The 72,089-nt window shown below is 44.6% G+C and overlaps 1 protein-coding gene and 1 non-coding gene across 2 annotated transcripts; both read left to right on the forward strand.

Annotated features, from left to right (window-relative positions):
- Window positions 1–763: 763 nt before the first annotated feature.
- On the forward strand, window positions 764–38,506 carry PTGES3 (prostaglandin E synthase 3). The gene is made up of 8 exons (XM_073613914.1): window positions 764–902; window positions 10,869–10,982; window positions 15,544–15,613; window positions 27,284–27,382; window positions 27,495–27,584; window positions 27,690–27,752; window positions 29,508–29,532; window positions 38,371–38,506. Coding segments are annotated over exons 1-8 (483 nt in total). The 5' UTR covers window positions 764–900; the 3' UTR covers window positions 38,391–38,506.
- A 6,778-nt stretch (window positions 38,507–45,284) lies between these two features.
- Window positions 45,285–45,388, forward strand: LOC141130711 (U6 spliceosomal RNA). Its single transcript, XR_012242477.1, has one exon. It is a non-coding gene; the product is annotated as a U6 spliceosomal RNA (small nuclear RNA).
- The last annotated feature ends 26,701 nt before the right edge of the window (window positions 45,389–72,089 follow it).

Below are 72,089 nucleotides of genomic sequence, written 5' to 3' on the forward strand. Positions count from 1 at the left end.
GCACTCTGTGCCCATCAGTGAAGGTGAAAACTTACTTATTTACAAAATTTTGTAAAGGAAACAAAGAAACTTTTTTTTTTTTTGTAGCGCAAAAAATAAAAACCCCAGAGGTGATCAAATACCACCAAAAGAAAGCTCTATTTGTGGGAATAAAATGATAAAAATGATGTTTGGGTAGTGTCACGTGACCGCATAATTGTCATTCAAAATGTGACAGCACTGAACGCTAAAAATGGTCTGGGCAGGAAGGTGTATAAGTGTCCGGTATTGAATTGGTTAAACCCATGTGCAATATTCAGCGTTTACTGAATCTTTAAGCTACTTTATCTCCTAGCAGGCGTTCTGAGGGTTAAACTAACGCCCGGCATGCAAGAGGCCTTACAGAGGCCTATCCTATACTCGTCCATTAGCAACTCCTTTTCCATAGAGATATATGACGAAGACTGATCAGGCCCTACAATACACAGGTCAGTCCTCTCTGACTCTCCTTACGTCCAGGAAACGCAAAGCATATAAAAAAACACCCAGGTCAGAGGCCATTTCCAGTACACATCTCGTACAATCCCCTAGCAGCCATTAGAAAGTACTGGAACGTTATAGAAGCCGCGTACGCAGCACGCCCCGCCCTCAACATCTCTCTAGGGCGCGCTCAGCTTGCAGAGCGGCGGTTGAGGAGAAGGGGGCGGGGCGTCACTACCTCTCACTTTTCTTTTGTGATGCCGCGAGACTGTGCGCGCGCTCTCCCCCACCTCAGAATGAGCCGGAGGCCAGTCTCCACCCTTCGCTCGGTGACGTCACTCGGGCCCGGGAGAGCACGGGGAGGAGTAGAGAAGCGTGCGGCGGTCTTGTCGAGAAGAGCAGCGTGGAGCGTGCACGGAAAGCCGGGGGAACTGTACCAACATGTGAGTGCGCGGCACCGCCGCCCGCCTTGCCGTTACACGGAGGTGACGGGAAGTGGTAGAAGTGAGGCCTGCGCCATGCCGGGTGCAGCTGGGGCGGGGACACAATAGTGAGGATGACCCGGGGCCCGCTGTGTGAGCCGCTCTATACGGCCCCGGCGGACTCCGTACACACGGCTCTGTCCGGTAAGGAGTGTGATGGCGGAGGGGGAGCCGCTCCCTCTCTCCTGACCATCTTTGTCTCCAGAAGCCTCTGTCCGCCCGGAGCCACTAATCCGCTTACACGGCCATTCATTAGAGCGAGCATCCCTTGTAGTGCCCGTCACCTGGCCCGTGTTCATGGCGGAGGGGATAGGCCGCGCTCGTGGTGACACCTGTTCTCCTCACAGGTCACGTGACGTTGGGTTACTTACCGGTACCTTCCGCCTGCTGGATCTCTCCGCTTTATCAGCCCAAATATTGGCAGCTGTGCGTCGCCTGAAGTCATTTATTTCTCTAAATATGGGTATCGATTGATATAACGTTTTAATCTTATACTGAAAACTACCTGGTTTCACTTGAGCTGATGGAACTCTGAAGGCTTTATGTAAACGTAGGGTTAAAATCCAACCGGGTCAGACCTACTGTTGGGATGCTGGGCGTAAGGTCTGGTTCACACGGATGTGATTTCAGGTGCGACTTCAGTCGCGCTGAATTGCTTGACAATGGAAGCGCACTGCAAATTGTGTAAAAATCCCACCATGGTATTGTGAGCCAAACATCTCCATACACATTTGCGCAGACTGGCAATGCGCAAAAAAGTACCCTGAAATCAAACTTGAGTATGCCATCCAGTTCTAGGCACCAGTCCTAAGGAACGGTGTGTCAGAACCAGTGGCGTCACCCCAAACCAGCCCCTGCAAATGATGGTCGGATATCACTTCATCCGTGGTCATCTTTAAAGTGATTACACACCCTGTACAACCACTTTTACCTACAGGTAAGCCTATATTAAGGCTTACCTGTAGGTGCTGGAAATATCTCCTAAACCTCCACGGTTTAGGAGATTTTTACTAAAAAGCATCGTCCCGTTTCTAATAGGGGTCGTGCCATGACTGGTGGCTCCTACGGGAGTGACGTCATGCGACTCCGGCCAGTCACAGAGCCGGAGTTTGCGACCCCAGAAGGAAGAGGGGTGAAGATGGACGCTCCCTGCTAGTGGGGACGGCGGTGACATCGCAGGTTTCAGGTAAGTGACGCATAATGGGCTGCTATGCAATGCATAGTAGCCCATTATGCTTTACCTTTGCAGGGAAATAGAGGGAGTAAAACCCACCAGGGTTTACTTCCTCTTTAATATTGATTGGACCCTGAGCAAACCTTTTCTTGGAGGGGGGGGGGAGGGACCTGCAGGGGACGGTCATAGAGCGCAGGCATGGTACAAGTACTATGGTGATATTGCAGTCAGTGTACATAGCTCTGGGGAAGCCTGTCCCTCCAGAATACACCAGTATGATCCCTGTCCCCTCCATCCTCTGTCGCTGGAGCTCTGCTCACTTATATTAGCAGTGTCCTGATCCGGATTGCAGCTATCTAGTCTCGGCCCTTCTGTTGTCAGTGGGAAGTACAATATTAACCCCTTCCCGCCGACCGTACGCAGATATGCGTACTCGGCTTTCCGGGGTTATACCGGTATGATGCCTGCAGCTGCAGGCATCATCCCGGTACCGTTGTTTTGAGCGGGTGATTGGCTACCCGTTTATAACAACCGATGCGGCTAAAAGCCGCTCGGCTGTTATACCGGAGGAGCGGGAGGGGACATCCCCCCCCCCCCTCCCGCCGCTCTTACCGGGCCTCCCCTGCGATCGGGAGGCCCGGTGTCCAATCGGCTGCCTCCGGCGGCTGTGGGCGGGCCGGAACGAAGCCGTGGGCGGCTTCGTTACAGCCTTCTCAATGTAAATCGGAAGCGACGTCATGACGTCACTTCCCGTTTACTCTGCTGCCAATGGCGCAGAATTTTAAAAAATACACAGTATTCAGAATCGCAGTTTTCGGCGACCTGAATACTTTGAAGTGCAGAGGAGGGATCGGGGGTCTTTTAGACCCCCGATCCCTCCATAAAGAGTACCTGTCACCACCTATTACTGTCACAAGGGATATTTACATTCCTTGTGACAGCAATAAAAGTGAAAAAAAAAAACATTTTTTTTAAAAACACAATTTATAAGTCTTACAATAAAAAAAAAAATTTTTAAAGCGCCCTCGTCCCTGCGAGCTCGCGCAGCGAGGAAAACGCATGCAGAAGTCGCACCCGCATATGTAAACGGTGTTCAAATCACACATGTGAGGTATCGCCGCGATCGTCAGAGAGAGCAATAATTCTAGCACAAGACCTCCTCTGTAACTCTAACCTGGTAACCGTAAAAAAAATTTAAAGCGTCGCCTATGGAAATTCATAGCTACCATAGTTTGTCGCCATTCCACGACTGCGTGCAATTATAAAGCGTGACATGTTTGGTATCTATTTACTCGGCGTAACATCATCTTTCACATTATACAAAAAAATTGGGGTAACTTTACTGTTTGGATTTTTTAAAATTCATGGAAGTGTCCATTTTCCAAAAATTTGCGTTTAAAAGACCGCTGCACAAATACCGTGTGATATAAAATATTGCAACAATCTCCATTTTATTCTCTGCTAAAAATATATATAATGTTTGGGGGTTCTAAGTAATTTTCTAGCAAAAAATATGGATTTTAACTTGTAAAACACCAAATTTCAAAAATAGGCTTAGGAGGAGAAAGTTACATCTTCCTCCTGGATGCCAGGGCCTCCATGCACCTGATTGGATGCTAGACGGGCCCAGCAACCAATCATTTTGACAGGTGGGACTTGGACGTGCTGGAAGTTCTGTCACTGTTGCAGGCTTTTACCCCAAGTTGGACAGCCCTGGGTTTCACCCCTCTGGCAGGTTTCACCCCCTAGCGACGCCACTAGTTGGAACTGCAGAGTCTAGAGAGAGGCAACAAAGCCAGGAATATTAAATTCCTATTGCTCAGTGCCTGGGACATGCATTTCCAGACACCCAAGAACATTTTTTTATTTATTTTTTTTTACATTTAGCCTTGCTCCAAATAGGCAGCAGGGTTTAGAGCTAACGGCCAGCTCTCTTGTAAAAGAATCCAAATGGCTAGCCGCTGGATCGCTTTTACAAGCAGCCGGAGGGGATGTTAAAGCGGGGCTCTAGTGGTTTTCATGTTTATCAAAGGTCAGCAGCTACAAAAGTGTAGCTGCTGACTTTTAACCACTTGCTGCCCATATAACTTGTACTGCTGTGTCGGATCACGTACCTAATATGTGATCTGACACTTCCGGGTCTGGGGCAAGCATGCACACCACCGGTGACCCACTCCCACTGTGATTATACACAATGGCAGCTGATCTGCAGGTACAACAGACTCGGGTGTCTGCCGACACCCGCTGATCATCCAGCACAGAGACCTGCATATGTAAACAAGGCAGATCGCTGTTCTGTCAGTAGGGAAGGCATGGATCCAGTGTTCCTGCAAATGAGGTATATGATCCATGCCATTTCCTAGTAAAAGCACCTCCCACAGTAGGCACAGTTAACCCTTTGTTTACCCCTGATGTTTAACCCCTTCCCAGCCAATGTCATTAGTACAGTGACATATTTTTAGCACTGTTCACTGTATTGGTGTCAATGGTCCCCAAAAAGTGTCAGTGTCAGACTGTCCACCACAATATCGCAGCCTCGCTATAAGTCGCTGATCGCCTCCATTACTAGTAAAAATGTAAATATCCCATAGTTTGTAGACTCTAACTTCTGTGCCAACCAATCAATATACGCTTATTGGGATTTTTTTTTACCAAAAATATGTGGCAGAATACATATTGGCCTAAACTGATGAAGACATTCAAATTTTTTTATTTTTTTTTTTTTCATTCAATCTGTTTTGGATATGTTTTATAGCAGAAAGTAAAAAATATTGTGTATTTTTTTAAAACCTGTCGGCCTTTTTTGTTTAACTCAAAAAATTAAAACCACAGAGGTGATCAAATTAGGGGTTGATCGATATTGTTTTTTCGGGACTAATACAGATTTTGTGGCTGCTTTTAAGGCCGATTGCTGATATCAGGTGCCGATATTCTGTAGATTAGTAGAAAGTCTTTGTATTCTTACACTGTCCTTTTACACTTAGGGATGTATACATTCCTTGTGATAGTAATGGGCAGTGTCAGGATTTCTTTATGGAGGGATCTGGGGTCTATAAGACCTCAAACCCCTCCTCTGCACTTGAAAGTATTCAAAAAAGCCGATCTTGGCATTTTGAATACGTTCTTTTATTTTTTAAAACTTGCACCTTTAGGATGAGAGTAATCTGGAAGTGATGTTATGACATCACTTCCGGGTTACTAGATCAGAGCGATTGCTTTGTTAGGGTCCCTGGCCAGCCAGCTGACGTGCTGGCTGGTCGCTCTGGCCTCCTGGTGGACAGGTGACCCGAGCTGAGCGGCAGAAGGTTTCAGGAGGGTAGGGCTTCTTGGCTGCATTTGTTGTTATCCCAAGAAATTAGTCAACCCCTAGATCAAATACCACCAAAAGAAAGCTTTATTTGTTTGGGGGGGGGGACTTAAACTTTGTTTGGGTATAGCGCTGCGCGACCGCACAATTGTCCGTTTAAGTAACGCGGTGCTGTATCGAAAAAAAATGGCCTGGTTATGAAGAGGGTAAATCTTCCGAAGGTTAAGTGGTTAATAAACACACACTCACTTGTCCCAGGATCCAGCGTTGTGGTCACCCGAACCCTTGTTTCTCTCCCTCTCCTCGGCGCCAGCATTTTAACTTGGCACCCGGCTGTGACAGCTTGCAGCTTCATAGCCAGGCACTCGCTGTCGGGTTGTGCTTCGCTCCCTGAATGGCCTGGCAGTCTTCTGGGACCTGTGGCGCCAGAAGACTGCATGGAGGGAGAGGAGAGGGAGAGGAGAACTTCTGCTCGGATCACCTACCTGTCAAAACTAGGTAACCCCCCCCCCCCCCCCCCCCAAAAAAAAAATTACATGCCAACTGTGGCGGTAGGAGTGCTTAAAACGGAACTTCCCCCTTTTGGGTGGAGCTCCGCTTTAACCCCTGGGGCACCCAATTGACTAGCCAGTGCTTCAGGCAGCTTGGCCTAAAGGTGGACAAATACTGGAACCGCTCTATCCACTTCTGATTTAGGAAATGAGCATACATCACTTCCGTTTTTTCCAGCGCCATTTTCAAAAATGGAAAGCATTTGGTCACACTGATCCTGGTGTGATCATGTTAATCCAACCATAGACAATTTGAATCTCGGCCGGTTTAGCAGGGAACAGTCGAGATTCAAACCATGTAGGGGCAGGCTGATTGTACCCATGCATCTATCAACTTGGGTGAAATTGGTCTGTTGGCTTTTTCATGTGTTTATTGCCAACGGCTATAGCTGTTTTTGTTAGGCTACATTCACACCTGAGCGTTTTCAGCTCATAAAACGCCCAACAAGCAAAATACTATTCATTTAAATGGCCCCTGTTCACATCTGAGCGTTCTGTCCCTGAAGCTTAAAGTACATGAGCTTCTTTTTAGGCAGATTACAGGTGTTTTTATACAATTTACATTGGTGACCCTTTGACCTGTACAAAACTGCATGACTTTCTACCTGAAAACGATACGCTCAGGTGTGAATGCAGCCTTAAGGATTGCTTGCAGTCAGCCATGAGGCCGTCGCCTCAAATACACTGAAGGTAAACTTTTTAAACAACTTCTTTTTTTTTTAAATTTATTTTTAAGGTATGGGAAAAGGGGAGAACGGGAACATATAACACATAGTGGGGGGTTCTCAAAGTAGACTACAAAAGTGAAAATGCACTTTAAAATGTCAGCCTTCTGCAAATATAGATCATTAGGAATAGTTCTCTTGTTTTCACAACCAGCAGTAGATCACTGTTTATGAGTAATCTATTGATACAAGCTAGATCACCCACGCAGCTTACAGCCTGTTGAGGATAGTTATGGCTTAATGTCAAATTATAATTTTAAAGCTGATCTCCAGGCAGTTATAAAACAGATGATTGCATTTCTGTATACATTAATACATCATTAACTACTTAAGGACTGCCCGCTGTATGCAGGCTGTTTGAAGAGGAATACCGTTGCTATGGCAGCAGCTAGCTGCCATAACTCCGATACCTTCAAGAGCTGACGGTCTTCTTTCAGATAAGTGGTCTCCGCGGCGGATTCGCCGCAAGATCACTTATCAGGAGGGGGGGCTGCCCCACCGAGCTCGTGCGCAGAAGCGAACACATACGTAAGTTGTGCCCGCATATGTAAATGATGTTTAAACTACACGTGTGAGGTATCTCCACAATCATTAGAGCAAGAATTCTAGCAAAAGACCTCCTCTAACTCAAAACTGGTAACCTGTAGAAACGGCCATTTAAATGTCACCTATGGAGATTTTTAAGGGTAAAAGTTTGTTGCCATTCCACGAGCGGGTGCAATTTTGAAGCATGACATGTTGGGTGTCCATTTACTCGGCGAAACATTCTTTCACAATTTATAAAGAAAATGGGCTAAATTTACTGATATCTTATTTTTTAAGTAAAAAAAAAGTGCATTTTTTCCAGAAAAATTGAGCTAGTAACCACTGCACAAATACAGTGTGACATAAAGTATTGCAATGACTGCTATTTTATTCTCTAGGGTGGGGGGGGGGGGGGTATAATCGGGGATTCTAATTCATTTTCTAGCAAAAAGAAAATGATTTTAACTTGTAAACATCAAGTCTTAAAAATAGGCCCGGTCCTTAAGTAGTTAAAGCTGACCAGCTAAAAATAGCAAGATAACAAATGTGGACATTTCCCTTTACTTCCTGTCCCAGAGGTGCAGCAGAGTAATTGTTCCAAAGTGAGGTTTATGGCAACAGGTGGACTCCATTAGATTATTTCCCCTTACCTTTTGTTTTGGGGACACCTCACAAATTTTGGCTTTCCCCTTTCCTTGTCTGAGTGATAGTAGTCACATCAGGGCAAAGTTATCACCCACCCAAATTAAATAATATTTTGCCTAGACTTTAACTTTAATGATATATTGATTAGAGCTGCATTACTTTGTGTATTTTATATCTTCCCAGAGTTCAAATCTAAATGTATTTATTAAAAGGAAGAAGTGTACAGGCGGGAATATCTCAGCTGCTTATGGCTGTCCACAGTGACAGCTCCCGGTGGGATAGTGCAGGCAGGTTCGGGCTCATGTCCACTTACCTGAGCTCATTCCTGGTTACAGGCTGAGGGCAGGTCCTTGAATTTCTGGGCTCAGAGGAAGTAGGTTCAATAATCAGGTCTGAAGTTCAGCCTGTAAAATGAAGGATATTTTGTGGTGGAAAAGTACTAAATAATTTGTGGTGGACAATGCAGCAAATGCTGCTTTTAGTCCTACAGTACATGACACATGATTTTTCTTTAACCCTTTGTCTACCAAAGTGCATTTACCAATGTCCTGGTATTCAAGGAGTTAAAACAAGGTTGGTATCTGTTTCCAGACTGTGACCAGCTTTTAATGTAAAGATGATCTGTGGGCTCTAGAGCAATCCTATTAGTTTTAAAGGCCCCTAAAGGTGTTGCCTGTGGTAGTTTCTGGGCTCTCCTGTTCCTCGGGGGGGGTAGTCCAGGACTGTGGTAAAATGCCTTAACATGGAGAGCTGTAGAAGATGGGGAATATCCTTTTCTAGATCTCCTCTGCAAAAGAATGAACCCAGAAGCGACACTGATTTAGTCATTTCAGGTTCAGATCTGTCATTCCCTGGCTATTATGGCTGGGCAGCTCTGTCGCCCCTGTACACAGCTACATGCACACAAATATCTTAATGGCAATTGCAACACACGTGGGAGTAATAATTATAGGGTCATGTTTCACGGTTCGCTCTAAATTTGATAACTTGTATAAAATATCTCCTATGGACAATTTTGGTTATCATAGTTTGAGATTTTTTACAGTTTCAAGGCATGACACGTTTGGCATCTATTTATTCAATGCAGCTTCATCTTTTACCAAAACATTTGGTATTATATTGTGTTTGCACTAAAATTCATTTTAGTGTATTTTTTCCCTAAAAATATTTGTTTGATAAATCGTTGCACAAAATAGCAACTGCCACAATTTTATTCGGCAGGGCCTCTGCTTTTAGAAAATATATACTTGTTTGGGGGGGTTTAAAGTAATTTTCTAGCTAAAATTGCAAATTTTTCTCTTCTCTCAAAGATTCTTCTATCAGGAATCTCTGACTGCACCCTAGCTATGGCGAATCTTTTGCACATTCCAAATCGGTTGACTCCTCAACCGAGCCTTGGGGGACCATACCCTGCCTAGAGGAGATGCAGGGCAAGCCTATAACTTCTCTTCGAGCAGTGGGTCATGTGTAGGTTCTCATATTGGCACGTGATGTATGGCGTTCTTGGCCACAGGGTACTTTACAGGTCTATGACCTGGAGGCGGAGCCCTATCCCTGAAGACCCTTTCAGGTGTATACTTGTCATGGAGGGCAAAGCCAGGTTGTGGCTGGTCCTCGACATTCTGCATTCAACATTCTTACAGGGCTTCCTAGCCCAATGTTTTTGGCTGCTTTGGAGTGCAGGCTTCAAAACTTTAATGTGTTACAGCCATGGAGTGGGAGACTGGCTGTTTAAATTTGGTACCATTTTTTCTCCTGGCCTTTTGTTGCACAGCTGCAGCACAGCTTCTATTGCACCTGTGCATCTAAGAGTTCAGTGGCTTGTGCGAGCGTGCACCATTTTCTTCCTCAACTGGTACCCAAGGTTTTTGGCTCCCACAGAACAGAGATTTCTAGATGCTTTGATGGGGTTAGCAGCTTATGGTGTCTGGCATCCATCCCTTCTTTTGGGACATTTTGCCTTAAGCATGGCAGATCACAAGTGCAGGGACAAAGGGTCAGACTTGGCTTGAGGCTCTGGGGTGGTAATAGAGAGGCATTTTCTGCCACCATGTATAATTATATGGACAGGATCTTGGTTCTTTTTGAGACCATATGTCGTGGGGTTCACAAACAATTCCCTTTAGTCTTCCCTACTGAGGCGGTCTCTGACTTTTTTCTTTCTGCTGCTGCTTGAGGAGGTGATAAACTGATTCCCAACCCACCCATTCTTTCTTCTGTAGAACTGGATCTGGAAGAGATGCCTTCGGCTGAGATTTTATCAAAGCTTATGGATACCATTGCTTCTTTTATTGATGTGATATGCTCATGTTTGGCATTTTGAGAAAAACTTGCATCTCTGCACACGGTATGAACAAGGCCTTTGGCCGGCCATGGATGGAGCGATTTTCTTTCTTGGAAACGTGTTTCAGAAAATAGCTCCACCCCCCCCCCCCCCATCAACACAGCCAGTGTTCATGGGGGGGAAATCCCTCCCGCAGAGCCATTGTGTACAGCAGCTAGCAATAATCGCATGTAAAATCTGATATGCTGGTTGTACCTAAGGTGATCAACTTTGGGTATATTGAGCCTGCCCATACGTGGTTCGAATCTTGGCCGGTTTAGCAGGAACCAGCTGAGGCACTTGAGGTGAATTTTTTTTTTTTTTTGTAACTTAGTTTAAAACAGAGGTCCTTCCGTGAACAGGTACTGAACCCTGTACTAATATCACAATCTGGGGGAGATCAAGTTGCATTATATGTAGAGAAGGGATCGCTACTGATTTTTTTTTTTTTTTTTTTCTTTTTTTGGAAACCTAAGTCGCGTCGTTTTACTAACCGCACTGACATCTGGTTAAAAAAAATTGTCAGCTTTCAGTGTGTTTTCCCAAATGTACTAAACTAAAATTAATATGTGTATTCTCTGTATTGGTAAAATGTGAATGAACAGTGCTTGTATTCATAATATGTAATGAAGCTGTATTGTCAATTTGTGTGAAAATTTTATTTTTTCTTGCCACAGGCAACCAGCATCCGCGAAGTGGTACGATAGGAGGGATTATGTTTTTGTGGAGTTCTGTGTTGAGGACAGCAAAGAAGTAAAATTGGACTTTGAAAAAACTAAATTAACTTTCAGGTAAATATTCCACAAAATACTATAGGGTTTTTACAGTAGTCCCTTTTGAGTGTTAACCACTTGAGTCCCAGGCACTTTTTAAATGGTGCATGTAATGGACTCCCTGGCAACCCCACCTGTGTGCTTCTGCCAAGATGCAGCTTCTTCCACTCTGGAACCAGGTATTATAGCTGAGGAGTGCACCCAAGAACTAATGACACTAGATTGGGTGCAAACTGGAACTGACTTTATTGTAAACTTGCACACTATATATACCACACACAATCCGATCAGAGCTTGATCATGTCCTAAACAATGCAAACGTCAAACAGCAATCTCAGTATGTATAACAGTACATCTAATGAACAGCTAACAAACCGTAATCTACATAAACAGTGAGCTAATTACCAAATAGTCGGTGACTTAGGGCAGTGTCCACCCAGACAGTTCAGCACCAGTTCTCCAGAAAGAAAACCCAGGGCTGTCCAAATCTCATTAACCTGCTTTCACTTGTGTAATCTGTTCACTAGACAAGTCATAAGACAAAACTCATACAATGTTTTAACAGTCTGAAAAAGTTGAAATCATTTCTTGGGGGAGATTGTTAATATTTCTGTCCCAAGTGAAGCTTCTTCAACCCAGTCTGCAGAAGGGCGCACTATTAACTTGTGCAATTAATATAACTCCTTTCCATCCACTCCAGAAAGGAAGTGTTATTGTCTTTATTCAGAGGATTAATCCAAACCTTGCCCTTAGCGTTCATCACGTTGTTGTCCATCATTAGAGCAGGATCTACTCTCAATGGGATCAGAGGCTGAACTGAGCTCTTTTCCATGCTCTGACCGTGGGAAGCAGACAGAATCCCTGGTCTCCTCCCATGGGCCATAATCAGTGGGTAGAAGGCTAGCCCCTAGTCCCCTCAAAGTCTCTGTCCAAGTTGGGTCTGTCACAGTGCAGGACTACGGTATTTGTTGCAACAAAATTTTAAAACTGCGTTCAGACTCTGGCTCTTGCAATCCCACACTAGTGATAGAGCTGTCTACTCTGACAGCCAGGGTTCAGCTCTAAACCCAGGAGTGGAAAAAAACAGCTCCTAGGCTTCAGATGCTGCTTGCAGCTTCCCGCCTCTGTAGTGGGGGTTTTCCCTGTTGTGTTGTCCTCTGCACTTGTTCAATGCTTTTGGAACATCCAAAGTAGTCACGAATGGGAAACCTTGTATCCTGTGATGTATGCTAAAGAAATTAGGATATTTGGTGGAATCCCTTTCTTGGCATACATCACAGAACACAGGAATATTTCACCCCTTGTATGGTTCCTCATTGCTTGCTATAAAACTGGTGCTGTGCTGGGAGGGGTTATACCTAGGTGGCAAAACCTGCCTTTTTTTTTTTTACCAGTGGCCCTTCACCTGTAGGTGGCAGCAGAACCCAAAAATACAGTAGTCATGAATACGTTGAAACCCTGCATCCTGTGATGTGCTTCAAGAAAAGCATTTTACAGGTAAACCAAAAATCCTGGTATAGTAATCATACTGTACAGGATGCACGACTTGGGTTCATAGGTCATTGGTTATATGCTGGCTACCTTTTTAGGTGATTGAAAACCAGAAAAAAAAATTGTGCCGCTTTTAGAGTACACCTTATAACCCTGCCCACTCCCTATTTCACTTTGTTGCTAGTGTCCTCAACAAATTGATCTGTTCTCCTCTATCAAAATATTTATCTTTTTTAAATTTGTTTTTTCTCTCTGAAGCCTCTGTCAAGATCTTACTACCCTGGGCTATCTAGCCGTTTCCATATTTGTTACCCTCTTTTTGTGTAATAAGGAATTGTTCCCTGTAATGTTTGCTTTGTGCACTGGATCCTGTGTTAGGTGCTCACCTTGGCAGGAATTGCAACAAGTGTGTTTAAATGCAGAGGTTCTGGGCTTCGTGGTATTCTCCTTTTGATGGCAGTTCTCCATCTAGTTTCACTCTAGACCTTTTAAATCCAACATACTTCTCACGTGATGGACTTCCTGTCCTCCTACCCGGAACACAGAAGAGTACTGCAGTGGCACTCAGAGCAAGCAATGTATTCTATCAATGAATACAAAGCTTCCTCTTATCGGCTGAGTCAGAGGTTTTGAAATTATCAGCCTGCATCTGACCTAACCAATCAGAGGAAAATTTGTATTCATTGCTAGAATACATTACTTAATCTGAGCGCCGCTGCAGTAGACTCTTCTTTTCTGGGTAGGAAACAGGAAGTCTCAGCTCGCACCCAGAACACAGTGCGGTATGCTGTATGTAGCCGCAGCTACATAAAGTTTATACAGCGCAGCCTCCAGCTTGGCCCAAACAAATTGGCCACTATTAGCCACGCACTGTTATATTTGCATGCAGACTGCCCTAGGTAATGCACAAATATGATGCCTTTCTTATTAAATGAACTGAAATCCATTGAATGAAAGGGGAAAGCCAGGGACAAGCTAGAGAGGAAAGCGCTAGATGATGCTGTACTTCCTCCAGCCAGAAAATGAGGTGTACTTTATCTTTTGTTGCAGCTTCTAATAGACGCTGTGAAAAGCTTGTGGAGATGAATTTATCAAAATTGGAGCAGCCAAAATCTGGAGCAGTTGTGCAAGGCAATTAATCAACTGCTAACTTCTATTTTAACTGAACAAGCTGAAGATAGATGCTGGAGAATGCCATGCACAGCTGCTCCAGTTTTCATATATTCTTCTGTACTGTATAGGACGCAGTAAGCAATTTCAGTACTAGAGTACAAGTTTCAGTATAAGCACCTGTATAGCAAGACTGAAGGTAAGGCTTTAATTCAGCTCTCAGGCCCATTTACTTGTTGGCTCACAGCCCACTTTTGGACATTTTAATGGTGCTGAGGTATGTAGTGCAGTAGCTGTCCTTTGGAGACGTACACAGCAGTGATCATAGGAAGGGGAGATCTGCTGGGGGGGGGGGGGGGGGGGGGGGTTGTTTTGAAAAAAAAGTCTGCAAACCTACAAGTATACATAATGCAACACTGCAGCAAATGTCTAACCATTTCAGCCCCGAAAGAATTTACCCCCTTCCTGACCAGGCCGTTTTTTGCGATAGGGCACTGCGTCGCTTTAACTGACAATTGCGCGGTCGTGCGACGTACCCAAACACAATTTACGTTTTTTTTTTTTTTTTTTTCCCCACAAATAGAGCTTTCTTTTGGTGGTTTTCATTTTTTTGTGCTATAAACAAGAGCAATATTTTTAACTTTTTGCTATAATATACAAAAAAAAAGCGTCTACAAAATAGGGGATATGACTGGCTTTTTTATTTTTTTGTTTCTTACTAGTAATGGCGGCGATCAGCGATTTGTATCGGAATTGCGGTGGACAGATTGGACACTAGACACTTTTTTGAGACCACTGACATTTATACCCCGATCAGAGCTAAAAATAGCCACTGATTACCTGTGTAAATGTCACTGGCAGGGAAGGGGGGAGGTGTTTCCTAGGGAGGTGTTTCTAACACTGAGGATATGTGACTGACTAGAGGAGGAGCCAGATCGTTGTTCCTACTTAGTAGGAACAGACGATCTGTTTCTTCACCCCTGTCAGAACCGGGATTTTTGTGTTTACACACTTGAGGCTGGCTGGCAGCGATTGTGCCTGTCGGCCACGCGCAGTGGGCCTGCTATGGCTCTTAAATGTGCCGCCGTACATATATGGTGATTCGCGCAGGAGAGCCATTCTGCTGCCGTATATGTACAGGAGCCGGTTGGGAAGCGGTTAAAGAATATGTAAACCAAACGTTTTATATTTCTGATATGTGCCTGCTGTACCATGTATTTATATGAAAGTGTCCTGTTCTTTGTATTATTCCTGCCCCTCCTTTTTTTAATATGGGGCAATCTGACCACACTAGGCATGAGAGCACAGCGTGGTCAGTTTTCTAGCTGCTGTGAACTCTGCCTGCTCTCCTCCAATGATCATACTTGTGCTGACCCCCCCGCACAGCCATGGGAAGCTCAGTGTACTGCTGCTTCTCATCCACCCCCCCCCAGCTTTCATGTGGCTTAGAACAGAGGGAATGTGATCACTTAAGGCCCCTTTCACACTTGTGCAACTTGTCCTCCGACTTGGGACCTCCAAGTCGCATGACAAATCGTACCTCATGATTTCCAATGAATACCATTCATATCTATGCGACTTCAAAGTAGTCCCTGCACTACTTTGGTCTGACTTTGATGTGACTTGAGGTCCATAGCTCTCAAGATTACACAGGCATTGCTTCAAGTCGCGGCAAAGTCGCACGACTTTCAGGTTGCACAAGTGTGAAAGGGGCCCAAAGGAGAAAAAAAGTAGTAGTAGTGTTGTTTTTTTTTTTTTTTTTAATATCTATAAACAAATGTTTTGCCTTTATTTCTATTTTAAACTGGGTTGTTTTACAAGGTGATCGTTTACAATCGCTTTAAAATTATAACAATGTTTTGTTTGGTGTTCGTCTCTTTATCTAAACTTACAACTAACCATTGCCTTCTATATGGTTTTATTCTATGTTAATGGACAACACATTGTAGACCTCTGAACTTTTATTTTTATTTTGCAGCTGTCTGGGAGGAGCTGATAATGTTAAACATTCAAATGAGGTTGAACTTTATCAGTCTATTGACCCAAATGTAAGTTAAATTGATTCCTTTTCCAGTTGATTAACTGTTATGGTATTAGTATAATTTTGTTAAATGTTACTTGACTTTGTTTAGAGACCATCAGTTTAAGCAAACAAAATGCTACTGACCTGTCAAGTATTAAGTGCAGGCATCTAGAAGTACCTTTGCTTATTTATACCTGCAATGGCTTTATTACATCTGCTTTTTCTGAATGGCAGGCCATAGGCTGACAGGCAAAGCTTTGCACTTCTTGCTAAAGCCTGCCCACCCCTTCCTGCCTTCTGCATCTTCCTCTTGGTCTGTGAGGCAGCCTGTCATAGGAATGGCCAATAGTAATGTAAGGGAGTGGGAAACACCTGGCATGATCTGACACTCTTGGGCACGTTTTTAAAGCAGTAAAAAATACTTCCAGACATTCACTGCATGGGGAGGAAAAAAAAAAAACCCTGCAAGACAAAGGCATAATGAGCTAATATGCATAGCATACTAGCTCATTATGATATACTTACCTTAGATCGGGGGCCCCTGCAGCGGTCCCGGCGCATACATTTTATTAAGAGTTTTTCAGATAATACAAAAGGTAAACTGATTCCATGAACCCTCATACTCATATGTAGTATAATAACAAATTTCTTCATCGGTTTAGGCCAATATGTATTCTACGTATTTTTGGTTAAAAAAAATCGCAATGAGTGTATAGTGATTGGTTTGCGCAAAAGTTAAAGCGTCTACAAAATAGGGGATAATGGCTTTTTTTTTTTTTTTTTTTTTTTTTTTTTTTTTTTTTTTTTTGGGACCGATGACATTTTATACAGCGATCAGAGCTAAAAAAATAGCCACTGATTACTGTATAAATGTCACTGTCAGGGAAGGGGTTAAATGTGTTCCCTCACTGTGTTCTAGCTGAGGGGGGGATAGGACTGACCGGGGGAGCAGACATATTGCTGTTCCTACTTGGTAGGAACACACAATCTGTCTCTACTCCCCTGACAAAACAGATTTGTGTGTTTACGCACACACATCCCCGTTCAGGCTCTGTCAGCAGCGATCGCAGGTGCCCAGCGGACATTGCACCAGCGGGCAACGCGCATTGGCTCTGGGAACACGCTGCGAACACACACCTACCATATCGAATTAAAGAGCCATCGTGCAATGATGGCGATTCGCACAGCCGCGCCAACCTGCCACAGTACGACTGCAGCGGCAGGTCGACAAGTAGTTAAACAGCTATGAAGAGTGAGGTAAGCCTGTGTAGAATTATTGGAAAGCTGTTTTATTTTTGTAAAATAAGTACATTAATGCTATTTGCTATTTGTACATGGGGAGCTGGAATTTAAGGTTTAATTTTAGCTAGGTTTTGACTAGACGTCCACAGTGTAGTGAACCAGATGTATTAAAGCACTCTGCAAAAAAAAAAAAAATATCCTTGGGGCTCATGCCCACAAGACTTCTAAAAAAAAAAAAAAAAATGCCGGGGGGGGGGGGGGGGGGTGTTGGCGTGTCCGGATGTGAGCAGTGGCAGACGTGTTGAAGAGGATTTCCAGGCATCCTGATTTAAAATCCTCCACCATCTGTGCATCTCCTGGTCTGGGGAGCCCAGAAAAACACCCAGACTGTTCCACCACATCCCCTGCCTTGCCCTGGGTTGGATATTGAAAGGGGTTACTGTCCACTCGCGGTGATATCCAGGCCGCCACGGAACACACGCCGCCATCTTCCAGGCCTTGGTATCGCCAGTGCGCGCTGACCCTTTTCCATCCTGAGCCCCGGGAACGGGGGACTACCAGCCCATCTATCCTCCGTGCCTCCTTCCCGCGGTGTAGCGGTCTATTAGGCGGACCCTGCCTGCAGATGCAGCCTATCAGGGCCTAGTGGTGGCCGCCATCTTGCTAGCCCCAATCTGCCGGAGCCTTCATCCTGTGATCTGGAGCGAGGAACTACCAGCCTCCTTACATCCCTGACCTGGTACAGTGGGCCTTTAAGGCCCCTTTCACACTGGGGCGGGAGGTGCGTCGGTGGTAAAGCGCTGCTATTAGCAGCGGTATTCGGCCGCTAGTGGGGCGGTTTTATCCCCTGCTAGCGGCCGAGAAAGGGTTAAAAACCACCGCAAAGCGCCTCTGCAGAGGCGCTCTGCCGGCGGTATAGCTGCGCTGCCCTATTGATTTCAATGGGCAGGAGTGGTGTATACACAGCTCCAAAGATGCTGCTAGCAGGATTTTTTTTTCAGCGTCCTGCTAGCGCACCACTGCAGTGTGAAAGCCCTTGGGGCTTTCACACTGGAGACGCAGCGGCTGTTTCGGGTCGGCTTGCAGGTGCTATTTATAGCGCCTGCAAACTGCCCCTGTGTGAATTGGGTCTTAGACCGCAACAGACTGTAAATCCGGCCGCCTGCCTATCGAGGACTAGTGATGGCCACCATCTTTCCAGCCCTAATCTGCCGCAGCCTTCTTCATCCTGCGATCCGGAGCGAGGGACTGTCAGCCTTTTTCTTCCCACCTCACCTCCTTACGTCACTGAGCTGGTATAGTAGGCCTTTTAGGCTGCAACAGACTGTAAATCCGGCCGCGGCCTATCGGGGGGGGGGGGGGGGGCGGCGCCTAGTGACTGCTGCCATCATACTAACCTGCCTGAACCTCCCTCATCCTGGGCGCTGACTGTCCACATCCCTGTAGTGGGATCGGGGGTCGGGGGGGGGGGTTTACAGCTGAGTGTCCACTACGGCTATGGTATATTGGGGCCTAGTTCCAGCCACCATCTTGGTACTCCCACTCTCCTCCCCAGAGCCTCCACAGACACAGGATGCTCCTCTCCCTGGTGACCTCTTTCTGTGGAGTGTGCGGGGCAGATGTCCTCAAAGAAGAAGAACTCCAAGGCCGCCAAGCCGCATATACCGCATCGGTTGCAGCTGCCTCCTTCACCGGACACCATCTAAGTTTGGAGGCTTCAGGCCTTGCTGGCTGAATTGGAAATGAATCCTAGGGAGGTCACGGCGACGTCAGCCCCCTTGCCTCAAGATAGCACAAATATGATCCTGGTCGCTATTGAGCAGAGTAGAACCTCACTGCTGCTCATATTGCAGAAGAGTGCAACTTTATACAAAACGAGCTGGACAAAATAAGAGGGATAATGACAGTCTGAATCCAGAATATCTTCTATGGAAGATCTTACTGCCACCCACGTTGCCTCTATTGCTGAGTTGCAACACCCAGTGCAGACCCTTGTCGCAAAATTGGATGATTCTGAAAACCAGCTACGACGAAATAAAGTCCTTGGTCGGGATGAGGGTGAACACCTGGCAGAATTTGCATAAAACTGCTTTAAAAACCTACTGGGATTTACAGATGTCCGCCCTACCTATGTGGTTGAAAGAGCCCATCGGGTGCGCACGGGCATAACCATTCCTGGGAACATCCCTAGGCCCTTTTTGCTTTCTCAAGTACGAAGACAGGGATAGGATCCTTTCTGAAGCTTGCAAACGCCCTACACTCAGATACGGCAATGCCTATATTCTCCTTTTTCTTGATTTCTTGGCCGAGCTACAGAGAGGAAAACCTTCAATGACGTCCATAAATGGCTTAGAGATAAAAATATTAAGTACAGCATGCTCTACCCCATTCGACTCTGGATTCAACATGCCGTGATAGTCTGTTTCTTTGATCCTCCGGTTGAAGACTGACTGACAGCTTTGGGATAAAGTTCCCCCATTTCTTGATTCCACTTGATGCACAGATTTTCCACATCCTAACTTGTTTTTATCCTACCAATTTTGCTACAAGCACCGCAGTTACCTTAAGAGCAACTCTACATTGGCTACACACCTCCCTTTATGGCTTGCTTCCGTAGAGATCAACAGAAGTTGTTGCCCTACAACTTTAAGACACATAAAGAACAAATATGGTTGCGCTCTATACCCTTAACCCTATAAGCGTGATAAATTAATATAAAAATAGTCCCAACAGATGAAAATAAGTGTTTAGTGACGAAGTCAAACTTCCAATCGACCAATCTCTAGCAATTAGTAAAAATATCAACTTGTGATCAGCTCCAAAAAATCAATGTGACTTTGCTTGACAGACCCACCACCATAAGAAGTGTGCGCTTACCAGCTGCAAAGACAAGTAATGCCTGTGGCTAGCACCCAGCCAGTGCCTTTTCTTCAATGGTGTTCCGGTATCGGTCCAATCTCCGCATCTATGGGGGATCTTCTGGTCGGGACTTTAACAGAATTAATCTTCCTCTGGGAGCTTGTATACAGCTCAATGCATGATGCTAATGTGGCTCAGAAAGAAAATGATAAAAATAGGCATAGGTAAAACTAGCTTGGTTTTTTATTAAATGTTAAAAATACAAGCGCCAAATAGGCGTAAAAACAGCAAAAGATAAAAATATGCGGCCGGCTTCAATAAACACGCCCGTGCTAACAAACGGGACGCAACGCGCAGTGACGTCAGTACACTTATGGTGGTGGGTCTGTCAAGCAAAGTCACATTGATTTCTTGAAACTGATCACAAGTTGATATTTTCAATAATTGCTAGAGATTGGAAGTTTGACTGTCATTGGAATTTTGACTTCTCGTCACTGAACACTTATTTTCATCTGTGGGACTATCTTTGTTATTAACTGATCACTTATCACGTTTATATTGTTATGGGTATAGAGCACAACCATATTTGTTCTTTATTTGTATTGTGTATTTCACTTTGTTGCAGCTTATTTTTAGGTTTTTAATTCCAGCGCAGTCTTTTTTTTTTTTTTTTTCCTTAACTTTAAGACACAAACTGAACAAGCCTGAGGACTCTGAAAGAGCTCTGTGATTGTACTCCAGGGTAATACTTCACTCAGTTTTATGCCCCTTGGATACTTCCAAGTCACCGACTTTGTTAAGGTTTGGGGATCAAGCTACAAGCCGAGTTATGTTGGGGGAATAGGCTGCGTGGCAGGGAGTTATGTTGTGTAGGGTTGCTCACTCTCCCTTCCTTTTTATTGTGCTCACCACTCATCTGCTCTCTGCATACATACTTCAGAATTTACTTGGGTACTAGACCGCCAGAAAATGTCTCCATATTTCTACTTATTGATCTGATTGCTCGTGCTGATCACTTTTTTTTTAACAGGTGTACTTATGTCTGAAATCACACTGCTCTCTTGGAATGTACGGGGGGGCTTAATAACAAATTCAAAAGGTCCTTATTTAAATACCTCAACTCGCACAAGCCCCATATCTTGTTTCTCCCAGAAACTCATTTGACAGGCAGCAATGTCCTCGCCTTGTGCAGGGCATGGGTCAAGCAAGCCTTTCACGCTACCTACTCCATGTACGCCCGAGGGGTAGAGATACTCATTAACAGATCTCTTCCCTGTAAAGTGGTGAGGGTCATAACAGACTCTGGAGGAAGGTACATCATATCACTACTGGAAATGCATGCAGTTTTGTGGGCATTGGTAAATGTCTACTTAGGAAGGGTAAGGAGCCATGCCACAGGCAAGGGCCCTCCTTTTCTGCTCAAGAGGCTTTTTCGTCCGCCCGGGACCTCAGGAACACGCTCCCAGTCTGACAGGGTGACTACTGAGGGGCAGAAGCGTCACTGGCCTCGCAAGCCCGCGAGCAAGAGTGCTACCCTCCAGCATACCCTTACTCCCGGCTCGCCGGGAGGCCCTGTTTGGGGCAGTACTGCTCAGCCGCGGGGTGATAGTGCTTGTTCCAGAAACGGAAAGGTTTCAGGGGTTCTATTCCAATCTGTAGTCCCCAAAAAGGAAGGGGGTACGTTCCTGGACCTGAAAGCCCTCAGTTACGTTGTGAAAGTACAGAGGTTCAGAATGGAATCAGTTCACTCTAGTCGCTGCACTCTATTAGGGGGAGTCTCTGGATATCCAGGACGCATACCTGCACATACCCATATGCCTCAGGCATCAGAGGTTTCTGCAGTTTGCAGTAGGGGAAGACCACTAGCAGTTTGTAGCCCTCCCCTTTGGTCTGGCCTCAGCACCCCGAGTCTTTACCAAGGTATTGGCTCCAATTTTGGCGATGTGACAACGTTGGATCGCAATCATGGGTTACCTGGACGATCTTTCTGAGAGCAGCGTCCGCCTCAGAATTAAGGGAGGATGTGGCGATCACCATGCACACTCCTGCAAGAGTTTGCGTGGGTGTTGAACCTCAAGAAGTCGGTACTAGTGCCGACTCAATGTCTGGAGTACCTAGGCTTATTGCTGGACTCCGTAGAAGCAAGAGTGTTTTCTCCCTTCGGATAAGCTGCAGACTCTCAGGACTGCGGTGAAGATGTTGAGGAATCACAGGTGATCGTCGCTGCGTTTCTGCATGTGAGTTCTGGACCTTATGGTTGCCTCCTTCGAGACGGTTCCGTACGCCCAATTTCACACCAGAGTCTTGCAGAAGGAGATATTGTCCAAATGGGACAAATCTCCATTATCCCTGTATCCGCAGATTCGGGTGAGCCAGTTAGTCAGGGACTCTCTTCCCTGGTGGCTGAGATCTTCGGTCTGGGAAATCGTTCCTACCTCTTCATTGGACGGTGATCACAACGGACACCAGCCTGACCGGCTGGGGTGGAGTATTGGGTCGATTGTACTCCCAGGGCCTCTGGTCGAGGGAGGAATCCCAGTTACTGATCAATGTGCTCGAGCTTCGAGCGATCAGGCTATGCCTCTCTTCATGGTCGATAAGACTTCAAGGACGTCCGATAAGAATTCAGTCAGACAACGCCACGGCGGTGGCATATGTCAACCATCAAGAAGGAACAAGAAGCCGGGCTGCAGCATGGGAGGTCGCTCACATCCTTCGGTGGGCAGAGCGACATGTACCGGCCCTGTCGGCCATATACATGCTGGAGTAGAAAACTGGCAGGCGGACTATCTGAGTCGTTAGATGCTGGACCCAGGAGAATGTGCTCTGCATCCGGAGGTGTTCAGGCTTCTTTGCCTGCGATGGGGCACACCAGATGTGGACCTTCTGGCCTCTCGGCTCAATCGAAAGGTGCAGAGGTTCGTGTCCAGGACCAGATATCTTTGGGCGGATGCGTTGGTGGCTCTATAAGGGGCAGTACAGGCTGATTTACGCCTTCCCTCCGCTCAAACTGTTACCCCGTCTGCTCCGCAGAGTGGAGGCCGAGGGGATTCCAGTAATACTGATTGCCCCAGATTGGCTTTGGCGTCCTTGGTACGCCGACCTAGTACGCCTGGTGGTGGATGCTCCTTGGCAGTTGCCGATGCGGGAGGACCTTATATCGCAAGGTCCGATACTCCATCCTGCTTTACCGTCGCTGGTTTTAACGGCATGGCTGTTTGAAAGCCAGGTGCTAAGGAACCGAGGTCTATCGGACTGTGTAATTTCCACTATGCTGAGGACACGAAAATCTTCTTCCCAGGAGATATACCATCGTACGTGGAAGGCTTATATCTCCATGTGTGAGATGTAGTGGTTCCCACGCACCTATTCCGTGGCCAGGATCCTGCTGTTCTTGCAGCGAGGAGTGGACCAAAAAGTTATCCTTGAGCACCGTCAAGGGACAGATATCAGCCTTGGCTGTCTTTTTCCAACGACCCGTGGCGTCTCACTCATTGGTGAGCACTTTTGTGCAAGGGGTTCGATATGTAGTCCCTCCAGTACATCCACCCCTACCTCCGTGGGATCTGAACCTGGTGCTATCGACGCTTCAGAAACTGCCGTTTGAAAACATCAAGGAAATTCCTTTGTCAACTTTCTCAAAGTGGTCTTTTTAGTGGCTATTACAACTCCCTGGAGGGTTTCTGAGCTGGCAGCCTTGTCTTGCAAGTCGCCCTATCTGGTTATCCACAGGGTCCGCAACCTTCCTTTCTGCCGAAGGTGGTTTCGACCTACCACCTCAATAAAGACATTGTGTTACCATCTGTGTCCTAAGCCGACACATCCTAAGGAGGTGGCCCTCCCATTCCCTGGGCGTGGTCTGGGCTCTAAGGGTATATCTGTCTGCCACGGCTCCCTTCCGGAAGTCAGATTCTCTGTTTGTTTCAGTGGCTGGTCCAAAAAAAGGGCTGGCGGTCTCGTCGACCACCATCGGACAGATTATGGCCCTGGCTTACTCCTTGAAGGGGCAGGTGCCCCCCTTTCCATTCCACCAGGGCAATTGGGACCTCTTGGGCTTTCTGACATAAAGCATCAGTCTCCCAGGTGTGTAAGGCGGCGACTTGGTCGTCTGTTCACACTTTTACAAAGTTGATGTAAACGCATCTTCGGATGCCTATTTTGGCCGCAAAGTTTTGCAGGCGGCCGTGTAATCGTTGCAATTTAAATCCTTTCCTTTTGTTAGAGAAAGTTACATTTTGAATGTCAATGCATTCTGATGCATATGTTGACCGCAAGTTCTGCTGCGGTTGGTTCAGGTGGTGACTTTTCCGTTGGGGAGCACCTCTGGTTGTGGATGAAGTTATGTTTGCTGTTCCCATTCCTCGTTATGACACTGCTTGGGGACGTCCCTACGGTCAAGATTAATGGAGCTGTGTCCGTCAATGAACGAAAGAGAAAATAGGATTTTTGTACTTGCTGTAAAATCCTTTTCTCTGAAGTTCATTGACGGACACAGCACCCACCCCTCCTATGAGTTTACGTTATACTGCTTGTTGACGTACTAAGCTGCAGGAAGCAGGCTGAGGGGTTATTGCCAGAGGGACCGCCCCCTGGGCGGAGCTGTACAGTTCTGCTTTTCACATGTAATACATGTTCTGCCTAGTCCTCTCCTGAAAGTGGCGTAATAATCCTACGGTCAAGATTAATGGAGCTGTGTCCGTCAATGAATTTCAGAGAAGGATTTTACGGTGAGTACAAAAATCCTATTTTTTTAAAGCGCCCCTGTCCCCGTGAGCTCGCATACAGAAGCAAACGCATATGTAAATCCCGCCCACATATGAAAATGGTGTTCAAACCACACATGTGAGGTATCGCCGCGAACGTTAGAGCGAGAGCAATAATTTTGGTCCTAGACCTCTCTAACTCAAAACATTGAACCAGTAAAAAATTTTAAAGCGTCGCCTAAGGGGGTTTTTAAGTAGCGAAGTTTGGCGCCATTCCACGAGCGTGTGCAATTTTGAAGCGTGACATCTAAGGTATCTATTTATTCAGTATAGCTTCATCTTTCACATTATGCAAAAACATTGGGCTAACTTTACTGTGGTTTTTTTTTTTTTTTTTTTTTTTCTCCAAAAAAATGCATTCGAAAAATTGCTGCACAAATGCAGTGCCAGATAAGTTGCAATGACCGCCATTGTATTCTCTAGGGTCTTTGCTATGGTAAAAAAATCGCACTAAGCGTATATTGATTGGTTTGCACAAAGTGTCTACAAAATAAGGGATAGTTTTATGGCTTTTTTTTTTTTTTTTTTTTTTTGTGACTGCGACATTATGGCGGACACTTTTGACACTATTTTGGGACCATTGTCATTTATACAGCGATCGGTGCTATAAAAATGCACTGATTACTGTGTAAATGACACTGGCAGGGAAGGGGTTAACACTAGGGGGCGATCAAGGGGTTAAGTGTCCTAGGGAGTGATTCTAAATGGGGGGAGAAATGGGCTACCACTGACATCACTGCTTCTGATGACAGTGAGCAGTAGATCCCTGTCATGTCACTAGGCAGAACGGGGAAATGCCTTGTTTACATAGGCATCTCCCTGTTCTGCGCCTCCATGACATGATCGTGGGACACCGGCGAACATAGAGTCTGCAATCACGCTGTACGCGGCGGGTGCGCCCCCGCCAATTAAAGTAGAGGTATGCCCATTTGCCCACCGCTGCCATTGTGCCAATGTATATCGGCGTGCAGCGGTCGGCAAGTGGTTAAAATTACAGGGAAGATGGTCAGTTTGCCTTTTAAGTAATTGAACTTTGCTATGGCACCGTAACCTGACCCAGTGGTAGCATTAAGATGACAGAGAAGGGAGAGGTCAAACAGCTTCACCTGAAAGTCCTAGCCCCTGCAAAAGCACTTCTTCAAACCTGACTGCAAGGAAAGGACAGTTTTTTGACATTGCTTAGTAATGACCCTGAGGGACCCCTTCAACGAGAGATTTCACACTATTTGCAAGAGTTTAGGAAGTCATTGATTGAGCCATAGGCCTCATTCACGTGGGGTTTAACTTGCTGCAGCAAGAATCCATTGTATTCCTAAATTCAAAGCGACGACATGCAATTATGACAATCACCCCTGGATACAAGCTGCTTGTGTCCAGGGGCCATCTGTTCCTAACCTCCTGGATATAACCACACATGGAGCAATTACTGTATTTATTGGTGTATAACACTCACTTTTTCACTATGAAAATCGGGTGCAAATAGCGTGTGCGTGTTATACGCCAATACTTCAATTTTAGCTGCCTCGGAGGGGACAGGGAGCGGGGCGGGATGAGCGCTCTCAGATTACATTCAGTAAGAATCTCCTGTTTACTTGGCGGCCTTTGTAATAGAAAGCCCCGTCTCCTGGGCGGCCATTGGACCACTGTTCTGTTCGATCAGGCTGCACTGATGGCAATGGTGAGGCTGCTGCACTGATGGCAATGGTGAGGCTGCTGCACTGATGGCAATGGTGAGGCTGCTGCACTGATGGCAATGGTGAGGCTGCTGCACTGATGGCAATGGTGAGGCTGCTGCACTGATGGCAATGGTCAGGCTGCAGATGGGCACTGACCCTTATTTTGCTTTAAAGTTCCTTATTTAAAATGTAGGTTTTTTTTCCTGAAACTTCCCTCTTAAAATAAATGTGCGTGTTATACGCCGATAAATACGGTACCTAACAGCTACTGTCATTCTGTCATTGCGTTATATAGGCTGAGTGGCCACAACTATGCATGCAGCTGCAGAAATATATGCCAGTCTTGCAGTAGCTGTAAGATAAATCTTGTGTGAATGAGGCCATATACCACCATCCATAAATTGAGAACCCCAACAGAATAGGAGCCCCACTGAGGCTAACTTAAAGGGACCTATGCATCATATTTGTTACTCGAGGATTTCATCTGCAAAGACCCCGGGGCATAATCCAGTGAATTGCAATCAAGTCACTAGTTCAGATATATGAATTACTTGCATATAAAAAAAGTTTAATATTTGCATATTGATGTGAAGAAATCTGCTGATACTGACCAACTTTTTACTTAAGTGATGTGCATGTTTAACAGCTCACACGTCAGTTACCCTAGCAAGCACATGCCCATATGTTTTCTCATTAGTGATTTGGACTATTTAAATAAAAATTAGCCCGGGAAAAGGCATGCAGAATGCCACTACTGACCTCTACTGAAAAGGCTAGATGCCTAAAGGGGAGATTTAATAAAACTAGTGCAGTATCTGGTGCAGCAGTGCATAGTAACCAATCAGCTTCTAACTTCTGCATGTTCAATTAAGCTTTGCCAATAAAACCTAGATACTGATTGATACTATGCACAACTTCACCAGATTAAATCCGCTAAATATCATGCTCACACTTGGCTTCCATGCTTAAGGTCACTGGCTCTGAATATTAATGCAGACTTTCCTGATCTGACCCCAAGCCCCCCCCTTACTGGTTCAATAAGGAAAGACCAAAGGGAAGAAGCCAGGCAGCTAGCATTTTAGAAGGTTGCCAGAAATTTCTCTACGATTTGATTATGTAGATGTTCTTTACAATTGTTTTGTTTTCTTTATATAGGAGTCCAAACATAAAAGAACAGATAGATCTGTCCTGTGTTGTTTACGAAAAGGAGAATCTGGCCAGTCGTGGCCTAGGTTGACAAAGGAGAAAGCAAAGGTAAATGATTATCTCTATCTTCTACATTTTGCTAGCTGCCTCCTGCTAAGCATGTGAAAGATTTGTTTAAATATTATTGTTTGTAATTTTAAAAGTATTTAACTTCTTTCAGCTCAATTGGCTTTGTGTGGATTTTAACAATTGGAAAGATTGGGAAGATGACTCCGATGAAGATCTGTCCAATTTTGACCGCTTTTCAGAGGTAAATATTCTGTCTTGCTTGGCAGAGTATTTTTCTGTAATCCGAAAATGTTTATGTAAGCTTTGTTCCCTGGATTCTGATTTTATTTTATTTTTATGACTACAGATGATGAACAACATGGGGGGAGATGAAGATGTAGACTTACCAGAAGTAGATGGTGCTGATGATGTACGTTTATAAGATTCTTTTTAAATTGCTTTGTGAAAGTTGTGTGATACATTTTCATCAGACCAAATTGTGAAAGTGTCACCCATGGTATGGTAATAACCACTTGCCGACCAGCCACAGTACATATACTGTGGCATTCACTAAGGATTCAAATGTACACAAGCCAGACTTAAAGCAGAGTTACATTTGGCACCTTTGGGGGGGGGGGGGGGGGGTACCTGTGTTTGACAAGAACACTTCCTGGAGACTGCACTGCCTCTCGGGAAGTCCGTGTCTCCTCTCCTTCCTCTGCCGCCGGGCCAGTGAGAGAGCGCTCTTAACGCATGCGCTATAGGGAACCGGCTGTGAAGCCTAAAGGCTTCACTGCCAGTTGCCCTTACGATGAATGGCGGCAGAAGCACCTCCGAAAATTGGGTGAGGTGCGGGCTCCCTGGACAGGTAAGTGTTCATATATTAAGTCAGCAGCTACAGTATTTGTAGCTGCTGACTTTTTAATTTTTTTTTTTTCCCCAGGCGGAACTCCCTCTTTTAGTCTTCTGTATTGAGATTTTTAACTCCTGCACAAAAAGTTCTATAATATCCTTCATGTCACTCAATTTCTTGTCTCGCAATTAGATGGCCTGAATTTGTCTAGCAAATAGATGGTCTGAAAGTAGTTTTCTTAATCTCTTGTAATCTTTGTTGTACACAAAACTAACTTAAAATGGGCTTTGTTATTAACTGTTCTCCTGGTTTTACTTCTAAACTGTTTCTGGCAAATAGTTTGTCGACAGATGGTTGTAGCTGGAGCAAACATGCTACCCAGCATACAGAAACAGCAACTCTGTCAGTCTCTGTACACCAACTTAGAATTGGTCATAATTACCTCCAGAACTACCTGAATCTGTCACATGTTTCGGTAAAGCTACTGAAACTGTTGGCAAAGCATTTTTTTAACCACTTCAGCCCCAGAAGGATTTACCCCCTTCCTGGCCAGAGCACTTTTTGCAATACATTATTACGTCGCTTTAACTGACAACTGTGCGGTCGTGTGTTGCACCCAAACAATTTACGTCCTTTTTTTCACACAAATAGAGCTTTCTTTTGGTATTTGATCACCTCTGCCGTTTTTTATTTTTTGCGCTTAAACAAAAAAAAGAGCGACAATTTTGAAAGGAAGCAACATTTTTTGCTATAATAAATATCCCCAAAAAATATATAAAAACAAATTTCTTTCCCAGTTTAGGCCGATATGTGATCTTGTACATATTTTTGGTAAAAAAAAAAGTTATAGCGTCTACAAAATGGGATAGATTTATGGCATTTTTAAAAAAAAAATTTCGTAATGGCGGCAATCTGTTTTTTATTGTGACTGCGGCATTATGGCGTACACATCAGACACTTTTGACACTATTTTGGGACCATTGTCATTTATACAGCGATCAGTGCTATAAAAATGCACTGATTACTGTATAAATGACACCGGCAGGGAAGGGGTTAAACACTGGGGGGCGATCAAGGGGTGAAGTGTCATAAGGAGTGATTCTAACTGTGGCGGGGATTGCCTCAATAGAACATGAGCGAGATCACTGCTACCGATGAGGGAGCAGTGGATCTGTCATGTTATTCATGGCTAAGTAATTACACCCTATGCTGACAAGGGTCACTTTATTGCTGTCATAAACAGTAACAGCTCTGAAAGGCCGTTATCAAAACATTGTATAAGACCTTGTATGATTTGCAAATTTAACAAGGCTTTTTTTTTTTTTTTCTCAGGATTCACCAGACAGTGATGATGAAAGTAAGTGAATGTTGCGTATCTTTTTTTTTTTTTTTTTTTTGAAGAAGAATGCTTTACAAACATCAGTTAGTAATTGGCTTGTAAGAGATACTCCAGTAAAGAAAATCTTTTTCAAGTATTTGTTTATATTAGTCACTCTACTCATAATATATATACAATCTTGTGAAAAAGCACAGCCTATGGAAATTGTTCACAGGCACACAGATCTTTTTTTCAGACAGTGCCTAATGAAATTGATCTACTTGAACAAATTACATGGTTTGTTTATCTCGTCTAAACAAAAATGCAGATTTGTCACATGAAAAAAGTACACCCCCACATTTACCACCACTTTAAATCCATAAGTTTGGAATCCAGTGTTTCAGATTAGGTGCCAGTGACTGGAATATCCTTAGGGAGTATATAGGTGGGAATTGTCTTATTTTTAAATTTCAGATATCTAGAGGTCTAGTCTTTTTGCTATTGATGTGGGTTTCATGTCAAGTTCAAAAGTGCTCTCTAAGCCCTTCCAGAAGGTTGTGAGTGCCTATGTGTCAGCGTGGCAAGGAATGTAAAGCTCTCTAAATTATTTTGAGTCCTTTCACTGTAAGGAAATCAATCTACTTCACGTTCAAGAGACTGCTAATTTGTCCTGGACTTGCTAGGCTAGCAAATTCAGCCCAAGTGCCAACTGATGCTAAAAGAAGCTTCGAGGTTTTCATTGCCAAGAACTGCAGGTAACTCAACAGTTGGTGTCAAATGTATGCATCTATAGTTGTGCTAATAAGTTTACATACCCTGGCAGAATTTGATTTCTTGGCCATTTTTCAGAGAATATGAATAACAAAAACTTTTCTTTCATTCATGGTTACTGTTTGGCTGAAGCCATTTATTATCAATTATTAGTTTACTCTTTTTAAATCATAATAGCAACAAACTACCCAAATGACCCTGATCAAAAGTTTACATACCCTGGTGATTTTCGCATGATAACGTTGACACAAAGAAGTTTGAATGTCTATTAAAGGTAACCATCCTCGCCTGTAATCTGTATGCTTGTAATTAGTGTGTGTGTGTAAAAGGTCAATGAGTTTCTGGACTCCTGACAGACCCTTGCATCTTTCATCCAGTGCTGCACTGACGTTTTGGATTCTGAGTCATGGGGAAAGCAAAAGAATTGTCAGAGGTTCTGCGGGAAAAGGTATTTGAACTGTATAAAACAGGAAAGGGATATAAAAAGATATCCAAGGAATTGAGAATGTCAATCAGCAGTGTTCAAACTCTAATCAAGAAGTGGAAAATGAGGGGTTCTGTTGAAACCAAACCACGGTCAGGTAGACTAACTAGAATTTCAGCTACAATTGCCAGGAAATTGATGCAAAGAAAAACCCACAAATAACTTCAGGTGAAATACAAGACTCTCTGAAAATGTGGTCTGGCTGTTTCAAGATGCACAATAAGGAGGCACTTGAAGATGGGCTGCATGGTTGAGTCGCAAGAAGAAAGCCATTACTATGCAAATGCCACAAAGTATCCTGCTTATAATACGCCAAACAGCAGAGACAAGCCTCAAACCTTCTGGCACAAAGTCATTTTGAGTGCTGAGACCAAAATTGAGCTTTTTGGTCACAACCGTAAATGCTACATTTGGAGAGGAGTCAACAAGGCCTATGATAAAAGGTACACCATTCCTACTGTGAAACAGAGGTGGATCGCTGATGTTTTGGGGATTTGTGAGTTACAAAGGCATGGGAAATTTGGTCAAAATTGATGGCAAGATGAATGCAGTATGTTATTTAAAAATACTGGAGGAACATTTGCATTCATCAGCCAGGAAGCTGCGCATGGGACGTACTTGGACATTCCAACATGACAATGATCCAAAACACAAGGCCAAGTCGACCTGTCATTGGCTTCAGCAGAATAAAGTGAAGGTCCTGGAGTGGCCATCTCCATCTCCTGACCTCAATATCATTGAGCCACTTAGGGGAGATCTCAAACGTGCAGTTAATGCAAGACAGCCCAAGAATTTATAGGAACTGCAGGCTTTTTACCAAGAGGAATGGGGCAGCTTTACCATCTGAGAAGATAAAGAGCCCCATCCACAAATACCACAACAGACTTCAAGCTGTCATTGATGTTAAAGGGGGCAATAGACGGTATTAAGAACTGGGGTATGTAAACTTTTTTGATCAGGGTCATTTGGCTAGTTTCTGTTGTCATTATGATTTTAAAAGTGTAAACACAGTTGATGATGGCTTCAGCAAAACCCTAACCTTGATTAAAAAATGTTTGTGTTCATATTCTCTGAAAAATGGCCAAGAAATCATATTTCTCTTTCATTCATTGACGGACGCAGCACTTAGTCTTGACCTTAGGGTTATATCGCCACCTTTAGGAGTAGGACTAGGCAGAACATAAAAAAAAACCCAGCACCGCCCAGGGGAGGTCCTTTTTGGCAGTAACCCCCCACTCTGCTCCCAGCAGCTCAGTTTTTTTTCTGCTTAGTATAAAGGGACCTGGCTCCCTGCTGGGTTTCTGTGGTTCCTTGGATTTTGTTTATTTTCTTTTCCTTTTTTTTTTTTTTTTTTTTTTTTTTTTTTTTTTTTTTTTCTTTTACCTGTGATCTGCAATCAACAGCCAGGCTGGATAATATAGATCCTGGTAGTCTCCCCAGCCTGGCCATCAAGCGTGCACAGACCTTAGCTCTGCGCTGGTTCGGCCACGACAGGCCCCATTCTGGACCAGGGCAGCCAGCGAGGTACAGTCTCGCAGGCGCACATATGACCGGACTACTGCTGTCTGGCTCAGTGTCGCCATGGCCGCCGGCCACTTTGTCGAGGCGCGGTCCAGGCATGGTGAAGCAGCTGGGCACTCCCTGGGGGGGTCTATTCGGGGTACCAGGCTCTTCCATTCTCGCCTCTTTTCCCTCCCCTTCTTCCCAGGGGTGTGCACCTACCTGGCCTAGGTGGGGCTTCTCCAGGTGGGCTCTGGGCATCCTGGTATATGGGGTAGCTGGCTTTCCATCCACGTGCAGAGCCGCCATTGCAGGGGGGATGATCCCCGCGGGAACACCATTTTCTTTGTGTTTGCAGACACTTGTGTCTGAAGCGTCGGCGGCCATTTTCCTGTAGCCGCGGTGGAGGATTCTGTTGGGCCTCTAGTGCTGGGTGGCAGTTGAAGCCGAGAAGGGCGCGAGAGACACAGATCTCCTCGTGGCTGGCGTTGCTGCAGCGGGACGGACGGCACAGCTCAGCTCTTTCCTCAGGATGGTGAGTCCTTCTGGGGGGCGGGCCCAATCTGTGGCAGCAAGGAGGGTAGTTTTTTCTTCTCTGCCTTAAAAGTACCGGGTGGTGATAGGCGAGCGTGGGGCAGATATGGCATCTGAAGCTAGTGCCTCTCCCCCAGACGCACCTGTGATGGCAGCTGGTTCCTCGGGGTCAGCGGTCCTGGAATCATTTTTTTCCAGGGTGGCGTGCGGGCGTAAGGGGGGTAAAAAGCACATCAGGGCTCTGATTCAGACTCGGGCCCCTGTGTGGACGGTTCGGAGGAGGTGAGCCCTGACCTCTCGGATAGTGAGGAAGAATCCTCTGCGTCAGTTATGGCGCAGGAGAAGGCGCTAGTGGGGGCACTTATCACGGCGCTGCGGGATACTTGGAGGATACGGCTGGGACATCTGTAGAGGTGTCAGTTCCCTTTTGAAGCTCGTCCGTACCGTTAAGGTGTTTCCTTACCTGGCTTATTTTGATAAGTTTATTTACAAGGATTGGGAACGCCCGCAGCATTCTTTTTCAGTTCCTAGGCATTTTGCGATGCGTTACCCCTTTGAGGAAAGTTTCTTGAAGAAATGGACATCTCCTCCGGTCGTTGACCCTCCGGTGTCCAGGTTAAATAAGGCCACCATGATTCCAGTCGTTGGGTCCCCTTCTTTCAAGGATCCTGCTGACAGAAGGGCCGAGGCGGTTGCTCGGTCTATGTTTACAGTGGTGGGGTCTGCGCTGCTTTCGGTGTTAGCTCTGGTGTCAGACACTTATGGAATGGGCCGTTATTACACCGCGAGTTAGGGAATGAGCAAGTCTCCCCAGTATGTGGAACTGGCAGACCAGTTGGTGCATGGGCTTAAGTATGTCTGTGATGCGGCTCTAGATACGGCCCCGTTGCTTTCAAGGGTCTCGGCGTCGGCTGTAGTTCTGCACCATTCTCTTTCATGCTTCCAACAAAATTTGGCAATGGCATTAAATAAAATCAATAGAACTATGTATATAAAAAAGGAAAAAAAAAAATAAGAGTTCATTCTAAAAATACAAACACCATTTATGTTAAATAAAGAATAAAAAAAAAAAAATTAATTGGGCTCAAGTGTTGGTCGGCGGACCAGACATCTAAGAAAGCCTTGGCGGAGTTACTCTTCCAGGGGGGAGGCTGTTTGGCGCCTCTTTGGATGACATTATTAAGGACATCAATGGGGGAAGAGTACCTCTCTCCCACAGTACAGGAAGGGTAAGAAGCCCCGGCGTAAGCAGGTTCCCTCCTTTTTCGTGCAAGCTTTTTTTTTTTTTTTTCGTCCGCCCATTTCGGCGGGTAAGCGTTCCCAGTCCAACAAGGTTCCCGCTGGTGGACAAAGACGCCCTTGGCATTGCAAACCAAACAAGCCTGCGGACAAGTCCACGGCCGCATGAAGGGTCACCTTTGGGAGTTTTGCAGACTTCGCTTCTTTCCGACCAGTGGATCTGCGAACTGGTTTTGTCAGGATACAAGATGGTTTCTTTCTTGTCCGCCAGACAGGTTTTTACACTCCAGTCTTCATCTTCTCACATCTCATCGGGAGGCCTTGTTGGGAGCGGTGCAGGACTTGCTACTGCAGGGGGTAGTTCCTGTACCAGCCTCCGCAAGATTTCAGGGATTCTACTCCAATCTGTTAGTAGTTCCGACGAAAGAGGGTGAGGGTACGGAGGTTCAGGATGGAATCTGTCCGTTCCGTGGTGGCGGCGCTACATCAGGGGGATTTCCTGGCCTCCTTGGACATCAAGGATGCATACTTGCATGTCCCCATATGTGTCAGGCACCAGAGGTTCATGCGTCTCGCAGTCGGGGACGCGCACTATCAATTTGTGGCGCTTCCTTTTGGCCTGGCGTCAGCGCCGAGGGTCTTCACCAAGGTTCTGGCTCTGGTCCTGGCGTTGCTGAGACAGCGAGGGATCGCGATCGTGGGTTACCTGGACAATCTCCTGAGAGCAGCCTCAGCATTGAGAGATGTGGCGATCACCATGCCCAACACCGGAATACTTGGGGTTGATTCTGGACTCTTCGCTCCGCAGTGCGGTTACTGATGTCCCGCAAGTGGTCGTCGCTACGTTTTTCATGCGAGTTCTGGGCCTCATGGTGGCCACTTTCGAGGTGGTTCTGTATGCTCACTTTCACACTCGGGTCTTGCAGAGGGAGATCTTGTCTAGCCAAGGCTTCGCTTCTTTAGTGGCCAAGGTCCCCGGTTCTTTGGTCCGGGAAGTCGTTTCTTCCTCTCCATTGGACGGTGATCACAATAGATGCCAGCCTAACTGGCTGGGGAGGGATTTTGGGTCTTCATTCGGCCCATGGCCGATGGACGCCGGAAGAATCTCTCCTGTCGATCAACGTTCTGGAGCTGCCGGCGATCAGGCTGTGCCTCTCCACCTGGTCGCAGCGGCTGCGTGGTCGCAGCGGCTAAAGGGTCGCCCGGTCAGGATCCAGTTGGACAATGCCACGACGGTGGCTTACGTCAATCATCGGGGGACAAGGAGCTCAGCAGCAGCGCTGGAGGTCTCTCACATTCTGCAGTGGGCAGAGCGTCACGTGCCAGCTCTGTCAGCCGTTTACATTCCGGGCGTAGAAAACTGGCTGGCGGATTATCTCAGCCGACAGTTGCTGGACCAGGGGGAGAGTGGTCCTTGCATCCGGAAGTGTTTCGTCTCATTTGCTGGCGATGGGGCACACCGGACGTGGATCTCTTGGCCTCTCTCGTCTCAATTGGAAGGTGCAGAGATTTATGGCCAGGACAAGGGATCCTTAGGCAGACGTGTCAGACCATGGGGGCATTATCAACTCCTTTATGCCTTTCCCTCTCTCAGAATTCTTCCTCATCTGCTGCAATGGATAGAGGCCGCGGGGATTCCGTTAATTCTAGTCGCTCCAGACTGGCCTCGGCGTCCTTGGTACGCCGTCATAGTACGGATGGTGGCAGACATCCCCTGTCGGCTGCCGGTTCCAGGGTCCAATATTCCACCCCACTTTACCGGCTCTGGCTTTAACGGCATGGCCGTTGAAAGCCAGGTGCTGAGGGACCGAGGGTTGCCGACTTTGGTGATTGTGTTAAGGGAGTGCAAGTCCACGTCCCGGAAGATTTATCGCACCTGGATGGCCTACATCATCTTGTGTGAGGCTATGGGGTGGCATCCGCGATCCTATTCTGTTTCTAGGATCCTGCTGTTTTTGCAGCAGGGAGTTGATCAGAAGCTCACTTTGAGCACCATCAAGGGACAGATATCGGCTCTAGCTATCTTTTTTTTTTTTAAAGCGGCCATTAGCGACTCGCTCATTGGTGCGCACGTTTATTCAGGGCGTTCGGCATGTCTGGTGCTCCAGAAAGCACCGTTCGAGAACATTAGGAAGATTCCCTTACTTACGTTCTCTCAGAAAGTTGTCTTTCTAGTGGCTATTACGTTCGCGGGTTTCTGAGCTGGCGGCCTTGTCCTGCAAGTCTCCCTATTTTAATGCGTCCGCAGCCCTCATTTCTTCCTAAGGTGGTATCTGCCTTTCATCTGAGGACATTGTGCCTCCGTCCTTGTACCCTCGACCGTTTCATCCCAAGGAGATCGCCTTGCATTCTTTGAATGTGGTGCTGGCTCTCAGGGTGTATCTGTCTGTTATGGCTCCATTTCGTAGGTCGGATTCACTATTTGTCTCTGTTGCAGGGCCAAATAAGGGCCTGGCGGTTTCGCCGGCCACTATTTCTCATTTGATCAGACAGATTGTGGTCCAGGCTTATGCCATAAGGGGGTGGGTGCCTCCTTTTCCTGTCACGGCACATTCTATCAGGGCGGTGGGTGCTTCCTGGGACTTCCAGCATCAACCGTCCGTTTTACAAGTGTGTGTGTGTGTGTGTGGCGGCTACCTGGTCGTCCACACTTTCACCAAGTTCTACAAGGTGGATGTGGGCACATCTTCGGATGCGTGTTTCGGAAGTGGCTGTCTGAGGTTGCTGCTCCTATTATGGGGAGCTCTTTTGTTGGTGGAGTTTGTGGGTTTTTTTTGTGTTCCCACCCCTCGTCATGGCACTGCTTTGGGACATCCCTTAGGTCAAGACTAAGACTGCTGTGTCCACCAATGAACGAAAGAGAAAATGGGATTTTTTTTTATTTTCTACTTACCGTAACTTCCCTTTCTCTGACGTTCATTGACACAGCATCCACCCCTCCTATTTGTTTGTACTGCTTTATGACAAACTGAGCTGCTGGGAGCAGAGTGGGGGGTTACTGCCAGGAAGGACCACCCCTGGGCGGTGCTGGGTTTTGTTTTTGATGTTCTGCCTAGTCCTACTCCTAAAGGTGGCGATATAACCCTAAGGTCAAGCCTAAGAGTGCTGTGTCCGTCAATGAACTTCAGAGAAAGGGATTTTTCGGTAATAAGAAAATAATAAAAATCCCATTCTTCCAGGTATGTAAACCTGTGAGCACAACTGTATATCCGGAACGAGAATGCACCAATTTAACCTGCATAAGAAATGTGCCAGAAAGAGCCTTTGCTGTCCAAGAAGATTGGAGCAAGAATATTGTTTTGCTATGGAACATATAGGCGAAGACCAGGCAGAATAATGTGCTGCAGACCAATGAATCGGAGATAGTTGTCTAACCACAGTAATTGAAGACCTGTTTGGTGCAAGCCAAAGAAAGCATTGCAGGAAAAGAACCTTACACCAACAGTGAGGCATGGTGGTTTAAATGTTATGGTTTAAGTTTGGTTTGCTTCTTCAGAGCCTGGGCAGATATGGTCCTTGAGTTGTTTATGAATTCTGCATCCTACCAAGTGTATTTGGTCAGAATGTGAGGTCATCTGTCCAGTAGAAGATTATCTATCAATGAGATAATCGATGTGAACTAGCAATTCCACTAAGAATCGATTAAAAAAAAAAAAAAAGACATAAAGGGGGTACAAACTAGCCTAGTCAAAGCACTGGTTTGATTTCAAATGAAGGTTGGGGGGTTGAAACATTTCATGCTAAGGGGACCCACAAACATGTAGCCGAAGGTAATTTGCAAAGAGTCAATGTCAGACTGGTGGGGAATTTGTGCAAAGTGAAGAAAAAAAAAATATTTTTGCTCAATGGGACAATGCTGGCTTCTGAGGCCAAATGTATACTTTTTTTTTTTCCCCACATCACACAATTAAATCTGTAGATGTTTTGGCTGAGTAAATGATTGAAAGGCATGTTTTTTTCTGGTTTTGCCTTTTCTGTAGGCCCTGTTTGAGTGAAAATCTAAAGTTTGCCTGTGCAAATAAAAATAAGCCAGTTTCTATGGGGTCTACATACTTTAACAAGACTGTAAATGATTTCTGCGTAGAACATTTTTCTCAGTGTAGTTTGAACTCTACCTGCATTAATCTGAAATGTGACCACATTTTCTAACTGTCTTGCATTCGTTTATGATTTTGAGAAAAATAAAAATATATATATATAGATATAGATATCTATAGATATAGATCTATAGATATAGATATCTATAGATATAGATCTATAGATATAGATGTATGTGTATATATATGTTTTTTGTTTCTTTTTTTTATAATGTGTGTATGTTTTGTCTAATGTGTTCTTTTTCTTTATAGAAATGCCCGACCTCGAATAAAGGGACATCCTGTGCTTTTGGGAAAGGGGTGGGAGAATGGGAGGAAAGAATATTTCGAAACACTCTGCAACAGTTGCTGATACCCAAGTTGTAAATAAAGTTACTGAGTACTTCCAGTCAGCCTTGTTTGTCTCACCAAATGGCGCTTATCAGGGTTAGAGATTATGATTGTACAGGACATCCTTCAATCTTTTCCTGCTACAGAGCTGCTATGTAAAATCATCTTGACCACCGTGCATGTGTTTGTAGGTGTTCTAGGCCTTGAGCATCTTTTTTGAAATATGTTTTTAACATTGAAATTGTTTTGCACAGCAATTTGAATATTACATGACATGACATTACAAAAAGAACAATCGCAACATGCTTTTAGGTACCAAGGAACCTTCTTCTGAAACTTGTAACTTTCGGGAACATGGTGAATCCCAGTTCCCTTTCCATTTTGTCATTATTGGTTGAAAAAAAGCTGTGCTTTTGACAAGATGTGATGGAAGCTTTACCAGATTTGACAAACTGGTAGAAAGTGAACTAGTAAATCTAAATACTATTGTGCCAGAACATTTTGGCTTGTTATTAAAAAAACAAACACATTATTGGCTATTTGGAAGAATATTACCTTTTTGATGTGCTCAGTAATGGCATAGTGTACTTTCATTTTCATGAGAAAACAGATTATATAAAAAAAAATGCTCATTTTGATTTAAATGGTTTTAGAAAGCAAGTTGGTCAGTATTGGGAGCTTTCCATATCCAGCATTGTAACACACAGCACTACATCAATTGAATACATAATATGCTGCTTTGACTGACAATGGGCATAATAGTTAATGCCCTAAATATGTACGAGAAAATCTTATGGTTGAATTGAATTATGTTCCTCCAGGGTTAGTGATGAATAAACCACCCACCTTTATAACCTGTGAGTCCTGTACAATTGAACCAACCCTTTCCATCTCTACGTTGGAAGAGTGTAGACAGCTGTACATTGTTTCTCTCATCAGTCTGTACATTTAGACCAAATTGTATTTGCACTGTCACAGTATATATTAAAAAGGAAAGAGTAACAATGTTTATTCACTATTCTGTTTTGTTTTTCTTTTTGATCAGCTGAAAAAGCCTACGTTGTATTGAAGGGGATTTTTTTTTTAATTGTTTGCGTTATTTCTAATAAACTATTAATAGACATTATTTATGATTTTTTTTTTTTTTTTTTTTTTTTTGTTTTTACAAGTGTATTTTGTTTATACATATAGATTAACTGAATGATGTTTGTCAAATCATGTTAAGTTCGCCCTTGAAATTTTTTTGTGAATTATGCAAGATTCCAAAGTGAGTAAAGGAGACCTGGGAGCTACAGTACTAGCTAGCTATATGCTGATTAATTTGTGCTTTACATGACCCTGACTTCTGCCCAAGTTGATAGTAAGCCTCATCCCGGTCATCAACTGTGAAGTTACAGAATCTAAGTTCATCATCCACTCACTGATGCACAGCCCTGCTCCTAACATTGGTGAAGACTATATATTCTATTGTTTAAAGTAGCGCTATAGAAAACAAATCAAACCTGACTTGCTGCAAACTATCACTAGCATCATCACGGCAGTTCCCTCCTCTTAATGGTTTTATTACCTTTTTGGTCCTATGGGTAGGTTTTGTTGTTTTTAACAAGGCAACAGTGCTTTTCTGCAGCAAACTTGTGGGACTGTGCCTTCTGAACAAGGGATTTTTAATTGGACTTTAAGTGGCAAAATTAATCTGAACTTAATAGGTTCACTTAAAAAAAAGTGCTGAGAGGTTACTGTTCTGAAATTGATGCTTGCTTGGCTATCATCAATTCTTAGTCACTGACCCAGCCATGCTGACCTTCAGGTGCTCAAAATTCAATCTAAACTATCTTCAAGTACTAGTGGACATTATGGCAGCATTCTCCTACAGTGTCCCCTCTATGGGCTACTAATCTCTGGTTTCCTCGAGGGGGAGCAAGGTAGGTAGTCTGGCACAATGTCACCATGCACATATGCTATTTTATAAATGTTTCTACATTCAGCAACAAATACTTATGGCTCTGGCAGCTCAGACTAGCCAGTGATTTGACAAACCTGTGCACAGCTGTTTCAGTATATGGTGCAAGTTTTGAGACACTTGAATACAGGGGGTGACTGCCATTGAGGTGTTATGGCTTGCATCTACACTCCTCTTGGGTGGCCCTTCCATTTGTGGTGTAATTTGGCCTACAAATCCCTAGCAAGCACTGGCGTCTTACAGGAGGTGAGGTATGGGGAAAGACAATAGGGTAGTCTCCCAAATCCCCCTTATTTAGATGAGGACATCCTGCATAGTTTGCCTTGGAATGGCTTTCCAACCTGTACCTATCTGGTTTTTCCACTGTCTTGGGAGGACAATCCTCTGGTTCCTTTATTCTCTGAAGTCATTTCTGGTATGTGTTATCAGTTCTTACTGGCTTGGAACACCTAATATCTATGGTCAGCTTCCACAAAACCGCTGGACTGTTTCCCGATGAGCCAGGTAAGCCGAAGAATCAGTGTGGGGGGTGGGGTGGCGACCCTTCCTGCTGCTTCTACAAGTGATCCAGTAGCTCATCAGCTGCTCAGAAAACTTTTATCGGAAAGAGCAGCGGTTGCTGACCATTTTAATACTGGGGTTATGGCATCCTGCCATAAACCCTGCTATTTCACTTCAAAATCATGCCATATTTTTGCAGTTGGGCTCTCGAGGTGGTTTTTTAAAAAAAATGCTCTGGATAAGAGGTTAGAGGTTGTAGTGGAAGTTTGCCAACCCCTTGAAGACTGGGTGAAACAAATAAGCTCATTTCAGAGATTCTGACCCAGGAACTTCTGCCATATGGTAGATCCTGGTAGATTTTCAGAGGGCCTTAAGCTTCACAGTGGATGCCTTAGAAAACTTCATACAGCAGCTCTTGTGGGAGGACACTGAAGTTGGTCAACTTCTTTTCAAAAAGCAAATCAAGAGGTTGCCATTTGCGAGATAAGACTTGTTTTGTCCATCAGATAGTACAAGTCCTGGAAAGGTTCTGTTCTGAACCTAGTGCAAACTCTGCACCTAGACTAATTAGGGCTTATTCCTTGATATGGCTTAGACACTACAGGTACAGAACAGGTAGTTCTGCAGATGAAATGCCTGCCTTTTCAATCTAAGGTGGAGTTCCTGGGGTTGTTGAAAGGTTGGTCGATTTTGAGCCTGCATGAGGGTACTGGGGAAGAGGGTAGTAGATCTCAATGCAATCCACTATGCCCAGTTTTACTCCAGAGCTCTTCAGCTCAATATCTAGTTGGCATGGGACTGAGTTCCAAGACCAGCTTGGCTCTGGAATGGTGGATATCCATGCAGATGTTGGCCTTTTTTTGCCTGGCGTGAGGCTATAAGTTCCATCCACAGTATGTTGTGGGGTGCATTTTGGCTTTTCTCAAGTCAGTTGTAGAGATGTCTCTGGTTTTAAATGGTAAATTGAGTCACAAGCCATATTGTAATTTCAGGCTGGGGTGCTGTAATTTTCTGTAAAATTCAATGCAATATGGCAACCTGGAGGTGTTCTGTACCCAGTTGGTGCATATAAATGTAATTTCCTGCTTATGTAATGGCTCACTGATTTTCTCAAGTGTCTGCACTAAGATACAGGTCAGGTTTTAGGCTTCCTCTACAAACATTTAATTTCTCCTACATTCATTGACAGACACAACTGCTTCTGATTAGGACACTAGGCAGCAAAAAAAAAAAACACACACCGCCTGTAAAGCAATCTCAGTGGTAGAAAACTCATAGGTGTGCCTGGGCACACCCTAATCACCCTATGCATGTTTAGTGTAGCTGAATGCCGGCTGTCTCCCGAGATCTCCATCGTTAGCACTGAGGGTAGTGAGATACTCGTGGAGAGGTGGCTGTGCTATTTGCTGCCACCCCACTATTATCACAGTATCTTTCTGCCTGCCAGGCTGCTCTGAAATGCATCGGAGTGTTTAGCCCGCGCTGCCTGTGAAACCGTTTCTCATTCATCAGAGAGTGAGGCTTGCAAGAGCTGCTCAGTGTGTGAAACTGTCAGGTAATGTAACTGCGGGGAGAAAGGCCAGCTCTCAAAGCTCAGTGGTGATGTTGGGGTGGGCGGGGCCGAACAAGCTATCAAACACCAGTCAATGGGTTGGGGTCTGGGCAGGCTGCTACGTTGTGGCTCTGCCCCCTTTCTTAACCAGCCCAATCATTGGTTGATAGTTTGTTTGGTCCCACTCATGCCGCTGAGTTTTGACAGCTAGTCTTCCCCCTTCAAGCAGTTACATTACCTTGACAGTTTCACACACTGATTTGCTCTTGCAAGTGATGCTATACACTACTCCTCCACCCCCCATTGAAATTAACGGGCAGCGCTGCAAAATGGGCACTATTAACCCTTTCCTTGGCTACTAGCGGGGTTAAAAGCTAGTGGCTGAAAACCGCCGCTATAACAGCGGTAAAGCGCTACTAAAATTAGCCCGCACTGCCCCAGTGTGAAAGGGGTCTAAGACATACTTTTTTTTTTTTTTTAAACTGAGGGATGGTGGAAACCCCTCTACAGATAATTGTAATACAAATTAACTTCAAGTGCAACAACTTTTTAGTTGGGAGGTTCACACCATTATAGCACTTTTGTATGTTTTAGATTGTTACACTTAATTTTATATATTTAAGTTACTATTATAATGTGAATTATTGCACTTGAAGTTAATTATCCACCACCCCTGCTAAGTCCATGTCTTTATGGACCTTGCTTTGTGCACTGGTGCGCAGTCCTGTTGGAACAGGAAGGGGCCAGTCCCAAAGTTGGGAGCATGAAATTGTCCAAAATGTCTTGGTATGCTGACGCCTTAAGCTTTCTTTTCACTGGAACTAAGGGACCAAGCCCAACCCCTGAAAAACAACCGAACACCATAATCCCTCCTCCACCAAATGATTTGGACCAGTGCACAAAGCAAGGTCCATAAAGACATGGATGAGTGAGGTTGGGGGGGAGGAACTTGACTGGCCTGCACAGAGTCCTGACCTCAACCTGATAGAACACCTTTGGGATGAATTAGAACTGAGACTGCGAGACAGGCTTCTCGATCACCATCAATGGCTGACCTCAGAAGCGCGCTTCCTAAACCTTGTGGACAGCCTTCCTAGAAGAGTTGAAGCTGTTATAGCTGCAAAGGGTGGGCCAACTCAATATTGAACCCTAAGAGCCCTTTCACACTGGGGCGGGGGGCGGCGTCGGCAGTAAAACGCCGCTATTATTAGCGGTGTTTTACCGTCGGTATGTGGCCGATAGCGGGGCGGTTTTACCCCCCGCTAGCGGCCAAGAAAGGGTTAAATACCACCGCAAAGCGCCTCTGCAGAGGCGCTTTGCCGGCGGTATAGCCGCGCCGTCCCATTGATTTCAATGGGCAGGAACGGTAAAGGAGCAGTATACACACCGCTCCGAAGATGCTGCTGGCAGGACTTTTTTTTACCGTCCTGCCAGCGCATCGCTCCAGTGTGAAAGCCCTCGGGGCTTTCACACTGGAATACAAGCATCGGCACTTTCGGGTCGGTTTGCAGGCGCTATTATTAGCTCAATAGCGCCTGCAAACCGCCCCAGTGTGAAAGGGCTCTAACGGACTAAGACTGGGATGCCGTTAAAGTTTATGTGCGTGTAAAGGCAGACATCCCAATTGTTTTGACAATATAATGTGTGTGTGTATATATAAATACAGTTGTGCTCATAAGTTTACATACCCTGGCAGAATTTATGATTTCTTGGCCATTTTTTCAGAGAAAATTTGAATGATAACACAAAAACTTTTCTTTCACTCATGGTTAGTGTTTGGCTGAAGCCAATTATTATCAATCAACTGTTTTTACTCTTTAAATCATAATGGCAACAGAAACTACTCAAATGACCCTGATCAAAAGTTTACATACCCTTGTTCTTAATACTGTGTATTGCCCCCTTTAATTAACGTCAATGACAGCTTGAAGTCTTTTGTGGTATTTGTGGATGAGGCTCTTTATCTTCTCAGATGGTAAAGCTGCCCATTCCTCTTGGCAATAAACCTCCAGTTCCTGTAATATCTTGGGCTGTCTTGCATGAACTGCACGTTTGAGATCCCCCCAGAGTGACTCAATGATATTGAGGTCAGGTGACTGAGATGGCCACTCCTTACCTTTATTCTGCTGTAGCCAATGACAGGTCGACTTGGCCTTGTGTTTTGGATCATGTTGGAATGTCCAAGTACGTCCCATGTGAAAATTCCTGGCTGATGAATGTAAATGATCCTCCAGTATTTTTTTTATAACATACTGCATTCATCTTGCCATCAATTTTGACCAAAATTCCTGTGCCTTTGTAGCTCACACATCCCCAAAACATCAGCGATCCACCTCTGTGTTTGGTAAGTACAGTAGATGTCCCTCCTTTTCCTTTAGGAGTGGTACAGGGCACGTGTACTCCTTGGTGTGGTCAGTCCTATGGGTTCTCCTCCAACCCCCTTGGCCTAGGTCTTCCTCCCCCACTTTGTTTCCACTGACCGGGGGAGTTGGCACTGTGTGGTCCATGGGGTGGGGGCTGTGGTCCTAACGTACTAGTGGAGGTTGTTTCCTCGGGGGCTCTGAGTCTCCCTTAATCCTCTGCAGCGGCCTCCATGTGTTCTTGGGCAGCAGGTGGCCATATTTGGTGTGCCATATTGTTGTGGTGTCCATTTTGCCGGTGTCTGTGGCAGCAGCCATTTTTGGGTGGACTGACAAGGTGGCCATTTTGGTGTGTTTTTTTTTCCTCCGACTGGGTTGTGTGCATGGGCAGTCTGGCAGGGATTGCGCAGTGGCCATTTTATTGTAGCCATGGGTGGTGCCCATTTTTTGGTTTAGCCTCTGGGTGCTTGCTGCAGCAGCACATATACTAAAATTGGAATAATACAGAGATTAACATGGCTCCTGTGCAAGGATGACATGCAAATTCATGATGTATTCCATATGTTCCTGGTGACTTTTGACTGGTTGGCATGCTCTTCCATGTGCCCTCCTTGCATTTTGGATGGCTCACAGCACTCCCTCAGGCCTGGGTTTTTCATGTGTGGTGGCGAGTCCTGGGGTACTCTCCCTCTCTGCTACTGCCAGTTAGACTTGGTCAGCTTCTCTATTTTTGGTGGACTCTCAGTGGTGCTGCACTTTTTGGTTCGGGCCCCCTTCCCGATTCTCTCATGGAGGCAGTGGATCCCTAAAGGGGGCATCTGTCCCGTTCGCAGTCCTTGAGGCCTCCTGAGTGCAGGTGGATGTCGGGCACAGGACAAGCAAAAATGCATCCCCTGGTTCTTGCTTTCCTCCTCGGACATTCCTCTGATGCAGAGGATGATTCTTCTGCCACTGTTGCTGCGCATTAAAAGGCACTGGTGGCTGCACTATATACCTGGGTGCAGGAAACTAAAAATTGAGGATACTTCTGGGGCTGCTGAGGAAGTGGCTGTCCCCTTTGAAATTTACAAGCCATCTCATTCTGCTAAGGTTTTTCCTTACCCCACCTATTTTAATAATTTTTTTTAGAACCATCCGAACCACCCCTTTGTGGTCCCAATTTTTTTTTTGGGCTCATTATCCCTTTGAGGAAGCCCTTCTGTAAACGTGGACCTTTTCTGCGGACCAGAAGGCAGAATCGGTCACCTGTACTGTTTTCATTTGCATTCTTGGCATTGCATCTGGTTTTGACCAAGGCCCTTGTATTCAGACGGTTACAGAGTGGGCTAAGCTCTTGTGCCACTGGAAGTTAAGTTGGTCCAAGGCCTTAAATGTGTGTGTGATGCAACCCTGGCTGTGGACACATTGTTCTCCAAGCTTTCTGTCTCGGTAGTGGTGCTTCAGCGAGTTCTGTGGGTCATGTGCTGGTCTGTGGATCAGACATCTGAAAAGACTCTGGCAGACTTACCCTTCCAGGGGGAACATCTTTTTTTGGACCTACCCTGGTTGACATCCTTAAGAATCTTAATGGTGGGAAGAGCAACTTTCCCCCATAGTCTAAGAAGTGGAAGGACCTTGCCGTAAGCAGGGTCTCTCCTCTGCATACAAAAGGTTTTTTCATTCCCCTGGCTACTCAGACAAAGGCTCCCAAAGGTGGGGCAATGTGCACCTGGCCTCACAAGCCCAAAAAGTCCGCAGACAAGTCCCCTTAGCATGAAGGCTTGCCCCCCACCCGTGGCTAGGATGGGGGGGGGGGGGTCAACTTTGCTGGTTCACAGGCCAGTGGACCTCCATGCTGTCTGCCAAATGAGTCCACAAACTGATTATAAGATTCACTCCTGTCCACCAGAGGAATTTTTTTTTTTTTTTCAATTTTCGCATCGCACTGTCTTGCTTGCGGGTCTCTGTTTACGGTTTTTCCTGGATCTCAAGACTCTGATTATGTTGTGGGGGTGCAGAAATTCAGGATGTAATCCTTCTGGTCAGTGGTAGCCGCTATAGACCCCAATGTCTGTAAGCTGAGCACCAACGCTTCTTATGCCCCGTACACACGGTCGGACTTTGTTCGAACATTCCGACAACAAAATCCTAGGATTTTTTCTGACGGATGTTGGCTCAAACTTGTCTTGCATACACACGGTCACACAAAGTTGTCAGAAAATCCGATCGTTCTAAACGCGGTGACATAAAACACGTACGTCGGGACTATAAACGGGGCAGTGGCCAATAGCTTTCATCTCTTTATTTATTCTGAGCATGCGTGGCACTTTGTCCGTCGGATTTGTGTACACACGATCAGAATTTCCGACAACGGATTTTGTTGTCGGAAAATTTTATATCCTGCTCTCAAACTTTGTGTGTCGGAAAATCCGATGGAAAATGTGTGATGGAGCCTACACACGGTCGGAATTTCCTACAACAAGGTCCTATCACACATTTTCCGTCAGAAAATCCTACCGTGTGTACGGGGCATTACACTTTGTGGTCAGGGATGCACATTATTCGTTTGCAGTGCTTCTCTTTGGCCTGCCTTCCGCTCTCCGTGTTTTTACCAAGGTACTGACTTCGGTCCTGGCATTGCTGCAACAACGGGGGATTGCCGTGGTTGGCAATCTGGACAACCTCCTCCTGCAAACAGACTCGCTCTGCGTTGATGGACAGCACTGCGATTACAATGCACACTCAGGAACTTATGAAGTCTGCACTGACCCCAACCAAGAGGCTGTAGTCTCCTGGTCTGATCCTCGGTGCAGGCCAAGGTGTTTCTTCCGATGGACAAGCTATGCAAACTTTGCACTGCGATTCAGCTACTGCTGTCCTGCAAGAGGTCTTCTTTGTGATTTTTGCATGCAGGTCCTGGGTCTCATTTTAGTTAGGGATATTAGAGTAAAGGGGGCTGAATACAAATGCACACCACACTTTTCACATATTTATTTGTAAAAAATGTTAAAAACCATTTATCATTTTCCTTCTACTTCACAATTATGTGCCACTTTGTGTTGGTCTATCACATAAAATCCCATGAAAATACATTTACATTTTTGGTTGTAACATGACAAAATGTGGAAAATTTCAAGGGGTGTGAAAACTTTTTTAAGACACTGTATATATAGTCATTCATTGTGTACAAATGTGTGTACAATTGTGACTGGTTAAAGTGATCATATGGTACAGACAGGGCTAATCACAGCCCATCTGTACCATATGATTAGCTGTGGTCAATCACAGCTAATCACAACAATGCACACTAAATGAATCAATTTCATTCAATGGTTGCTTGTAACAGTGAAATTCACTGGTATAAACAATCAATGTGTAAAAAAAAATTTAATTCTAAACACTTCCCTAGAGTAGTACAATGTTACTGTTTTTTTTTTTTTATTTAATTTTCCAAAAAATTGTTACAAAAAATTATAACTTCAAAAAACTTGCCATGCCTCTTACTAAATAGCTTAGATCTTGGGATATTTGTACTGTCTTGGTGTTTTCGGGCCTCAAGAAGTGCGACAAGCCATCAATACATCAGGATTGATCAATTTTCATATACTGTATACAGGGCTCAAAATTTCAAGTCCTGAGCTACTAGCCAGGCCTCAAGGGTTACTTGCCACCAGTTGCCCCACCTAGCCCACCCCGCCCCTAATTCTGCCCCTAAACACGCCCTCATAAATTATCTCATGAAATGACACTTAAATGTATTATGCAGAATTAAGTTATAAAAATAAATATTAACAACTGTATCCCTGCCCACCAATGCAGGCTGCGTGCGCCCACCAATGCAGCCTTGTGCCCACCAATGCAACTTTGTGCCCACCATGCAGCTTTGTGTCCACCATGCAGCCTTGTGCCCACCAATGCAGTCTTGTGTCCACCATGCAGCCTACCTGTGCAGGGGAGGAGAGGAACAGGAGAGCCGCCCAGGTTCAGAGCACAGCGCGGGGAACACAGCGATAACAGCTTTCATTTTAATTGCCGCATTCCCGTCACGCAACATCATATACAGCCCCGCCCCTGGCTGGGGAACTTTGATTGACAGATCACCCGTCACTGGGATTGGACGGGTGTCCCGGGACCAGGAGGAGGGGCTGTATCTGACAGCTAGCGGCGGGTAACATGGCTATTGAAATGAAAGCTGTTATCGCTGTGTTCCCCGCGCTGCGCTCTAAACACCTGGCCGGCTCTCTCTCTCTCTTCCCCTCCGCGATCGCTGGGAGAAGGACTCCCATTCCACACAGGCTGCTGGATCGCCCCCCTCTCCCAGGCAGCCCTTCCTTGCCAGCCCTCAAAATCCACTCAAAATGCGAGCAAGCGAGTGGATTTTTTGAGGGCTGCTGTATAAATATGTGATTGGCCCTGTCTGTACCATTTGATCACTTTAACCAGTCACAATTGTACACACATTTGTACACAATGAATGACTATATATATATATATATATATATATATATATATATATATATATATATATATATATATATATATATATATATATATATACAGTGCCTTTAAAAAGTATTCATACCTCTTGAAATTTTCCACATTTTGTTATGTTCCAACTAAAAATTTAAATGTACTCTTTAGGGTTGTTATGTGATTGACCAACACAAAGTGGCACATAATTGTGAAGTGGTTTTCAAATGTTTTTACAAATAAATATGTGAAAATTCAATATTTTGTAGAACCACCTTTCACTGCAATTACAGCTGCAAGTCTTTTTGGGGATGTCTCTCCCCACTTTGCACATCTAGAGAGTGACATTTTTGCCCATTCTTCTTTGCAAAATAGCTCAAGTTCTGTCAGATTGGATGGAGAGTGTCTGTGAACAACAATTTTCAAGTCTTGCCACAGATTCTCAATTGGATTTAGGACTGGACTTTGACTGGGCCATTCTAACACATGAATATGCTTTGATCTAAACCAGGGGTAGTGAATTAAAATTCAAGGAGGTCCGGTAACTAAAAAAAAATTTCAGCCGAGGTCTGAATCACAAGTCTGTGCCATTTAAGATTGTAAGTGTCTACTTTCCTTTTTTTGGCGCAAGCCATGCTCTCTGACGCTTTTCTTACCATTTCCTTCACACACTCTGTCATACTCTGTAAATGTCCCCAATACTGTTCCCCCTTACATCATGTACCCCTACCAGAGTAATTCATTACATTGGGTGACCCCATCAGACTACCCCATAAATCAGTTGCCACTGTCAGAGTATCCTCTTATATCAGGTGTCCCCATCAGAGTGCCACTTTACATCAGGTATTCCCATCAGAGTGCCCTTATACATCAGGTTTCGTCATCAGAAGGCCCCCTTACATCTGGTGTCTCCCATCAGTGTGCCCCCTTACATCATTTGTCCCCATCAGGTGTCTCCATTACATCAGGTGTGCCCATCAGAGTGCTCCTTTACATTAGGTGTGCCCATCAGAGTGCCCCCTTTACATTAGGTGTGCCCATCAGAGTGCCCCCTTTACATCAGGTGTCCCCATCAGAGTGCATCTTTAGATCAGGTGTCCCCATCACAGTGCCACCTTACATCAGGTGTTCCCATCCCAGTGCCCCCTTACATCAGGTGTCCCCATCAGAGTGCCCATTTACATCAGGTGTCGCCATCACAGTGCCACCTTACATGTTTTTCCTTCAGAGTGTCCCAATACATCAGGTGTCCCATCACATCAGGTGTCCCCAATTAACATAAAATGTGCCCATCAGCATGCCCCTTATTTTATGTTAAGGGACACTCTGATGGGTACATTGATGTTAAGTGGCATGCTAATGGGCACATTTTGTTGTGCCCATAAGAGTGCCCCTTAACATAAAATGTGCCCATCGGAGTGAACCTTAACATAAAATAAGGGGCATGCTGATGGGCACATTTTATGTTAAGGGGCACTCTGGCACATTTCATGTTAAGGGGCACGCTGATGGGCACAATAAAATGTGCCCATCAGCGTGCCCCTTAACATAAAATGTGCCCATCAGAGTGAACGTAACATAAACATAAAATGTGCCCATCAGAATACCCCTTATTTTATGTTAAGGGACACACTGATGGGCGCATTTTATGTTAAGGGGCATACTGATGGGCACATTTTGTTGTGCCCATCAGAGTGAACTTAACATTAACCACTTCAATACCAGCGTATAGTCATATGACGGCCACAGATGGGATCTCCCATCCTGGGTGGCCGTCATATGACGTCTTGGGCTTCCCGGCCATCTAGGGGGCACGCGCCGCGTTGCTCGGGACCCGGTGCGCGTGCCCGGCGGCCGCGATGTCTGCCTGTTAACCGAGCAGGACCGTGGATCTGTGTGTGTAGATCCACGTCCTGTCAGTTGAGAGGAGACCGATCTGTGTTCCCAGTACAGAGGAACACTGATCGGTCTCCTCCCCTTGTGAGTCCCCTCCCCCTACAGTTAGAATCACTCCCCTAGGAAACACATTTAACCCCTCGTGTCCCCCTAGTGGTTAACCCCTTCCCTGCCTGTCACATTTATACAGTAATCAATGCAATTTTTTTTAGCATTGATTGCTGTATAAATGTGAATGGTCCCAAAAAAGTGTCCGATGTGTCCACCATAATGTTGCAGTCATGAAAAAAAAAATCGCAGATCGCCGCTATTACTAGTAAAAAAAATAAAAAATGTTTTAAAATGCCATAAATCTATCCCGTATTTTGTAGACGCTATAACTTTTGATCAAACCAATCAATATACGCTTATTGCAATTTTTTTTACCAAAAATATGTAGAAGAATACGTATCGGCCTAAACTGAGGACATTTTTTTTTTTAATTGGGATATTTATTATAGCAAAAAGTAAAAAATATTTTCAAAATTGTCGCTCTTCTTTTGTTTATAGCGCAAAAAATAAAAACTGCAGAGGTGATCAAATACCACCAAAAGAAAGCTCTATTTGTGGGGAAAAAAGGACGTCAATTTTGTTTGGGTACAACGTCGCACGACCGCGCAATTGTCGTTTAAAGTGCGACAGCGCTGAAAACTAAAAATTGGTCTGGGAAGGAAGGGGGTGAAAATGCCCTGTATGGAACCGGTTAAATAAGCCTATCAGTGTGCCCCTTACGAGAAAATGTGCCCATCAGTGTGCTCCTTATAAGAAAATGTGCCCATCAGAGTGGTAAACACCCCACATACCTTGGGGCAGGCAGGGATCGGGAGCCAGCAGAGATAAGCTGCAGAGGGGAAGAGCTGCACCGCCGCTGAGAGTCTAACTGAAAGGGGCGGGGCTTGCATACACATCATACCTCGCGGCTGGCCGAGTGAGAGCCGCAAGATAGTAAGCAGCAGGGGTGGGGCTGGGCGTACATGCAATGTCATTGGTTGCAGGGACGCTCGCGGTCCCAGCAACCAATGACTGATGGGCGGAGGAGTGAGATGTGGCGCTGTACACTGGCGGCTTGACGGTCCAAACAGGAGCGTCGGTCGGTCCGTGTTTGGGCTGCCATTTAGTGACGGCTGATCTAAACCATTCCATTGTATCTCTGGCTGTACGTTTAGGGTCATTGTCCTGCTGGAAGGTGAACCTCCGCCCCAGTCTCAAGTCTTTTGCAGACTCTAAAAGGTTTTCTTCTAAGATTGGCCTATATTTGGCTCCATCCATTTGCCCGTCAACTCTGACCAGCTTCCCCGTCCCTGCTGAAGAAAAGCATCCCCACAACATGATGCTGCCACCAGCATGTTTCACAGTGGGGATAGTGTGTTCAGGGTGATGTGCAGTGTTAGTTATCCACCACACGTAGTGTTTTGCTTCTAGGCCAAAAAGTTTAATTTTGGTCTTATCTGACCAGAGTACCTTCTTCCACACGTTTGCTGTGTCCCCCACATGGCTTCTCGCAAACTGCAAATGGGACTTCTTAAGGCTTTCTTTCAACAATGGCTTTCTTCTTGCCTCTTCCATAAAGGCCAGATTTGTGGAGTGCACTTCTAATACAGTACCTTGAAAAAGTATTCATACCCCTTGATATTTTCCACATTTTGTCATGTTACAACCAAAAACGTAAATGTATTTTCATGGGATTTTATGTGATAGACCAACACAAAGTGGCACATAATTGTGAAGTAGAAGGAAAATGATAAATGGTTTTCAACATTTTTTACAAATAAATATGTGAAAAGTGTGGCATGCATTTGTATTCAGCCCCCCTGAGTCAATACTTTGTAGATCAACCTTTTGCTGCAATTACATCTGCAAGTCTTTTTGGGGATGTCTCTACCGGCTTTGCGCATCTAGAGAATGACATTTTTGCCATTTCTTTGCAAAATAGCTCAAGCTCTGTCAGATTGGATGGAGAGCTTCTGTGAACAGCAATTTTTAAGTCTTGCCACTGATTCTCAATTGGATTTAGTTCTGGACTTTGACTGGGCCATTCTAACACATGAATATGCTTTGATCTAAACCATTCCAATGTAGCTCTGGCTGTATGTTTAGGGTCGTTGTCCTGCTGGAAGGTGAAACTCCACCTCAGTCTCAAGTCCTTTGAAGACTCTAATGCCACGTACACACGATCGGAATTTCGGCCCGCAAAAGACCGATGAGAGTTTTCCGTCAGAAAATGTGACCGTGTGTATGCTCCATCTGACTTTTGCTGGCCAAATTCCAGCCAGCAAAAGATTGAGAGCATGTTCCTAATTTTTCGGTCGGAAAAAGTTACTATCCAAAAATGCAATCATCTGTGGCAATTCCGACACGCAAAATTCCTACGCATGCTCGGAAACAATTCGAAGCATGCTCAGAAGCATTGAACTTCATTTTCTTGGCTCGTCGTAGTGTTAAACGTCACCGCGTTCTTTACGGTGGTAAGTTCATCGAACTTTTGCGTGACCGTGTGTATGCAAGGCAAACTTGAGTGGAATTCCGTCGGAAAAGCCGTCATATCTTTTTCCGATGAGAAGTCCGATCGTGTGTACGTGGCATAACAGGTTTTCTTCTAAGGTTGCCCTGTATTTGGTTCCAACCATTCCATCCATCTTCCCATCAACTCTAACCAGCTTCCCTGTCCCTGCTCAAGAAAAGCATCCGCACAACATGATGCTGCCGCCACCATGTTTCACGGTGGGGATGGTGTATTCAGGGTGATGTGTAGTGTTAGTTTACTGCCACACACAGCTTTTTTCCTTTAGGCCAAAAAATTCATCTGACGAGAGCACCTTCTTCCACGTTTGTTGTGTCCCCCACAAACTGCAAACGGGACTTCTTATGGCTTTCCTTCAGCAATGGCTTTCTTCTTGCCACTTTTCCATAAAAGCCAGACAGGTGGACAGATTCTCCCACCTGAGATGTGGCTCTCTGCAGCTCCTCCAGCGTTACCATGGGCCTCTTGGCTGCTTCTCTGATTAATGCTCTTCTTGCCCGGCCTGTCAGTTTAGGTGGACAGCCATGTCTTGGTAGGTTTGCAGTTGTGCCATACTCTTTCCATTTTCGGATGATGGATTGGACAGTGCTTCGTGAGATGTTTAAAGCTTGGGATATTTTGTTATAACCTAACCCAACCTTGGCCTTTATGATGCTGTTTGTTCATTAAGGTTCTCTTACAAACCTCTGAGGGATTCAAAGAACAGCTGTATTTATAATGAGATTAAATTACACACTGGTGGACTCTATTTACTAATTAGGTGACTACTGAAGGCAATTGGTTCCACTAGATTTTAGTTAGGGGTATCAGAGTAAAGGGGGCTGAATACAAATGCACACCACACTTTTCACATATTTTAATTTTGAAAACCATTTATCATTTTCCTTCTACTTCACAATTATGTGCCACTTTGTGTTTTTCTATCACATAAAATCCCCCAAAAAAACATTTATGTTTTTGGTTGTAACATGACAATATGTGGAAAATTTTATGGGGTATGAACAGTGCCGGGACAAGGTCATCCAGCGCCCAGGGCGAAGATGGCAAACTGCGCCCCCCAGCCCCAGGTGGAGGGGGCGGGGCTAATAGCGATGCACAGAGCAAAAAGGCTCCAACCACGCCTTTGCAGATGAGATGGAGTGTAAATGGTTTTGTCCAGCACTTATAGGGCAGTCCATTTATTTCAATGGGTTGCCCTACGCGTGAAGGATGCACAAAAGAACTTTTTAAAAAATCTCACTGCTCTAAAACGCACAGTACTTTATTATCATGCGTTTTGGTGTGTGTTCTGAAATGAGAATTAATATCACCAATGCACACCTGTAAAAGAGCTGTGTGCATTTGTGTATAGCAGGAATTTTGTACACATTCCTGCAATGCACAAATGTCTACCTAGGGAAGAGGGAATTCATTCAAATTCAAAGAGGTTTGGTTGCTAAGTTCCAAATCTCTCTCTAATAAAACATTAAAGTAGGCCAATCACATCCACATTTCAAGTAAAAGAAAACTTAACATAGGATGTCTCAATCAGAGTTCCCCTTTACAGCAGGTGCCTCCCTTTGCATCAGGTGTCCCCCTTTACATCAGGTATCCCAGTCAGAGTTCCCCGTTACAGCAGGTGCCCCCCTTTACATCAGGTGTCCCAATCAGAGTCCCCCTTTACAACAGGTGTCCCGATCAGAGTCCTCACATACATCAGGTGCCCCCATCAGAGTCCCCCTTTACAAATAAGTGTCCCCATCAGCGCCCCCCCCCCCTTCACATCAGAGTGTCTCCATCAGCGCTCCCCCTTCACATCAGAGTGTCCCCATCAGCATCCCCCTTCACATCAGAGCAGGGGTCTTCAAACTACAGCCCTCCAGTTGTTCAGGAACTACAATTCCCATCATGCCTAGTCATGTCTGTGAATGTCAAAGTTTTGCAATGCCTCATGGGACGTGTAGTTCTGCAACAGCTGGAGGGCCGTAGTTTGAGGATCCCTGCATCAGAGTATTCCCATCAGTGTCCCCCTTCACATCAGAGTGTCCCCATCAGCATCCCCCTTCACATCAGAGTGTCCTTATCAGCGCCCCCCTTCACATCAGAGTGTCCCCATCAACATCCCCTTCACATCAGTGTCCCCATCAGCATCCCCCTTACATCAGAGTGTCTGCATCAGCGCTCCCCTTACATCAGGTGTCACCTCTCTTCTGCCCCTCCCAGACATCCCAATCTGTAAAAACTAATTTCAGGGAGGTGAATTTGAAACAAATGGTGAAAATGAAACAAATTTCATTTGTTTCCCAATTTTTTTTCATAATGCTTTATGGGGGGAGGGGGTTGGGGCAGTGGACAGTGTTGGTAGGGCAGGAGAGAGTGGTGTCAGTAGTTTTTTATTTTATTTTTTTACACTTTTTATTTTTTTTTTCACAATTTTTTTAAATATTTTTGGGGGGGCTTTGGTGAGATGTCAGCATATACATTTGTTAATTTTTTTACTTCAAAGCAGATTATATATATCTGCTCTGAAATAAAGTAAAAAACATGACAAATAAACAAACAGTGTGTATGTGTGTATAAGTGTGTGTGTATATACAGTGGGGACGGAAAGTATTCAAACCCCCTTAAATTTTTCACTCTTTGTTATATTACAGCCATTTGCTAAAATCATTTAAGTTCATTTTTTTCCTCATTAATGTACACACAGCACCCCATATTGACAGAAAAACACAGAATTGTTGACATTTTTTGCAGATTTATTAAAAAAGAAAAACTGAAATATCACATGGTCCTAAGTATTCAGACCCTTTGCTGTGACACTCATATATTTAACTCAGGTTCTGTCTATTTTTTGATTTGAGTCCAGCTGTGTTTGATTATACTGATTGGACTTGATTAGGAAAGCCACACACCTGTCTATATAAGACCTTACAGCTCACAGTGCATGTCAGAGCAAATGAGAATCATGAGGTCAAAGGAACTGCCTGAAGAGCTCAGAGACAGAATTGTGGCAAGGCACAGATCTGGCCAAGGTTACAAAAAAAAATTCTGCTGCACTTAAGGTTCCTAAGAGCACAGTGGCCTCCATAATACTTAAATGGAAGACTTTTGGCATGACCAGAACCCTTCCTAGAGCTGTCCGTCCGGCCAAACTGAGCTATCGGGGGGGAGAAGAGCCTTGGTGAGAGAGGTAAAGAAGAACCCAAAGATCACTGTGGCTGATCTCCAGAGATGCAGTCGGGAGATGGGAGAAAGTTGTAGAAAGTCATCCATCACTGCAGCCCCCCACCAGTCGGGGCTTTATGGCAGAGTGGCCCGACGGAAGCATCTCCTCAGTGCAAGACACATGAAAGCCCGCATGGAGTTTGCTAAAAAAACACCTGAAGGACTCCAAGATGGTGAGAAATAAGATTCTTTGGTCTGATGAGACCAAGATAGAATTTTTTGGCCTTAATTCTAAGCGGTATGTGTGGAGAAAACCAGGCACTGCTCATCACCTGTCCAATACAGTCCCAACAGTGAAGCATGGTGGTGGCAGCATCATGCTGTGGGGGTGTTTTTCAGTTGCAGGGACAGGACGACTGGTTGCAATCAAGGGAAAGATGAATGCGGCCAAGTACAGGGATATCCTGGACAAAAATAATAAAATTATATAAAATATGTGGCGCTACTCTATCAGTCAGTAACAATCAGACAATCAAAAAGCCTAAACCGTAAAAATCTGAGGTGGGAGATACGGTAGACAAAATAAAATCCAACCCATAAATACAAGACAAAAGAAAATTAAAATGAGCTAGGGACTGGTAACACACAGGAGTCCCTCAAAGAAGACAGGAATTCTGAATTGTAGAGGTAGATGGGTGAATGACAATCATTAAAATGCTCAATGAAAATAAAATCAATAGTATACTATATCAGCCACCCTGCCTCAAGGGAAGTGACAATCAGAAAGAAACTTATAAATAAAAATAATGACTTCCCAAACAAACTGACCAAAAAACTAGGATGATAGGCAAAACACCAAATAAACTTAAGGTGTACCACAAGTAACAGCTAAAAATCAATAAAACTCTAGTGATGATATATCTTAAAAGTGAACCATATTAAATTATGTGCAAAAGTGCAAAAAAGTCTGAAACATGCAGAAATTCATATTGATGTGAATCCACAGTATCCAGTACTCCGAATTCCAGCCCGGACAGGGGAACAAGGAGAAGAGAAGACAGGAAACAAGAGGGACAAAGGGACCAAGACAGGGGGGAATATCAAAGGAATACCCCAAGAAGATCTGTAGAGAAAAAGAAAGGAAAAAAACGAAAAACGAGAAGAGGATGCCGAGCAGGAATCAAGGAACAAAAGAAAAAGAGAACAATAGGGGAAGGCATTATTAACATCAGTGGGATAGAACTAACATCTGAAGAAATAAAAGTACTTGATAAGGGACTAAAGTTCGCCCCAAGGAAGAATTTGAACAAATTCAATGCATATGTGGATATCAATAAGTTTGTCAGGAGCCTCAATATTAAGAAATACATGATCAGTAATCCTTTAGAAAGAAGAAAAACCATACCAGACAATAATGGAATTATATTTAGTAATTTGAAGAACAAATCTCTTTTTAATCCACCTGTTGGTAAAGATGGACACATCGAAGTTTTTAAAAGAATGATTTTAAAAGATCTACAAGAACTGAAAGTGAAAAACATGCGGGACCCAAGAAATATAAAGAATGGTATAAAGAAATTGGAAGCAAGAAAAGATATTGTAATCCGACAGGCCGATAAAGGAGGAGATACAAAAAAAGAAGAAATTGACTCCTGCGCACAAGTGGTCAACCAGATGGATGGAAGGACGACACAGGCCTTGCTGCCCTCAAGGATGGGGAATCCTAACAAACAAAGAAATAAAAAGAGAGAGGGGCGCACCGGCCATGTGCATTATCTTTTGTAAAACATTTATTGAATAAAATGATAAAAGAAATTACTCACAAGCAGTAGTAAAATCTGGTGTCATAAAACTCGAGCAACAACAAGCAGCTTGGTGGTGATGATGAGCGAAGCCTTCCAAAGGTCTTAGAGGAACATGTAAGCTTCACTACTAGCTGACGCGTTTCGAAGGGCACGTCCCTTCTTCATCAGAGCTCAGCAGTCAAAGGAGGAGCAATTGTCATCCAATCCAAGGACGACTACAACGAAGAGTTGAACAGACAAGTGAATGACAAAGATACTTATCGGTTATTATTAAGTAATCCAACGCTAAGTTTTAAGAAAGAATTGGCAAAAGTTATTCAGAAAGGTGTCAATAAGGGCCTCTTAAATAAAAAGGAGGCTCTCTACCTACAGCCGAAAACTTGCAAGATACCAGTAATCTATACGTTGCCAAAGATTCACAAGGACAAGGACAAACCCCCAGGACGACCTATAGTGAATGGGATCAATTCAGTAAGTGCAAGAATAGGCGAATACATTGACTGGTTTTTACAACCAGTAGTGAAGATGACAAAATCTTACCTGAGAGACACTAAGCACCTTATTCAACTCCTTAATGATGTGACCTTGAGTGATGGCCCTATATACCTGGCAACATGTGATGTTTCGTCTCTGTATACAATCATCAATCACGATGAAGCCATACAGGCAACAAAATGGGCCCTAAGAAAATTTAGTGTTTTAAAATGTAAACAAAGAAGATTCCTACTGGATTGCTTAAGATATAGTCTGGATTCCAGCTACTTCTGGCATAATAATAACTATTACAAACAAATACGGGGTATTGCAATGGGCGCTAAATACGCACCTAGCGTGGCGAATCTCTATATGTCAGAGTGGGAGGAAGAAGTACTGTACAACAATCGACCACATCAGCTGCTAGTATATAAACGTTTCATTGATGATATTTTTATTATATGGAAGGGAAATAGAGAAAGCCTTAGTGATTTCTGCTTTTACTTGAATAATAACAATAAAAATATAAAATTGACCTGGGAGATTAGTAATGAGAAAATTAATTTTCTAGATCTTGAAATTAAAAAAGAAGGAACGAAAGTATGTACTCAAACGTATTTCAAGGCAGTGGACAGGAACAGTTACTTACCCCTGGACAGTTGTCATCATTCATTATGGTTGAATAATATACCCAAGGGGCAGCTGGTAAGACTAAGGCGAAATTGCACTGAAAAAGAAACCTTTATGGAACAGGCCAAAATGGTTGGAGAAAGATTTATCCAGAAAGGGTACGATGCCAAATTCATCGAAGAAAAAATTATTGATGTCGCACGAATGGAGAGAAAAAAATTAATACAGGATGAGGAAAAAAATCTAATTCAACAAGACAATGTACCCATCATTATGGATTATAACATCCAATACAAACAAATCGAAAAAATTGTCAAGAAATATTGGGACATTGTCAAGGCAGATCGACATCTGGGCCCTATTCTATCGAATACACCAAAATTTGTATATAGGAGAGCCCCGACATTGCGGGACCGATTAGCAAAAAATGTTTTAGACCCACCAAAAAAGAAAAAATTCTCCTTTTTTGAGGGAAAGGGATTTTACCCATGCAAAAACTGTTATGCGTGCAGACACACAAGAGAAGACAAAAAGAAAAAATCAAGTTTCACGTCCACGGTTACAACACAGAATTATGAGATAGAGGACTTTATCTCATGCAGGAGTGAAGGAGTTGTCTATCTCCTGGAGTGCCCCTGTCATATCCAATATGTCGGTAGAACAAAGAGGGCATTATGGATTAGACTGAAAGAACATGTACAAAATATTAAAAAAAGATTTGATAAGCACAGTCTATCTCGACACTATTTAGAACATCACAATAGTGATCCTTCATCTTTGAGGATATGTGGGATTGAAAAGTATAAACCCCACTGGAGGGGCGACAATAAAATTATCAGAATTAGTCAGGCAGAATCCAGATGGATTCATGAATTACAGACTTTATCGCCCCTAGGACATAACGTGGAATTCGATTTAAATTGTTTTATCTCCAATTTTTAGTGGTTTTTTAATTTTATTGACATCATGACTTAGTACGTGTTCATTTTTGGGTATTGGATCTGGTATGTTTGTGTATTCCATCTTTTCTCCTTTTCCATTTATTGATTAGATCCATTTCTTCTGATCCTATTTATTGCATGCTAGGTTTTATCCTATATTTTGAGTATCTGAATCTTATATTTAATTATATGTACATCCCATTCTTAGTCCACTTGTAGATATTTATAAATAATTTTATTTGAATTTTAATATTTTAGTAATTTCCTAAGATCTCCTGTGTATCTGGATTTGTTTATTTGGGCTGGTCATTTGTTTTGCTTGATTAACATATTGACCAGTGCTCTGAAGAGAATATATATATATTTTTAGTTAATGTTTGGTTCCCGTGGTTTAATTATGGTTGATATTCCCAGTCACCACAAGATGGCGATAATGATGTGATGGCTCTATGAACAATAATGTTTACTATGAGAACTTATATGGCTAATTAATTTTAATAATAATTATGGTTTTAACATGCGTTTTTATTTTGATTCATATAAATAAGATGAGGTTTACTGATCATGTTTTTTATGAGTATAATTGAATACACTGTTTACACCTTCCCCCTGTTCGACATCATACACGCAAGCTCGTTTGCAATTGTTGTTTTAGCCGTTGCTATGTCAACGGCGCGTATATAAACTGAATGGCTGGCACCGGACTCCTCATCCCTTTGATAAAGTCACGTGGTGTGACGCAACGTGTCAGGGTAGGAGGAGTCAGGTGCCGACGCTTCTCGGGGACGGCCGAACCTGGAAGCTTTACAAATCTACTGATCGCTGCTATTTTTAATGTAAGTTTTTATGTTTGATTAATAAACTTATTCGTAAATACTACACCATGAGACCTCTCCTTTGTTCCTAAACAATTGCTGGGATTACTGTGAGCGGCGGGAGGAGATCCAGAGTGACAGTTCTGCTGACATCGCTCCAGGAAATACATCCTCTCCTAGATTATCCACCCGCTTTACTTGGCCCATTGGGGGCCGCTGCTGGAGGTGAGAGGCTGGGGGAAACACTTGGTGTATGCACCAGAACGTATATAAAAGAAGAGCACCAGTCACTACACATTTGGCACTTCAACTAAAGATTGGTCTTTGCAGACATCACTCATCACAGTCTCACTTTTTTATGGACTAAATTGCACCATTGTCACTGTGTGGGAAGGCATCTCTGTTGTGGGATTGCCTGTCCTTATATTATTTATTATAATATTTTTTTATTCATTAATACTTATTTATAGTGCATTAGAATATTATGATTGCACCATTTTTCACTGTTTGTATTTTATATTGATACTGTGGATTCACATCAATATGAATTTCTGCATGTTTCAGACTTTTTTGCACTTTTGCACATAATTTAATATGGTTCACTTTTAAGATATATCATCACTAGAGTTTTATTGATTTTTAGCTGTTACTTGTGGTACACCTTAAGTTTATTTGGTGTTTTGCCTATCATCCTAGTTTTTTGGTCAGTTTGTTTGGGAAGTCATTATTTTTATTTATAAGTTTCTTTCTGATTGTCACTTCCCTTGAGGCAGGGTGGCTGATATAGTATACTATTGATTTTATTTTCATCGAGCATTTTAATGATTGTCATTCACCCATCTACCTCTACAATTCAGAATTCCTGTCTTCTTTGAGGGACTCCTGTGTGTTACCAGTCCCTAGCTCATTTTAATTTTCTTTTGTCTTGTATTTATGGGTTGGATTTTATTTTGTCTACCGTATCTCCCACCTCAGATTTTTACGGTTTAGGCTTTTTGATTGTCTGATTGTTACTGACTGATAGAGTAGCGCCACATATTTTATATAATTTTATTATTTTCCTTGGGGGAACTGAGTGGACCCATCTATGTTGGCAGCTCTCTACCGGATACCTCATTGTCAGTTTCAGATATTGTTTGTTCACCTTGTGGTCTTTTGCGCACTAGTCTCCATACATTTATATCCTGGACAAAAACCTTCTCTAGAGTGCTCAGGACCTCAGACTGGGCCGAAGGTTTACCTTCCAACAAGACAATGACCCTAAGCACACAGCTAAAATAACGAAGGAGTGGCTTCACAACAACTCCGTGACTGTTCTTGAATGGCCCAGCCAGAGCCCTGACTTAAACCCAATTGAGCATCTCTGGAGAGACCTAAAAAAAGCTGTCCACCAACGTTTACCATCCAACCTGACAGAACTGGAGAGGATCTGCAAGGAAGAATGGCAGAGGATCCCCAAATCCATGTGTGAAAAACTTGTTGCATCTTTCCCAAAAAGACTCATGGCTGTATTAGATCAAAAGGGTGCTTCTACTAAATAACGAGCAAAGGGTCTGAATACTTAGGACCATGTGATATTTCAGTTTTTCTTTTTTAATAAATCTGCAAAAATGTCAACAATTCTGTGTTTTTCTGTCAATATGGGGTGCTGTGTGTACATTAATGAGGTAGATAATTTAGCAAATGGCTGCAATAAAAAATGTATTGAAAAATTTAAGGGGGTCTGAATACTTTCCGTCCCCACTGTATATACCGTTGTGCTCAAAAGTTTGCATACCCTGGCAGAAATTGTGAAATTTTGACATTAATATTGAAAATATGACTAATCATGTCAAAGGATAGTGATCACATGAAGCCATATATTATCACATATTTTTTTGGATCCTTTTTAAATCATAATGATAACAGAAATCACCCAAATGGGCAATTCTTCCGCCAGTTGTGGCTGCAATCTTTCTTGGTCTACCTGACCATGCCTTTGTATTAAAAGAGCCCCGAATTTTCCACTTCTTAATAAGGGATTAAACAGTACTAACTGGCATATTCAAGGCTTTAGGTATCTTTTTATATCCTTTTCCATATTTATAAAGTTGCATTACTTTGTTACGCAGGTCTTTTGACTGTTCTTTTCTGACTCCTCATGGCTCAGTGTCTAGCCTGTTTAGGGCATGCAAGTGAAAGCTAACAAACTCATTGACTATTTCTACACAGACACTAATTTTGATTTAAAAAGCCACAAATGTGAGAAATTAAACTTTAATTGCCATTTTAACCTGTGTGTGCCACCTTCTTTGTCTGTACCAAGGCCAAACATTCCAGGGTATGTAAACTTTTTATCAAGGCCATTTGGGTGATGAATATTCGCTATTGTCACACTAATCATCCTCCCGGACAATCAGGAAGCAGGTCCTGAGACCCATCACCCAAATGGCTGAAAGGACAGCCAATCCTATTGGATGCCTAGGAGGAGGAGGGAGGAGACGCACGGCGAAGCCGCCGGGATGCAGAGGAGAAGGAGACGCCGCCCGTCGCCCATGCACTGCCCGCCCGCAACCTAGATGGGGTAAGTGTGGGGCTGGATGAGTGACCGCAAGCCCCCCCCATGGGGGTTGGGGTGCAGGTGACCCGACCGACAGCAGAGGGGGTTGCTGCGCCGCTGGCCAACCTGGGGGAGTTGTTGTTTGCCACCCCCCAAAAAAAAAAACACCAGCCGCCACTGCATATCCAGTGCACTGTCCACTGCATATCACTTTTTTTATTTTAAAATTAATACATTTAACCACTTCAGCCCCGGAAGAATTTACCCCCTTCCTGACCAGAGCACTTTTTGCGATTCGGCACTGCGTCCCTTTAACTGACAATTGCGCAGTCGTGCGACGTGGCTCCCAAACAAAATTGACGTCCTTTTTTTCCCACAAATAGAGCTTTCTTTTGGTGGTATTTGATCACTTCTGTGGTTTTTCTTTTTTGCGCTATAAACAAAAAAAGAGCGACAATTTTGAAAAAAACGCATTATTTTGCTATAATAAATATCCCCCAAAAATATATAAAAAAACATTTTTTTTCCTCAGTTTAGGCCGATATGTATTCTTCTACATAATTTTGGTAAAAAAAAATCACAATAAGCGTTTATTGATTGGTTTGCGCAAAAGTTATAGCGTTTACAAAAGAGGGGATAGTTTTATGGCATTTTTATTAATATTTTTTTTTTTTACTAGTAATGGCGGCGATCAGCGATTTTTATCATGACTGCGACATTATGGCGGACACATTGGACATTTTTGACACATTTTTGGGACCATTGTCATTTATACAGCAATCAGTGCTCTACTAATGCACTGATTACTGTGTAAATGACACTGGCAGTGAAGGGGTTAACCACTAGGTGGCAGTGTAGGGGTTAAGTGTGTCCTGGGGAGTGTTTCTAACTGTGGGGGGAGTGGCTGTGTGTGGCACGCCACTGATCTCTGCTCCCGATCACAGGAAGCAGAGATCAGTGACACTGTCACTAGGCAGAACGGGGACATGCTTGTTTACATTAGCATCTCCCCGTTCTTCTCTGTGAGACGATCGCGGGTATCTCCATGGACATCGAGTCCGCGGGACCCGCGACCCGACTCACGGAGCTTGCTGCACGCGCCCACAGGCCGCCTCTTAAAGGGCCACGTAGAGGTACGTGATTCTGCCTGTACATTCTTGCTGTGGAAAAAGTACAGGAACGCCATTCTCATGCGTTCCTGCAGGACTCAAGCCCTGTGTCATTACTGAGTACTGTAGTTACATAGGGACCGGTGAAAGGAACCACAGCATTCAAAAGAGGACCAGGTAATTCCATAGCCAGTGATTTCTCTTCACTACAGCAGAGAACGGTAGGGGTTGGCAGTGAGGGAGGTGAGTATTAAAGTGGAACTACATTGCATCTGAGCACCACAAACCACGAAAGCAATTTATTTCATTTTTAATATTCAATGCAAACCTACCCATTATTCCATATCTCCATGCTTTATTTTGCTGAGAAATCACTTTGAAAAACACCTCTAGCATTCATGGTGCTTAGCTAAGAAATCCACTCCTGAAGATTCCTAGGATACTGTATATGACATTGTTTGCCTACACCTGGAAATCAGGAAGTAGCTGAAGAAATGTTAAAAAAAAGTTTAAAGTATGTACATATGATTTAATTCCCTATCTATTAACTAATGCTAGGATGATTAAAATGTTTAGTGTTGATTGAGAGAGTAAAGTTCCACTTTAAAGTGGTTGTAAACCCTCACATATACCCATTGAAGAGACTGGCCTAAGGTGATACACAGAGATTAAACCTATCCTCCTACATAAGTGCCAGTTTATCTAAATCAGTGGTTCTTAACCGGGGTTCCGCGGCGATCTGACTGTCAGTCGCAGGCAGCTGACAGGTGGACTGCAGACACAGGCAGAGATAGGCAGGGAAGCGGCTGGCACCCTATTGGCTGTAGCGTACTGTTCCCCGCAGGCCCCTCCTCCCCTCCTGTCCTTCCCAAGTGCTTGTATGTGACATCATCTGGGGTGGACAGGATAGAAGGAGGAGGGCCTGAGGGGGAACAGCGTGCCACTGGAGGAGTTATGAAATGAGCTCTGAAGCCAGAAGAAGAAAGCAAGTACTGAAGTGTGCCCAGCTGTGTCCCCCTACAATGTGCCCAACAGTCTGTCCCATGTAATGTCCCCTGTCGTGTCCCCTACCCCATGTAATGTGCCCTGCCCCATGTCCCATGTAATGTCCCCTGTCATGTGGCCTGTCCCATGTAATGTCCCCTGTCATGTGTCCTGTCCCATGTAATGTCCCCTGTCATGTGCCCAGCTGTGTCCCCCTACAATTTGCCCAACTGTCTGTCCCATGTAATGTCCCCTGTCATGTCCCCTACCCCATGTAATGTGCCCTGCCCCATGTCCCATGTAATGTCCCCTGTCATGTGGCCTGTCCCATGTAATGTCCCCTGTCATGTGTCCTGTCCCATGTAATGTCCCCTGTCATGTGTCCTGTCCCATGTAATGTCCCCTGTCATGTGCTCTGTCCCATGTAATGTGCCCTGTCATGTGCTCTGCCCCATGTAATGTGCCCTGTCCCATGTAATGTCCCCTGTCCCATGTAATGTTCCCTGTCATGTCCCCTGTCCCATGTAATGTCCCCTGTCATGTGCTCTGCCCCATGTAATGTGCCCTGCCCCATGTAATGTGCCCTGTCCCATGTAATGTTCCCTTTCATGTCCCCTGTCCCATGTAATGTCCCCTGTCATGTGCTCTGCCCCATGTAATGTCCCCTGAATGGATCAGCTCTGCAGGAAAAGAAAGCACAAGTTTCACATTAAATAGATATGTTTTAATATTTATTCTTTTATTTAATGCTATTTCTACAAATAATTTTTGTTATCAACAGCTCGCTGATCATACCAATGTTCCGTGAGCTGTAGATGTGAACATTATTTCAGGGGTTCCTCGAGATCTCAAACTTTTTGCCAGGGGTTCCTCCAAGGCAAAAAGGTTGAGAAACATTGATCTAAAGTCTTCTTTTCTCTACAGATGTTTAAAGTCCAGAATTCATAAAGCTTGTCTAAGCTGTCAGAAAAAAGGAGCCAGAGAGCTGAATTTACACTCTGAGGAGCTCAGTGAGGAGAGCTCTGACAGCTGATTGGAGGGAAAACGGAAAATTGAATACTTACCTTTCCGTAATTTTCCTTTCCTGGTGCCTACCCATGGCAGCATACCCATGGTTGGTTGCTCCACCCCATACCAACCCACAGGACCATTTTAACTCTATAAAAAAAGAGTTCCTCCCCTTAGTATTCTTGTAACTAGATCTCATAACGCTAAGGATCATTGAAGGGAGGGTGTATGCTGTCATGGGCAGGCACCAGGGAAGGAAAATTATGGAAAGGTAAGTATTCAATTTTCCGTTTTCCTGGTGCCTCCCATGTCAGCATACCCATGGTAAATAACTCGCTTACAGGGAGGGTACTGCAATAAAGCAATTTAATTAAACAAAAAAGCTACAGTACAGATGACTGCAAAGTCCTTTCCCCAAACTCTCGGGAAGTAAGGACTGCTGGGTCCACACTATAGTGGGACATGAACGTGCTGAAGGACGACCAGCTGTCCGCTCGACAAATTGTCTCAGGGGTGACCCGCGCCAAAGCTGCCCAGGAGGAGGCTATTCCATGCGTTGAGTGCGCATTGACTGCATCTGGAACTGGGAGACCACTAGCCCGATATGCTCTTTGGATTAACCTTACAATCCAGCTTGCCAAGGTCGTCTTAGATGCTGCCATTCCCTTCCTGGCACCCTTGGGGATGACAAATAGCCGTTGATCTTTCCTGAACTGCTGCGTCAAATTTAGGTAGTGACTTAGGGATCTGGCTATATCCAACTCATGCAGTTTTGAGGAGGCTGGATCCTCCCCGAATGCTGGAAGAACCCACTCTTGGTTCAGATGGAAGACTGAAGGTACTTTAGGGATGAACTGATGAATAGGTTGCAACACCACCCTGTCCGGGAAGAAGGTAATGTAGGGTTCTTGTGACCCTAATGCTTGGATCTCTGATACCCTGCGACCCGAAGTGATGGCGACTAGAAAGATTGCCTTCAGAGAAATATCCTCCAAGGTGCATTCTTCTGTGGGAACAAACGGAGGTTTTGAAAGGATATTAAGCACGATAGTCGAATCCCATTTGGGGTATAGCGTCTTTCTAGGCGGTCTCAATCTTAGAACTGCTTTCAAGAAACGTTCCACCAGAGGATCTAGCGCCCATCGGGTGTCTGTTAGAGCCGAAAGGGCTGAAACCTGGACCTTAAGCCTATTCAGGCCCAAACCTAAGTCCAATCCACTCTGTAAAAAGAGGCGTATGTTCTGGATTCCGGGGTTTAGAGGATCGAAATGGTTCGTTTCTGCCAATTCCGTAAACTTTCTCCAAACTCTATAGTATGTGGAATTCGTAGATGCTTTTCTGGCCTGTAGTAGTGTTTGAATGACATTATGCAAACATCCTAACTGGCCCAACCTTTTCCGCTCAACTTCCAAACCCTCAAGTCTAGGATCTCTGGGTGCGGGTGACAGAACTTGCCTTGAGACAGAAGGCTGTCTATGCGTGGAAGGTGAAGCGGTTTGCACAAGGTCATCTTGATTAGCAACGTGAACCACGGTCTCTTGGGCCAGTATGGAATCACTGCTAAAACTGTGATCGCTTCTGTGGTTAGACGTTGGAGAAACCTCAGTATCAGTGGAGTTGGTGGGTATGCGTATGCCATCTGAAAGTTCCATGGCTGGGTTAGGGCATCCACCCCTGCTGATTTCGGAGATGGGAACCTTGAAAAGAAAAGCGGTGTCTTCGCATTGAGCGGGGAGGCAAATAGGTCTATTTGGGGAGTGCCCCATCGTTGGCATATCCAGGAGAAGACCCTCGGATTCAGAGACCACTCGTTGTTGTGGCTGAAAGATCTTGAAAGCTGATCGGCTAACTGGTTCTCTGGCCCTGGGATATATGAGGCTCGTAGGTTGACTAAATTCCTCTCGGCCCATGTCAGAATGGGTGTCACTTCGTTCAGAAGGGACCTGCTGTGCGTTCCTCCTTGATTCTGAACATAAGCTACTGCCGCTTTGTTGTCCATCTGAAGAAGGATTGATTTTCCCCTGAGGAAGGTGGCCAGAGACAGGATTGCTAACCAAGTCGCCCTTAGCTCCAAGGTGTTTGATACTACCTCTGTCGCATTGAATTGTCATCTGCCCTGTACCAACTGGTCTTGGTAATGTGCCCCCCATCCTAACAGACTTGCGTCTGTCGTTAGAACAGTACATGGGATGGGGCCAAGGGGACAGTGAAGCAGAAGGTTGGATGGTCTTGTCCACCACCAAAGGCTGGCTTTCATTGTAGGTGTAATCAATATCCTCTGCTCTAGGCGATCTTTCTTCCACTGTGATAAGAAGCCCACCTGGAAAGTCCGTAGATGCCATCTGGCCCATTTCACCATAGGTATGCATGAAGAGAGGGAACCTAGCAGGCTCAGACAGTATGATGCTGCCATAGAATGGCTCGCTAGCGCCCTTTTCACTTTCCCTATCAATGAAGGGATTTTTTCTGCCGGGAGTGAAACTGCTCTTCCTGGAGTGTTGAAGAATGCCCCTAGGTAAATTATCTCCTGTGTGGGTGTAAGTTGACTTTTGGCGTAGTTGTTTAGCCAACCAAACTTTATCAGTGTGTCTAGGACCAACTGTACATGTATCACCAAGGTCTGCCTGTGCTGAGAAAGAACTAGAATATCGCCCAAATAGTGTAGTACTCGAATCCCCTTCTCTCGAAGAGGAGCCAAGATCGCTACTAGCACTTTAGGGAAAGTTCTGGGGGCTGTTTCTGAAGGGAAGGCATTGGAATTGTAGATGTAAGTCGCCTATTCTGAACCGAAGAAAAGGCTGAAACTGAGGGCGGATAGGTATGTGCAGATACGCATCCTGAAGGTCTATGGACGCCATCCAATCTCCTGGCTGAACAGATAGAATGACTATGTTTAAGGACTCCATCTTGAAATGTTCCACCCGGATATACCTGTTCAGCCTCTTCAGGTCTAGCACCGGCCTCCAACCCCCCGATTTTTTGGGGACCAAGAAGACTGGGGAATAAAAGCCTAAGTGCTTCTCCAAGTCTGGAACTGGTACTACTGCCTGCTGGAGAACAAGCGTTTTGACATATTGAAGAAGGGCCTCCTTCTTCTCTCTGGAGGTTGGAATCTTGGTGGCCTGAAAGGAATAGAGGGGAGGCTGCCTTTTGAATCCCCAGAAATGACCTTGACAGACCGTGGACACTGCCCACTGGTCTACGCAACCTTCCACCCAAACCCGGGCAAACGTCTTTAGACGGGCTCCTACCGGACCGGTTTGGGTGGAGAGGGCGTCAAAAGAACTTCTGGCCATCAACTGTGGATGTAGAGGCTTTTGGTTTAGCCGACCTCAGAAAGGTAGCTTGTGAACCTTTCCAGCCCCTTCTATACTTCCCGGACAGTAGAATCTGGAGTCCTTCCCTCTTAACTGGCCCACTGGGCGGTTTGCAAATCTCTTCCTCCTGCTTCTGTCCTGGGGAATTAGCCCACTTTTCCCCCCTGTGACTGTGGTAATTGCCGTATCCATTTTTTTGCCAAACAGGGCTTTCCCATCCTATGGAATACGACACCATGATTGCTTAGACGTTGGGTCGGCCGACCATGGTTTTAGCCACAACGCTCTTCTGGCCGTTATGGAATACAGCATGGACCTGGAAGAGCATTTTAGGACGTCAATAGCCGCTTCTGCTATGAAATCTGAGGCCAGCTTTAATTCATCCAGTGCCTTAATGATTTCTTCTGAACCTACCCCTTGTCTGAGGGCCGTTTCCACGTTGTTTGACCATACTCTGGTGGCCCTTGAGATTGAAGTCAGAGCTACCGCCGGCTTGCATGCTCCTCCAGCCGCCTGATATGTTTTTTTCAGGTCTGAGTCAATCCTTCGGTCAAGGACATCTTTAAAGGAGACTGCGTCTTCTAGTGGCAAGGTCGAGTTTCTAGCCAACCTCATAACTGAGGCGTCCACAGTTGGTACAGCATTAAAAAGTTGGGCATCTGCTTCTGCCAGTGGATATAACTTAAGAAAACGATTATAGGCCATAGGTCTTCTGTCTACCTTCTGCCATTCATCTGTTACCACCTCCTTGATTTCTTCCATCAAGGGAAAAGTTGATACCTTCTTTTTCAGATGTGGGAAATATTTCTTTGTTTTAGAAGGTGGCTCCGGATTTTCCTCCCACTGGATTGCATCCTTGACAGTGGTTATGAAAGGCTCAACTAGAGCGAAGTCAAAAGCTGAAATATTGCTATCCACCCCTTCCACCTCGTCTTCAGAATCCACCTCTGTATCCAAATAAGGAGTGGACGCGCTTACTGCTGCTTCAGGCGAGGGTGGGTTAATTTGGTCTTGGGAGAGGGCCAACTCCCTGATTGAATCCTTGATCAAGCTCTTAATTGATTCCAGAGACTGCTGCTTATCTTTCTCTTTATCCCCTGTAGCCTCTAGTAGACACTTCTCGCATACCAATTTTTCTGGCAGCGCTTGTCTTCCACATACCCATCAGGTCTTCTCTTTTGGATACACCGGTCTGTGGGATTCGTGTCTGCTAGGGGTATGTCAGGGTGACCTCTGGCCACTGCGGGAGGCATGAGCTGAGGATGAGTGAGAGTGTCCTGAGCTCTTATGACCTTTGGATCTCCTATCTGAGGAGCTACGGTGAGATGATCTGCGGGATGATCCCTGGTGCGGGCTGTAGAAACAAAAAATATGTTCTAATTTGCCCTTAGTGCTCTTTTTTATTTTCCTTTAAAACTTACCTGATTGTTGCAGCCCTTACCTAGTGGTATGATGAGGATCTTTTTGTTGCGGTATCACATTACTAGAGGCAGCTGGGCAAGAAAAAATAAAAGGATAGATTTCTTTCTGCTTTCCCTTTTAACCATATACATACATATACATATATATATATATACACATACACACATACACATAT

This window comes from Aquarana catesbeiana, linkage group LG02 (genome assembly GCF_042186555.1).
Source record: "Aquarana catesbeiana isolate 2022-GZ linkage group LG02, ASM4218655v1, whole genome shotgun sequence".
NCBI lineage: Eukaryota > Metazoa > Chordata > Amphibia > Anura > Ranidae > Aquarana > Aquarana catesbeiana.

What these genes read in the sequence shown, in the direction of transcription:
- PTGES3 (XM_073613914.1), top strand. An exon ending in TGACAAAGGAGAAAGCAAAG is followed by an intron (nt 27,383 to 27,494) that starts GTAAATGATTAT and finishes AACTTCTTTCAG; the next exon opens with CTCAATTGGCTTTGTGTGGA. An exon ending in ATTTTGACCGCTTTTCAGAG is followed by an intron (nt 27,585 to 27,689) that starts GTAAATATTCTG and finishes TTATGACTACAG; the next exon opens with ATGATGAACAACATGGGGGG.